At 30.4% G+C, this 72089-nt stretch overlaps 1 pseudogene; it reads left to right on the forward strand.

The window, feature by feature from the left end:
* Positions 1-16658: 16658 nt before the first annotated feature.
* On the forward strand, positions 16659-23585 carry LOC147078183 (cytochrome b5 pseudogene; annotated as a pseudogene).
* The last annotated feature ends 48504 nt before the right edge of the window (positions 23586-72089 follow it).

Genomic DNA, 72089 nt, shown 5'->3' on the forward strand with positions numbered 1-72089 from the left:
TTTATGGGTGTAAGTGCCAAGGAAGATGACACGTGGCAATTTAGGCACGACTGGGAGCTATTATATGCATTGGGCGACAATCCTCTTGTCGCCTTATATGTGTAAGAGTCATCGATGTGAGGGTCGATGGTGTTGTGGATGAACGACGATCGTGGTTATTCGTGATGATGGAGGAGTGAGAGTTTATTTATGGTTACATAAGTACAAGGATACAATTGGTACTATAATATAAATAAACTGACAGTACATAGACTGAGATAGTAACGGACCAGGTACTTAGATTTGAGTGACATGTCCGATGAATTATTATTCGCTATTTATACAATCAAAGTAATATCTACCCATTATAATTTAGGAAATAACTATATTAATCGAGTCAGCAACTTACTGCCATTTGCGTCAATGGACATACGAGTAGCTGACTATTGTATAAAAAAATAGATATCGCAGAAATAACCTTTGCCGTAAGCTTTTTACTTATTGTACTATAATTTGACACTACGGAAATTCATATTAAAGAATTTTTAATTGTGGTACAGTATTTAATTGCCGATCAATTTGCTGACACAGGTCATAAGTTGTTTATCGCCATATTTGTGAATGTTATGTAGACTTGGTTATTTACAGGGTGGAAGATATTCAGCAACAAAGAGGTTTCTCTTTAACAAATCAGTAGGGAAAAGAACGAACGAGAAATATAGACTGCGTTAGCTGGACTGTGTAAACTGTGATACAACATCCTTAAGGCTAAGGTTGTGGAGGGAGATTCGGTATATATAAAGAAATGAAGAAGTTGCCTGGTAACAACGAAGATCTACTTTGGGTTGTAGTGTCGATGATGGCGATAAAGTAGGATTATTAGAACCCCGTAACTAAAATTCAGGACTTTTTCAAACTTTCCTGGCGTTATAAAAGAGATTTAGTAATTAATGCCTGAAATAAGATATTATTATTAATACATCTGTATTGAACTTTATAGTATAGGTGCCATGGTATCTCACAATAATTTTCTTCTGATATTCTAATCTGCCACTTATCTAATCGACTCTAAGACCTCCTAAATCTTCATAATAAATTTAATCTGACTACGCTACTGACAAAAATGTGTAATGCAAATTGAGTTTGAGCTATGAAAGTCTGTGATCGGACAGTTCCGAGACATTTTCATAATTGCATATGCATATTTTAATTGCACGGCCGTGATTATAATTTTATTCAAACATCAGACACAGGAAAAAATTGGCGAGACGCCGCTGGAAAATTGATTGGTAATCACTGAATTTGATTACATTTCGACTTTTTTTAAATCCTTCATAATACGTGACATCTTTTTAAAAACGTAAATATACAAAAAATACATAACATTCTTCATTGAACATAATATAATATAATCTTTAACAAGTTCAGAAATATACAATTATTGTATAAAATCTACAAAATTTCTAGAAGAAAAATTCGACCTAAAAGAATTTGAAACCATATCACAATTCGGGATTCGGGACAAGAAACTTAACTAAATGAATATATTATTGCATAATTTCTAATTCATTTTAAGTGTTATTTAAAAATACGTCAATATTGGCTCAATAATGAAATGGGTTAATATCAAATCAAATATTAACTTTAATATTGACATCAGAAACTTTTCAAATTTTAGATTCAGTCTACGTTTTTTCTATTCGGTATATTACTGAGTTATCTTTCAAATTAAGTACGACTAGGAATAATTTGATAAAGTTGTATGAACCAAATGATATTTGCACTTTGAACTAAAATGTTTATGGTACTTTGGCCCTTATAATCCAGTGCGTAAGACGCTGGCCTTCATCCGATGGCTCCGGGTTAAATTCACGGCGAGGTCACACTATATTCATGTGATTCAAGTCTTTCTGTTTGTGATTGTTTCATTTCTGTAATAATTAACTACACTACTGTTTCACTGCACTTTGCTTTTCCCACCACCACCTGCCACGTTTTGCTATGCAGGCGTATACCGCGGCATAACGAACGTTAGGCGCTCTTCAAAGATGTACTTCAAAGTGTATCAAGAGCAACTTTCCAAAACTTTAATTGGCGTTCACTAGAGTGTGCGTGATTCTAACTTCGATTCAATTCTCGATGAGAAAAGACCTTCTCGCTCCACGTAAAATGCCGCAAACTTTTTAATGGCTGAAAAATTTTCCCTCGTAGATACTAAGTCATAATGGCCGACAAGTCCAACTGAGGATCGGGCCGACTTGAGAAGTTCTTCCCTTTCAACCGTCATATGGGGACACTCCATGAGGATGTGATCGGCATCCTGCAATTCGCGACATAAGCAAGTCGAATATTCTATAGGGCCAAGCAGACCCTTATGGCCTATTGTGTTTAATATAAGAAATTGGATTATGCCAGTGTGTCTAATATACTTAATTTTACTTGCAGGTTGATATTACACTTGCGCTAATGTAAATTTACATTTTGAATACACGGAACATGAACTAATACATTGTCTTTTTGGTTTAAGTATTTGATTGGGTACTTTTAAAATCAAAAAATGTTTCATTTCGGCAGCCTGTGTTAAGATCATGTACAGTAATTTTAAAATGTGCCATTTTCAAAAGAAAAAATATCGGTATTGTGTCAAAGGAAAGTAAGTAGAGTCCTTCTACCTATCTAAAGTTTTTGTAAGCAAAACTTTTCCCACCTAAACTCTAGAAAAACATATTTAAGAAAATATACTTTTCAAAAATACCGGTAGGTACTTGGTCTCAGTATCAAATATAGAAAAAAAGAAACGTATCTTTACTTTAGTGCAAGTACCGATACCTCCCTACACACTATTACCTAGACTTCTTATAAATTTAATTTGCCTTCTGTTACCAAGATCCCAGATTAAAATTGAATTAGAAGTAAATAAACCTTCAACCATCTCAGGATGTCTACCAGACATTGTTTGGAAAAACAAAGACATCCAAATAGGCAACGAAATAACTCTTCATAAACTTGACTCAGAGTAATTATTATGACATAACGTGAACGATCCAGACCAAAGCTGACACATCCAAAAATAAAATGTGACCTATGGACGCCTAGGAACAAGGACACTCAGATTTATAGAATTATAATAAGTATACAATCGAATTAATGCACCAATATTAAAATAATACATATTTCATTCATTGAAACCAAACGATTATTCATACATGTTGTATGAAACTAACAACCGATATCCGTGAAGCTGTACCTATATGCATAGGTGTGCGTAAAAGAATACCTTCACCTATCATTTAATACGAAATAATGCAAATATTAAACAATTGCTTATACACGTCTAGCCAGTGATGACTGAATCATTACCATCCGATTGCTAACATCAAAACAGATAAGGCAATGTTTGCCTGCCAGCGCAGAGTTGATTAGTTTCGCTCGGGCAAACAAACCTGGTGGGGTGAGGCAATTTTTCCCCAATACATTTTCCAATAAAGAAATTTTCTTCGCTTATCTAGAGAACGGCTCATTTACTCTCTTGTGAAGGTGTCAGAGGTTTTTCTTTTTATTGAATAACCTGCAGCTACGGGGGATTTTTATTTTATTAAATTTTTACAGCGGGTACATTGTTGATTTTCAATATGAAACATGAACAAAAATATGTTTGATACTTGGCCAATTTCCTTATGTTTATTCAGATAAAATCAATATATATGAACGCAGTAGTTGTAAAATATTCTTTTTATGTGTATCTTTGACAATAATACTGTTTTAACTTTATTGTTTTTTAACAACAATAAAGCTATCCGCTGACATAATCACCAACCAGATATTATTTTGTTTTTCCTCGCTTGGCTCCTATATACTTTCTACGGCGGACGGATCAGGAGGCGTGCGGCGGGTCAAACGAAGCATCTTGACGTGGGTTTTTTATCTGCAGACAACTAAAATTAAATATTACAATTAATTAATCAAGTTGGAATTTACTTGGTGGAATTATATTGCATTTAAAAAAAATTGCGGTGTTTTACTGTGGTCGTGAAGATCACTTCAGATAATTTTTGCTGTCTGTATATTTATTAAATTCCTTTCTTTTTTGTTAATTTCCTAGTGCTTTTTCTTTCCCCGGAACATTAGAGTAAAATCAGTAAACTCAGTCAAAGCTCACTGGAGAGCGTGGCGACCTCAGTCTCTGGTAACTGCTCCTGGGACATTACCAGGCGTAAACAACTGTACAGATGCTTCACATCAAACGTAGTGCCTCGTTAAACGCTTGATTAAGACCGAGTTTGGTGCGGGGCGGGTTTTGTTTGTAGAGCGTGTTTGTGTTAGTGCAATTAACTTTTTCAATATATTAATATTAATTATCTAGCGATCACCCGCGACTTCGTCTCCATTAAATGAGGAAATAAAAAAATACACAACATTTGGATGTGGATGCGCGGCCCTTTACCCGAACCTCACCTCACAGTTCCACCATTGCTCTCTGACAACTTTACCTATTTACGATTTACAATGAATTATTTCAAGTGTTTTACCATTGAAAAAATTTATCGTGTAATTCCGGAACCCTTTGAGCAATCGAGACGAAACTATATTTAATTAGTATACACATTGTTTTTTAAAGGATGTGTAAGTTTCGTTTATATAAGTTTATTAGTTTTCTAGTAATAACAAACAAACATCCAAACTAACCCGCCCCGTACCATACTCGGTCTTAATTGAACAAATCACGAGATAATACGTTTGGTATGAAGCATCAGCAGTTGTTTACGCCTGAAAAATTATCAGGAGCAGATACCCAAGACTGAGATTGCCACATACTCAAGCGTGCTTTGACAGAGTTTACATAATACAATAAAAAGTGCCCATGGGAGAGAGTAGCACAGAGAACTAACAAAGAACAAATGATTTTAATTAATTAAAATTAAATATACAAAAATCAAAGCTAATTCATCTGCAATACGATGCCAAGATGCTAGTCGTCTTTGTGTTAATTTGATAATACAATATGAAAAATATTAATACAGATATTTTCACTTTGATAGCAGTAAAATTGTTTATTTTGTATCAGTTGATCATGTCCTATTGAATCGGATGAATCCGGGTCCGATGGTTATTTATTTATTTATTAATTTATTTATTTTAGAAAATAACATTGTGGACATAACAAATCTAAATTCAATACGCACGAAACATGAAGAAGAGAATATATGAAATAATAATAATAATTATAATAATAATAAAAATTAAATAAAAATAATAACATACCTACTTTATACAGAAAAATAAAAAAAATATACAAAGCACGTCACCGAAAATATCTACGTCTTTGGAGAGCGTATTAACTGGTCTTGCACCCCTCGCTAATGGTGCCTGCTAGGCTTGACACGAGGAAATGGTTCCGATCCAGAATAAGTCATGGCTGCGACCATGTAGGTAATTGACAGGCGCATGTAAATTCAAATTCATTGGAACACCAGGATTGGAAGCCATTCGTCGCGATAACAGGCGGAAGCAAACAAGAGCAGAAGAGACATACGAGATTCAAGAGAGTGAAAAGTAAACATGCCTTGTAGAAAGGCAGTCGGAAAATAATCATTTGACAAATTATCGAAAGGAAAATAGTTATATGTCTTAAAATAAAGACATCAAAGAAATTTCTTCTGATCGCGTTTTAAAATAAGCTAATAGGAAACCTCAAAAGGACAACAGATAATCGACCCATATTATTGAAGAATGCTACGCACTAATGAGGCACATAAGAGAGTTGTACCTGTCAGTATATTATTGATCAAATATCTATTTATAATGTATCAAATTATTCGACTGCAATAATAAATTCCCAGCGACTCATATGCCCGTAAACAACTCTTTACCTGTGTCAGCAGATTGATTGGCGATATTAAATACGATATCGCAACGGAAAATATCCATTCCCATAGTTTTATATTATATTGTGACTGTAATAATAAATAAAATTCATAACTACTCGTATTTAAACTACTGACTCGTTCAATATAATTATGTACTGGAATATAATGTTTAGGTATTACTTTCGACTGTATAAATGACGAATAATGATTTATCAAAATTTCACTCGAATATACGTTTCCAGTCTGTTACCATCGCAGTCTCTATATCGCTTCGCCCTACATCTGATTGTACCGAGATGCGGACTTAGGATCCGTACCTATCATAAGTTTAGTATTGTAACATAACTGCTGTAACATACTATTGTACCAACCGTTATGCCTAATAAAACTTGCTCCTGCATACTTCTTCGACTTCTTCATCATCATCCTCAACACCACAGTGGTGACCTCTGCCGCAATCTTCTACCGGCAAATTCAGTAAGGTACAGAGTTATTAAATAGTATGAAATAATTACCTACAACCTATGATTTTATTTAAAACATAGTATTGAAATTCTACCATGAATTAACACCATTAAAGAAATAAAACAATATTTTTATATAATATTATGTTAGTCGTTGAAGTGTTAATCAGACATTAATGCGCTTTCTTAATAAATTCTCCTTAAAAATCACCATTTAACAAATTAGTTCACGCTTTCATAAATTCAGTGTAATCGTTCCCTTTAATGAGGGGATTAATAATTATTTTACCGGGGAATTACATCAAAAAATTCACTGACCTTTCGTAAAATTGCTAAAAAGAGCTTTGCAATACCGTAAAAAATTTGATTCTGTGTTGGAAATGTTGAAATTATATTTTTACATTTAATTAATTATAAAGTTCATGCACTTTGCCATTTACATTCAAATACTCAATCAATTTAAATAATAAATAAGACTTTTTTAGAAAACCCTTCTAGACCGATAATATTACAACCGGAAATTTGGTACCTATCTTAATATTTATAGTGAAAATAATTCTTAATGTTTTCTGGTTTTGCTACGTATCACCATAATTATTAACATAATCTATTTTTTAATCAAAAATTCATGTTGTAAAGGTTATGAAAAAATATTTTTAAATCACTTAATTAATTACCAGCATTTTTACCAGCTAATGTCATTAGTTTACAATATAAATATATTATTATTTTTGAAAATTATACCTTGAAATCAAATATATATTAACTATTATGTTCAATACATTTGTAGCAATATTGTAGTTGTGTAAAATACTGTTATACATGTGTAGTTTCTACGTGCGTACGCACTAAACATTATATGTTATATTCAATTATTGTAGACAGAAATGGAATGCAATTTTATGCTTAACAATTCACCCTGATTTTACTACATAAAAATAAGACATCTGCCATGCTTGCACCAAGCCAGGGAATTGACACATCCATAGAATGTAGTTTAATATTAAGTTAAAACTGGTACCTAATATCTAGTGGTAGAATTATGAGATATGCAACTGAACTTTTATGAAAAATTGCATTTGAAAGTATTTTAGTAGGTATATAAAATTTACGTATATAAAAATAATAAGTAAAAAGTTTTTTAAAGTTCAAAAGAATAAAATCATCAAACACGATATTATTTTTAATTTGAAATCATTTATATTTATATCTAATCGAGCTTCAGTATTATGATAATGTAAGTGGGTAGCTTTGATACTAATTATTTCCTTGTTGTGACATTATGGATCAAAAAGATAGTCTCTGACTGTGAATACTGAATTACGAGTGATACAGCAATCGATGTAACAAATTAAAATTGAAAGTTTCACTATGGGATAAAATTATAAATGAAGATATCCATCATATATATCAGGGGTAGTCAATCTGGTCCCACCACTAGTGGGCATTCCAGCTTTCATGGTGGGTGGTAGGGTTTTAAAAACATTTTCATTAAGTGTGTTTAAAGATCGAAGTCTCTATTCATCATTAACAATAATAATTCGAGCCGTAAACAAGATCAAATTTAATTTAAAAAAAACGATAGAATGTTTTGAAAGCTCTGCCAGGACAATAATGAAGATTTTCTTAGGGTATTTTTGCACATAGAAGTTCGGTGGCTGTCAAAGGGTACATCTTTCGCTCGTTTTGTAGCATTATATCATGCTGTCATACAATTTTTGGAAAGTTATAATGAGACCAATCTGTGTCAACAGTTAAAATAAGTCAAGAATGATACCTTTTAATTTGGCAGATATTTTCAATTATAAAGTAAAGTTACTTCCCTACTTTATAAATCACCATTACTGTGGAACCGGTGGGTGGTTAATAAATTTTACTACTAACTAACAGAGATACAAAAGTGGGCGGTAGGTATAAAAAGGTTGAGTACCACTGATATATATATATTAACTATTATATCACAAGACTTATATAGCTGTAGGCCAACCACGTGTGTTCAATATACTTATTGGGGGATTAACTGATATATAGCTGGGTGTCATCAGATTGTTAACAGGACTGAGTTAAATGTAGAAGATACATACAAAGATTCAATTGAGAGGAGACGCCTATTTCCAGTAATGTTCATTTGTCTTAAGTTCGTAAAAGTAGTGTCTGTTTACTAATAATCGTCTATGATTAGTTTCGTGGTTTACGAAATGCCTTGTCTTGATTTGTAAATTAACTTAACACACTAGAATAAAGGAGTTTAAACAAAATTGATAAGACGTGTGAGTTTTCCGTATAATGAATTGTTTGTGTATCCTGAAATAGTGACGAAAGGGTGAAGTTTGAAACGTGAAGTGGGTTAGTAGCGCATGTTTAATTTCCGGTTGGGGCGTTAGTTTCGCCATCTGTCGACCGAATTATTTACCAGATCGTCATCCCGCACTGCGTAAATGGTAATGGTAATCAAACAATAAGCTTTACTCTAATTACCTATACACAAGAATATTTGGTTTTTATTTTGAAATACCTAATAATTTGGACCAAACTTACAAACATACAGAAAAAGTTATCGACCAAGGTTCTTGTACTGTTGATGTTTCCTAATCATGGCCCCACAAATGGGGAGCTGAAAGGGCTCTATCCTGGGGGCCCGGGCTCAGGATGGGCCCTGCGTGGCGAGTCGACCACATAAGTTAGATAAACACAGATCACAAATTTGCTCTAATAGTAAAAAAAAGTTGCCTGCTTTATTTTTTAAATTTATTATTTTATTTTTATTATTTTCCTTCAATGATATTAATAATTTAAAATATTTGGTTGTACGATATGATTTTAAACCGTTTACCGATACTCGACAACTCCATAATTCAAATGGATGTACATACAAAAAATCGCTAAAAATACACATTAATTGTACCGCATACACCATTTGGAAAACGCTACTGCAGTGCATCACACTAACTTTACCCATAGCGATAGGTAGGGGGGCCCGCCAAATATTCTAGCCTGCGGGCCCGCTTCAGGATGTGGGGGCCATGTTCCTAATACATACGATTGCTGATGATGTTTTCAAATTCTATTATTTTTATTATTAATCTTGATAACAGAAGTTAATGTACTAGAAAAAAAATGCTTTTCATTTTAAAATCGTATGTACTATAGACCTTGAATAAAATACATCAATAAAACCACCAATCAAAGTATTAATATTAATATTTAATACAATATAATAACATAGAATATATTTTTATTGAAATCACTGTGAATCAGACGTTTATATTTCAATAAAAAATGGCTTGTTTTGGTTTGTCGTTGTAGGGAATCAAAAATTACTTTGAATAATTCAGCGTGGTTTGGTTAGTAAAGCTGCAATTGTTGTGTCTGTTCACATGACTAGATCATCCTCATCATTCATCAACCTCATAATATATCATCCATCCAAGTACGTGAACGCCGAACCAGTTCCAGTACGCGCTTTCCCTCTCAATATCAAAGGTCAGTGTCTGGTATTCTCGTGTAAATCGCTCCCCTCCACAGATCCGGAATCCACAAGCATCCTTCAAAATTGCAGTCCACAAAAGCTTAACCACCCGGAGTTCTACAACCTCATCCAAGAATAATGTATATTCGCATTCGTTAAGTTTGGTACACTCTGCTGGGTGGGCCATGAAGCAAGAATGGATAGTGCCCAACCGCCGAGGAGAATCGTGGATGGCAGATAGGATGGTCAGAAATCGACTGGCAGGCCCAGACTCCTGTGGTTGGACGGTGTCAACAAAGATGCTATAGCTGGCGTAGACGGGGCCAGGATAAGAGGCCCATCTTGTATTGTAAGGGTACTTGATGATAATACTATTGATTAGTAGCTAATTAGATAATTATCTGAATCAATTTAATTCAATGACATTATATTTGGTAGGTAGTGTCTTTTATACCTTTTATTGTTAAAAATTGGTAATAAAAAACAGTGATCTTTTCATCTCATTCAATCGTGGCCTTCGCAAAAGTAAATATATTAGTTGTTCAATGGGCACGGAATGGGGATAAAGTGATTACTCTAAAAGCCATTAAATGAATGTATTTTACGGTACGTATTATCTTAAATGTTTGCTTTATTTATAGAAAAAAAAAACGATCTTTCGTTATTTTTGGGATGAACTTATAGTTCCATTTCATAGTTCATAGTTCCATCCAAAGAGGTTGCATTTTGTGTATGATAAGATAACGGATATACGATGGGTAATGGGGGATGGATTACTGACCCTGAAAATTAATGGTGGATCTTATAAACGGAGATCATATTTCTAGGGTATGCACTATCACTTCCCTCCATTTTGCGTGTGTGTGTGAATTTTTCAACTGTCACTTTTTGTTTTGTTTTCTGGTTTATCGTCTGCGTTTTAGGATTTGGAGGTAAATAATTGATACACCGGAATTATGATGGAAAGCGGCGAGTTTATTTACGTTAATATACTATATGGTTACATTTTTTAATAATTTTATTCTACGGAGGGCGAAATGTACGCGTCCTCGATTTAGCTGCTTGCAGCGTTCTGAGCGCCATTTTTTGGTTTTTTTTCCAACGAGCGCCGTTGGCGAAAAAAAAGCGACGTTGCAACATCTCCAACGGTTATATTAAATTTACGGCATTGCCGGCTGGGCTCTTTTATTATTATTTAATTATTTTCGCAATCAGCCGTTATTATTTGTTGGCTTTGATACCGATTCGGGCGTCTCCAGGTACACAAAGACACACCCAAATGGGGACCATACGGGGGTGTCACAAGCGCACCTCTCTGGAAAGGCCCGAATGGGGTCGGGCCAACTAAGGGCTGATTACGATAGCGTGTGTAACTGGACAGTGCGGTGGCTTGATAAGGGGTGGTTGCGTCTCTAGACGTTGAAGGATCGAAGCCCCACCGGTACGTCGGCGGCCGGAGAGACTCGGATGCAGCACTGTAGCATAGTGGTTCGCGGTTCCCGGGCCCACCGTAAAGCTGCTGAGAGAGAAGGGCGACGCGCCCAGCCCTCTCAACACCCTCGGACCGTCGGCAAACGGAGAGTTTCGGATGCAGCACTACGCCGCTTTGTGGGCGTAGTGGTTCGCGGCTCCCAGGCCTACCGTACGGGCGGATGCTGAGAGAGGACGTCGCACCCAGCCTTCCCAACAGCGACCGTCCGAAAATCAGTCGATCCCTCACGAAAGTGCATACCGGCACATTACTCGACCCCCTTTTTTGCTCGCTTGCCCTGCCGCGGCTATCGAATTACACGCACTGCACTGATATTATACTAATATAATATGCGAAAACTTAATTTTATACTTAAAATGGCTTTAGAGTTTATAAAAATAATTTTAAAAAATATATCAGGGCCCGAAATGGACCGGAACGCCATTCTGCCTCATACAACCGCTCCGGGTTGTAAAATTTTCCACTTCGAGCACTGAAATAACTTATTATACATCGCTTCCAAACACAAAACACTTAAAACTAACTAATCTATGATGCTAATGGCTGAGGATGCTGCTTGGCTGCTTTCCGCTGATGGAGGCTGCTTTGCTCAGCTGAAGAAGGCCGCTTTGTAGCTCTCTTCATCATGGTGCATCTGGGCCAGGGCTGATTGCAAGGCTCACAGACACGCTGCTGTTGACGAAGAGGGCTCAAGCGGCTGATGATGCAGGGCATTTGATGCCGTTTTCCCTCGTTGGAGCCAGGGTCTTGCCCGATACACTCGTCCGTGGGCCAAGTTCGCTGGCGGATGCAGTTGGTCGGGAGTACATCGGGAGCCATGACTTCGCAATCCGGGTGTTTCTGCTCTTTTCTTCACTGGCTTGGCTTTGGCAGCATCCTCTTTCTACTGCTTATTATTATACTTTTGTTGAGCGCCACCAGAGGCAAGCCTCTGGATGTTTCTTCCTCGCCGTTTCCTATTCCGGTGTTTGGATCTCAGGGTGTGTGTTCGGGTGAAAGAAATTCCACCTGCTTCTTGATTCCAGACGATCAAAATCAAGAAGCGTAGTCCCACGTTGACTGGGGCCAACTATCACTCCACTCCATTTTGCGTGTGTGTGTGAATTTTTCAACTGTCACTTTTTGTTTTGTTTTCTGGTTTATCGTCTGCGTTTTAGGATTTGGAGGTAAATAATTGATACACCGGAATTATGATGGAAAGCGGCGAGTTTATTTACGTTAATATACTATATGGTTACATTTTTTAATAATTTTATTCTACGGAGGGCGAAATGTACGCGTCCTCGATTTAGCTGCTTGCAGCGTTCTGAGCGCCATTTTTTGGTTTTTTTCCAACGAGCGCCGTTGGCGAAAAAAAAGCGACGTTGCAACATCTCCAACGGTTATATTAAATTTACGGCATTGCCGGCTGGGCTCTTTTATTATTATTTAATTATTTTCGCAATCAGCCGTTATTATTTGTTGGCTTTGATACCGATTCGGGCGTCTCCAGGTACACAAAGACACACCCAAATGGGGACCATACGGGGGTGTCACAGCACGCGAACCTGGTCAACTTCATACAAAATGGAAGGATAGTATCGGGATGAATTGAATGACCTTGGGTAAGCTGAACTAGACAGAAGTAATTTTGAACATATTATAAAGAGTTGTAAGAGAAACGAATGGGTTAGGAAGCAGACAAGAGTACGCAATGTAATAGACGTTGCCATACAGCTGAAATGGAGATATGCGGGGCACATTGCTCGCCGAAAGGACGGCCGCTGGACAAATGCCGTCATCCAATGGTACAAAAGCCGCTGGATTAACGAACTGGTAAAGTTCGGCGGAAATACGTGGCAGCTAACGACACAGGACCAAGAGAGTTGGAGAAAGCTTGGGGAGGCTTTCATCCAGCAGTGGATTGACCCCGGCTGATGATGATAAAGAGTTGTAGCGCTAGAAGAAGAAGAATATATTTATATAAATGTATATGTCGAAGAACTACGAACAGTTGTTTGATATTAGAAAGAAGGATCCTGAGAACGATAGCCTGAGAAGCCACTTAAATATGTTAGTCATATTAAACAAATAAAATAGGGCTAATAAGCCTGGATTTTTTTGGTTCAAAATTGTCTGAGCGGCTTTATGTTAAAAAGTTTATGTTAAAAAGATATTGCAACTAAAATGAGTATATCGCATGGTTATCAATATTCAAATTAATGTAATATGTAAAGATATGATAAGATATATTATAATCAGAGATATGTTTTATAATAAGAATATAAATTTTAATAAATCTGGTAAAAACCTACATATCTTAATATCAATATATTTGAGTGGATTTTTCCATTTCAAAGATTACAACATTTCCAAAATTAAATCAACGGAAACTTACAATATCGATTAATTAATGATATTTTGTTAAAAAATAATGAGATGGATGCAAGATTATATTTAAAAAAAATAGAACATTTCTATTTGAAACCTGCGACCCACTAAAAATATTTCAAAATAAATAATTCTCAACTGTCGTTTGTTCTTTATCAATTTTCTCCAGTTTTCAAAGCATCTCCAAACGTCATCTTTCATGATTTGTCACTAAAATGCCTCCATTATAATACATACCTAGTCAGCATCTTTGGTGTACCGTCATATAGTTTATATTTCAATATGACCTGCCCATCGTAGTATTTGCAACGTCCAAAGATTTCAGATAATATATGCTCATCAAAACATTAGTCTGAACCAAGCATGTACTGTCTATCTAATCCACTCTTTCTTGGGTTAGGTCAGTGTATTTTCTACTGGGAAAATCAAATAGTCAACAGTGTAGCACATAAAGTTCAAGAAGTAGACTATGACTAAGTTCGCGTGCATACCCTAGAAATACGATCTCCGTTTATAAGATCCACCATTAATTTTCAAGGTCAGTAATCCATCCCCCATCACCCATCGTATATCCGTTATCTTATCATACACAAAATGCAACCTCTTTCTTTGTGGTCAAAATTACACCCCCATTTCATACAGTCATCTTGCTCTTCAAAATAATTGCGACCAATTCATTGTATACTCATTTAGATCTCAATAATTTACTTCAATAAAACTGTGTAATACTTACTTACATATTATGTAACTGTATATTCATAGAAATGGCATGCCTAAACCAACGGTTGTCCATCTTATATTTTATTGAAAACTAATAATAAGTGGTTATAATATAACATCCAAGAAAAACGACACTTAATAAGCCATACTAAAGTATTATAATTATTTTCATTATCCAACATTGTAAAATTTCTTTTTTTTTTGATAGATTTTAATGGCCGATATATTATAGATATATGATAATGTGCATTATTTTATTAATGGTAATCTCCAATTATTGCGGGAATATTTAAGATCCGATCCACTCCAATGAAAAATAATCACATAAATCTATTATATTTACAACAATGCACAGTATCGGTAAATACGTGGGTTTATTCAATACACGATTATCAGTAGTTGTAATCAGTGTTATCTTAGCGTCTACCTCACGTATAAACTGACGTACTGATAATGTTTTTGTTTATCTGTCTTCAGAACTCATGATTACATCCAGCGGTAGAAAACAAATGAAACATCAAGAAAAAGTATACAAAAAAACTAACTTGGTGAACAGTATATTATACAAACAATATTGAAATGTTTTTAATTTTTATGAACTTTATGCTGGCATGTATAATTTATGAATGTGCAGAAAATAAAATAAAATAAAAGCATTGCCTAAAGTGTTCCGATAAACCGACTTACCTAATTTCATAAATTTTACGACTGTCAAGGAAAATGTCTCGTGAATGGACGAGATATTAATAATTAATAGTGTAATCGCTAGAATGTCTTGTAAAACCTTCCGTTTTCATGCTTTGCAAAACGTTTTTCATTCTATAAAGGAACTACTATAATTTTATTAATAACCATTTTAAGCGTAATGGCCTAATTACACCAGCAAACTTGCAGATACAACCGGATTCAACGATCGACGTGAGCAATCATCGACTTTAAATAGCAATTAAACAGAACGATTCAGCTACCAACTCAATCATGTTGGCGCTTGATTTGATTGGTTCATAATATACCTACATACTTTCAGTTGGTGGTGTAAACAATAATGATAAGTAAAGCAAAAAATGAATTTTAGACGAGTAGCAAGTTGCTGGTTGTATTTATTGGGGGGTATTATTTTTGTTTTGTATTATTATTGTGAATATAAAGTCAGGCAACCTTCATTATGTAAACGTCAAATTTGAGTTGATGTATCAAACGCAAGACAGTACACGCTCGCTCGGCCACTCTTGGAAGTTTAGTGTTAATTATAATATGTTCGTACGTTCTCGGTAATCTTCGGCATGATCGTGCCCAATAAATAAGATTTTTTTCCAATTTTGTCACGACTCCAGTACAATAAACAATGTGGGTATTTCCAATAAAATTTGACAATTGACATACTGAAAAAAATATCATTACGCCCAGCATGTGGAAACAAATATTCCTAAGATCCTTTTAATAATTCACCTGTTTCATTTAAACGCGCTTTCTCCAAAATTTTGTATGAATAGATATATATATACTTATAAATATTTTCTTTTTTGTATATAATTTAATTATTCATTATTCTTCCTCATTTTTCTCATGTAATCTTCTTATGTAATTTCTTTATATTAATGTTATTCTTACTCTATATCTTGTTAGGCTTAACTATATTATAATTTATACATGGAAACTTTGCTGGTTGCAATAACTATTCATTATTATATTTAAAAATTTTGAAATTAATATGTAACTGTGTGTTTCCTTAATAAAAAAAAGTTAAAATCTCACTAGTTTGACTTAATTTTTCAATAAATCATAAATTAGAGGCTGGGGAAAAAAGAAAGAAAGTGGTGCTTCGTGAAATTATTTTGCGGTTTTATAGTTGATGATCTCTGTATAAATATGGCAAATAAAAAGATAAATAGTTTATTGTTAGAAGAAAAACGTTTAGTTGTTATTATTTTTCAGTTTGAAAGGATCTCATAAATTTAAAAGGTACAACGCGATTTTTAAGTGTTATGTTATTTCTTACATATATATATATATTTTACCGTGAAATCTTCGTGTTAAAGAGTCGCAAAAATATTTCATTAAAACTATTTTACCACGATACATTTTATAATGAAAATGAATTTAAAAAAAAAATAAGACAATACTGTAAAGCGTCTTATACACAATGGTTAGGGTATGCGGAGTGCATGTTTAGTGACCGCAATATGCACGCTGTACACTCCGCACTGCAAAATTCTGCCACTGAGGCCTTACGATTACTCCACATTAAAATATATACTAGTCAATTTGTTAATTGGATGTATTTTGCTTGCTTGTAGATGGCGGATTTGGAAGTAAAAGAGTTCACATTGGCTGAGGTGGCAGAAAGAAGCGGAAAAGATGGAAAAGATACTTGGCTTGTCATAAAGGACAACATTTATGATGTTACAAAATTTATCAGTGAGGTAAGCCTTTATAAACCTTTATCACATCTTATAGTTTATTGTCAATAATTTATATATTACTAATAATTTAAAAATTAAAGGCGCGTGCTTTTTAATCCACGTCTTAGCTTATTTGGTTGCAAGTGCATTATTTTCGAGAAGTTTTAAAAAATCGAGATGAAAGTTTACTGAAATTGTTGAAAACAATGTAATTCATACGCAATGTAAGTTTCATAAATTTTGGTCTGGTAGTATTCGAGTTATATGTAACCTAACAGATGAACTCTTTTATTATTAAAAAAAAACCTCCTTCTAGCTTATATTGATGCAAGTGCAATTATTTTAATACTTAAAAATGTAGCTAAATTAATTAAGCTTAATTTTGATTGTGTCTATTTTATTTTATTATTAAGCAGTAAAAAATAACTTTATGTACTTATATTTTTATTTCTTAAAAAATACCTAAAAGTAAGTTTTTAAAATATTGTAAACTAATAAAAAAAATTTGTGCCAAAGACTGAATATCTGTAAACCTACTCGTAACTTGATTAAAATGACTTTATGGCTTGGACTCTTTTTAACTTAACTTTGAGAGACTAAACAAGTAGTGGTTTTACAAGTATATTAACGTATTAAATCTTAAGCCGAGTAAATTTTCTTTTAAGAGAGAAGTTTTCTACTAAGTATAATATAATGTATACTACAATAATAATGTTGAGTATTAGAACAATCAATTATTAAAGCATCTTCTGATTCATTTTTAGTTACAATAATTTGCACTGTATTAGTTGTAATTTTACTGTAAAATAGTATTATAGTACGTCGATTTAATTTGAATTACTTTAGACTGGGCGTACTTAGTACTCAGCCGTAGTGGTTTGGCGGGCGTGGTGCGGCGGCGTCTTGCAAAACTCAAAAGTATAACCGTGTGTGAAATATTCGTAGACAGTGTCTTTTTTGGGGCATAATACACACGGTTATAAGTTTGAGTTTCGCAAGACGCCGCCGCGCCGCGCCCGCCAAAGCACTACGGCCGAGCACTTAGACGTACCAATGACTTGTTTTGTAATTTGGTAAAATGAACTCATTTCAATATTAATAATAATAAATGTTATTAATGTTAATGTTACTTGTATAACTTTAACTAAAACCGGAAGATTTGATTATCTTGGTTCATTGGTTGCCTTTATTGTTAGAAAGTCGTACGTTAATAATTTTGAACATTCGGATGGCTTTCGGCAAGACTTAAACCTGCATCAAACGAATTTTGACTAACGTTTTTAATCAATTTAGTCACCTGCACTCTGTCTAATTACCTTGATTCATACTACAAAATGCAGTCGTTAATATTAGCACAATTTGTAAAATACTTCAGTTTAATTATTCCTGTTCGCTGTTTTCAAAATATATGTGTTCAATAAAGAATGTTACATTGTCAAATATTGTGACATATTTAATAACAAAAACCGATAAGTCTACATATCGTCACTTTACAGGTCAATTGTCATAACCCTCAAAAATATCAAATTGTTCAGGAAGTGAAAAAAACTGTGGGCATTGGATTTGCTTATTATTTTATATAATATTTATTTAATATATATTTTTTTTACAAATTGAGTGGCTTACTCTGTACCTACCCTGAAGTTTACGTTTAAAGAAGGTTACAGCATTTGGCTATAATTTTTTTGTCAAGTTACAAATGGCTTAAAAAATAGTTTTGAATTATTTTGATCTGAAATATTTTTTTGGGATGATACTTAGCCAGTTCGTGTAAGAGTGTGCAATAAGTCCATTACCATCAAAATGTCACTTTGGTGAAAATTGAGGGTTACGGCAATTATTGACCTGTACAACGATATGGTCAAAATCTAATAAAAAATATATCCATATTCCATGTGCAATTTCATACAATATGTAACAGTCTATGACTTCTAAAACGCTCCAAAATCACACAAAAAATGCTTGTTAACCAAACTATTTACAGAAACCAAATATTCAAACTGTGCATCTATCCTATACACAAGGCGGCTATTGGCAATTATCGAGTGTAGTTTAATTTAAAAAAATGTTATGTTGTAACAACAACTCTCTTGGCTATGTTAACTTTTAGAACGAGATAGACAGTTTTGACAGTTTATACAGCTAACTTATTGTAACAAATTATAATACCTCAATAAATAAATATGGTAAACTACTCCCAATAGCCGCTAATAGCAGCTTTGTGTATAAAAAAGATGCTCTTATGTAAATAATCGTCAGCTGAATGTAAAACTAACTCACATTTGAAATATTATACAAACGTGTTTTTTGAAACAGCATAGTCGAGTTATTTATAACTTACTTATATTTATAAACTTATACCACATTTTTTCATCAACAGATCTACCAAATTATGATGTATACAATTATTCATATAAATGATAAATAATTCAAGTAGGTTGATTCAAATAACTCACTTTCAAAAAAAATCAAATGTGAGTTAAAATAGTTCTGCATTCAGACGTCCAATTTTATTTTTTAGGAATGTACTACAAATAGGGATTAATCAACTAATAGAAACGTGGTGTTCTAATTTTAAAATACGAGTACAATATGATGTCAAAATTTAACTAACGTTTAAACCAATTAAGCCAATCGGTTACGTCTGATACACTAAAACGTAATTTCCCACTAATATTAAATTGTAGACTTATCAGTTTTTGGTTCTAGACACATCAGTTATTTGTTGAATAAAAAATAATGTATCCTTCTTTTTATTCAACGTTTAGTCGCATACACTTTGTATTACTACGTTTTATTTCTTGAGCATTTTCAGATTATATTCTTCAGTTACCACCATACAAGTAGGGATTGCAAAACCGAATTAAAATAATTATCAATACTGGTATTTTGGTATTTCCTATTGAATACCGGTATTAATACCGGTATTCGTAAAATAATTTTAAAATACATTATCTACCAATAAATATAATATATTTACATATCTCTTTAAAATATTAATATTTTATAGCATTTGTCATTACTATATACCAAAGATGATGAAGGGTCACTGAAGTAAACTAAACATCGCGTAATCAGATAAAAAATACAGTCTTTTATATTAATTAATACATTTGTTTGCACTGTCAATGCCGAATATTTCGGTATTAAAAAATACTGGGATACCGGTTTTGCAATCCCTACATACAAGCAAGTGTAATAACATCATTCAGTATAATATGGTTAATAATAATTATGTTAAATAAATGTAATGAAGCCTCGATTTTCGTTTTCAGCATCCTGGTGGAGCGGACTTAATAATGGAGGTAGCAGGAACCGATGCAACAAAATCTTTTTTTGATGTAGGACACTCCAGTGATGCAAAAAGTATTCTCAAGAAACTTAAAGTCGGTCGACTTGTAGAGGTATATAATAAAACATTTAAATATTTTATATAATTTACCACCTATTAAGTAATTTAACTGTGCCATGAAGTCATTGTTTTAGTGTAACTTTACATTATATGACGGAATGTTGAAAATACTGGGCTACTCCCGAAGAAATTGAAAAATTCTTCTTCTATAGAAGTGAGGCTCAAATGTATGAAATTAAAGCAATAAAGACCTCTGGTCTACTGATTGAATTAGCTACAAATAATTTTGCGTTGAAAATTTATTTGAAGAGAACTTTTCACTTCTACAATGACATTCCACTATACTTTTACATACATGATCTTATGTGCAGATATCGCCAAAATAAGCCTTGCATATTTGAATTCCTATGATTGAATAATATATAAATAAATTCTACTTCAATTTACAATTTCATGTATTTCACATTTAGCCGAATCAAAACAAATGTTTAAATATAAAATTTAACTATAAATATCTGTGGAAAGATATTTTCTCGTTAATTTAATGTAGGCAACCAAAAGCACAATGGCTATTATTTTTAAGATGAATTATCACTTAAAATACTGAAAATTACATACGTAAGTTATGTAAACAAAACAACAAACTTCAAAACAGAACGCGAGCCGCCATTTTATTTTTGCGCTGCTTACAATCGTTCGATTCCAAAATCAACTCTTATAATATAATATAGTCTATATTATTTGGCTACTCCACATTTCTTTTTTAATTTTATACAATATTTTAATATTATCTGTTGGTTTAGTAAGTAGATTTTTAAAAGATTTTAGTATTAGAGTATTCGATCAAAAACCGCGGGAATTCTTCTCGACTCGCCACAATACGTTGTTCAAATAGGGACATACTTTTATCAAAATTACATGGCAATCGATCCTTTAATGTTTAAATAATCGTTTTATAATTTAATAATCTTAAAAATAACAAATTACTAATAAATAAACACTTAACGTACACACAAAATCAAGTCGTCGGTGATTAAAAATTACATACACAAATTGCATGTATTCGCGTCGGTCTCTTTATTTCTGTCATGACGTTTTCTTTCCAAAGTGATTGTGGTATTTTATTGTTTTACCCCTACAAGTCTCCATTGTTTTTCGTACATTTTAAATGCAAGGTTTACAGTCAAACGAAATCAAAGAAAGGACTTGTCACTATTGAAATATTTAAATCTCGCTAGTTTTCCTACGTCAATATAAATTCCTGTGCAATGTAAATCTATTCAAAATTTCATCTGTCAAAAATATTTTATATTTATTAATAAATTAATTTAAATCTAGACAAAAATTAAATACTCGTTAAGTAACTGGTATTGTTCATTGCTATAATATAATATACAATTATGTAGGTATATTGTATGTAGTCTGTACGTGTCATAAAAATATTACTTTTACGTTTAATATGCTCATTTTACATTAAACATACTACCTGGTATATTATTAGTTATATAGATAACGTTTTAAAGTTGTGACGTAGCTTTATTTTTAATGGCATATTTATAACATAAATTTATGGCGAAGGAAGGTTATAAACCTATCATGTTACATTATGATATTCATATAAAATAATATGTAATAACAAAGTTTCTGAGTAAAAATCGATGGTAATAAAAAATATATTGGCATCATAATATTATAAGATAATCACATTATGATTAGTTTAAATAGCAGAGTAGTAAATTCGTATTGATTTCAAATCGTGAAACACGTTTCATTAAAATATTTTCAACAGTAGATTTTCCTTTCATTATAAAAATTATCGTGACATGTTTGATGGCATTAAAAATTCAGTTATCACTTGGTTGCGAAAAAAATAAAATACCTATTAGATTAAATTAAACTATTATTAAGATTAAAAGGAGAAAATTGATCAGGTGATTGTATTTTTTGTTCTTATCAATATTTTTAAACTCCAAAAGTTATCTCTCGTCGTTACCTTCGTTAGTATTAATAATTTTAAATTTAAATACCTTTTCTTTCTAAAATAAAATTAGTCTTGATAATATTACGATGTTTGAGACTTTCACTGTTATTTTTTTATCGTAATAGATTTTTAGGGTTTCACCGCGTGTTCTTCCTTCTTCGTTCATAGATATTTTTAGAACTAGTTAAAACTACTTTGGATATTAAGTCTATACCTCAGCTGGGGCACGGTTTAAAAAGATCATGACTAGTCGATGCGCGGATTGTGTAAGTAAATGACGCGTGCCGAACGAAATATAATTTGTCATAAAAATTAAACATGCGTCCATTTAATGTTATGTTTATTATTCTATTAGTAAAAAATAATAATATATTCATTTACATGTTTTCTTTTTCAAGTAAATGGTAACGTTTTTAGTCATCTTTACACGATTTAAGAATTAATACCCCCGTCGCCATCACGAAACAAATTGACATGTTCACAGCTCAACTTTCGCTCTCCGATTGTCCAAAATTTCGTCGCACCTATACTAGAAAATTATTTGTCGTTTCACTGAAGTATCCTCTTAACGTTGTACGAGGCACTTAGGCACTGGGCCTTTATCCTCTTCATCTGAGGAGTTTGATCTTCAGTGGTGTTTGGCAAATTTTAAGTCTTCCAGGAGATTTGTTGTCCTTGGTAGTCAGTAAAATGTGTACTTAGAAGGGTGAAGCCCTCGCGTGTCACACACGGGACCATCCGCCGATGTGAGTCCGATATCTGTTAGCTTCCCTCTGGGTAGGTCAGAGTAATTTTTCTCCAGTGAGTAAGTGTGGTGGCATTTACATTGCACTATCTCTTTGAAGACATTGTATTACGTACAAAACCCCGGGAGTGTGGTTGTTTCGGTAAAAAAAATATGTTGAAAATGGGGTTTCTGGCACTTGGCAGACTGGTGCAGTTCTCTTAAGTTATGGTTAGTTTTATAATCGTGGGAGCTTAATTGCCAAAAAACTATTGAGAATAGCCTCTATAACGAACTCAAAACATCAAGGAAAAAAATAGAAATAACACGCGGTGACTTCTTGTTTTTTTTTTAAGCTACGAAGTCTCAATTGAGTCTTATTTAGCTTTTCTTTTAAACATATACTGTTAATACATATTGTTACAATAATTACTCGTACAGTTTAGTATAGGTAGTACAGATAGAGTATTTTCCTTGATGATGCGAAATATAATAAACGTTTCACACATAATAATATGCTTAGGCTTCATTCCATACAAAATAGTTTTATTCGATATCTTTAGTATTTATATTTTTAACCGTTTGAATCAATTATATTTTGTGAATTTTAACTTATCAATTAACTGTCATCGTTTATAAAATAAATGTTTTGTTTGTTTGCAGTCTGAGAGAAAATATGACAAGAAAGAAAAAACACCAAAAGAAGGTGATCAGCCAAAGAAGAGATCTATTCTATCCGTGATATCTTGTGGAATGTGCGGTTGACAAAAATGTTTCTTTATATTTAGAAACAAAACTTGCTGTGATTTTAGTTTAATTAAACAATATTACATAAGTGAAAGATAAATGATAAAATTTGTCTTAGTATCTAAAGACTATTTTGTGACTACCGCGAGATTACTGACCGACTGAAATGGAAGCCTCTATTTAGAAGTGGATCGACCGTGATTGATAGGTTTCATAATTATTTATCTGGATCAACATTTTTTTTCTACTCAACAATCCATTCACTGTTGTGTCGCCTGATCTAGTCGATACAACGGTAAATTGTTATAATTATTCCACACAAAAAAATACGGCGTCTTACTGCGAGAGAGAAAATCTCTTTTGTCAGTTATCTATACTGCAACACTTTACCTTACTTTACATTTTATTTTCTAGCTTATCCACAACTATCTTTGCTTCTATCTTTCATTGACAGTATCAATAATGATTATTCAAATTACTTGGGTGCATGGTGACTTCAGTCTCGGGTGACTGCTCTTAGAACAAATCTGCATATGTTTCAGATTGCCAATTTGCACCTCGTCATATCGACTGTTGAAAGGAAAAATGCGTAACCCTCAGTTTTTTCAACATAGATTTTATTGCATAATCACATTGTGCACGACTAAATACATATAATGTCCAAAGAATGTAAGCTGCAAATGCTGATTTATTATCTAAATTTAGGTAGGAATTAAAAAAAATGGAAGGAAGTGACGTGGGTAAAACGACGATTATTTCTGTTGTTTTTTTTAAATTAACTCAATAATTAATATTATAATGATAAGGATATAAAAATAAAATTATTTATTATTATGCACTTCAATAGTATGTCTATTTTATATTTAAACATTTTAACTTTGACCGAAAACCATAGTAAAAATTGATTTGTGTGGATTATGCCTTTTTTTCTTTCTAAAGTCGATGTGTAATATGTTACGACATGGGTACTTAAGTTTTCACTTACTATTTTAATTTTAATATAAAATTCCACAAATTTATACTTTATTCGTTATTTATTTTGGTATCAAGACTATATATAAGTATAATATACCTACATCATTTATTGATTTAGTCTTAATAGTCGTATTGCAACCGCAACACATATTGACTAAAATAAAATATGTCTCTTGTCTGTGTTTGCATTAGTTAAAATATGTGTCTAAGTAGAGTATCTACATTGGTACCTACGAATCTTTCATTTGGGTGTCAATAGATTCTAATAATATTTTATATTGTTTTTTTGTGTAGATAATAATATTATGTAACACCATGAATAAAAGCAGTGATAAATAAATATTTACAATTGAATATTCCATAAAAGAAATTATGTACATATGTCCTTTTATTGATTAGATACAAGATAATTGAGGTATTTTATCTGTGTAATATACTGATATTAATATGTTATTGATGTTCCGATATTAAAAGTATGACGTATTCCGTTTATCTTTTTTTTTAAATCTTTTTTGCACAATTAGATGGCAAAATGCATTTATTTACATAGATAGGTACTATATAGCGCAATCAGTATGTATAAATTGTCGCATTAAAAATGTTTTTATACACATATTTCAGAAAGATGTACACAATCGTCGCAATAGTGCTCAATTCAATAGTCTCTCAAAGCAACTTCGTTCAGTATTATTTCCCGGTATTTTTTTTCTTGGTACCGTGGAACCCTGATCTACCATTCTCGCATAAATTGTTTTCCCGCATGGATCTTTCATTTTTTTAAAGTCCCACCAAACACTCATAAGAACAATGTTAAATATTACATTAACACTTCCCAGACTCTTCGTTTTTCTCGATCTATCGTCTAAATATGGTTCCGTCTCAAATATTATCTCGATTGACCGTTTTTATTGAATATTTTTCAGTTCGCTTTTATAAAATTGTTTATGATAGGCATTTATCGTTTCCCGCATGTGTTATTTTTTTTGGAGTCCTTTGAAAACCGTAAAATCGGGGTTTCACTATAGTGTAAGTTAAGTATTACTATCGACATCTAGTGATAAAAAGCGACATTAATAAATATTACTGTTAATTGAGTTTTGATTTATATTAATAGATAAAACGCATATCTAAAATTTTAAAAAGAATAATATCTCTTATTTATTTTGTATTTTGTGAAATCAGCAACCGTTTTTCTTTATTTTGAGATAAGAAGACATAAGTTTATATCAGCAATTTGTATTATGATATGAATAAATTACCACAACCTCTTTGAGCGCCGATTTTTTTACCCGGTTTGCCGGTCGACTCGAATAAAGCAAGAAATTAAAGAAACTTGTGAAGTCGTTTTGTAATTTATTGTTTACTAAAATAAATTATCGTGCTCACCACAGCCTAAATGGCGAAGCCGGTAACATGTAAATTTTACGTAAAACAGTGATCTTTTTTACCGGAAAGAGATGACCGTATACTAAACCATCTCCAATTTTATTAGATTCAATATAAACATTAATTCAATTTTCATACCTGATTTAGGCAAAAAATCATGAATTCAGGAATGAAAACCTAACATAACCTAACAAAAGATCCAGTATTTTGGGTATTTTCAAAATTTGTTTGCTTATGGCTACCTGTAAACCGACAAGAACTGTGTTTTATTTAGACATGAATTTTATGTCAGTACCTACTATACGACCCAAAGAGGTTGTATACTCCATATTTCCGGACACGGTCGTAGCCATATAGGTAAAGTTTATCGGTCTAAATAGAAAGGTTGGTAGTCCAACCGGTGAGAGATATTTTTGGCAATTCGATTCTTAATTTGTATATCACTACCAGCGATTTTACTGCACTACACGTAAAATAAATCACTTTAACATTTATAAAACGTGTGCACTCGTTGAAATTTTTCATATTTTGCTTTATTGTCATTTTGATTATTAAAATGTAATTTAATAAAATCGAGCACTAATTTGGTTATATTGTTTTATATGTACATAAAAAATAATGCGATTTTCTGAGCTTAAAAATATAATAAATATTGAACGCATAACTGAAAATCTACAAAACTTTTTCAAATATATATCTTAAATATCTACAGAGCGTTTTAAAAATTTAAAACAAGTGATTTATCTGGATTTATGTGTATACTTAAAAATGACACTCGTGGGACCACCCGATTCCGTTAATATTAAAAACTTTACTTTCATCTAACTGGCAATATTTTGTATCAGGTATAATAGCCACCGGCACCAAGTGGCCACATAGCCTTATATTTGCCAGATATATAAGATATATTTTCATCGTGTTCATGATTATATACCCACCTGACTTCATGCAGGTAAGTCTATTACATTATGCGTGTCTGCTACTTTCGTATTTTCAACATAAAGCCACCTTGAGGAGATTAAAAAACTTTAAACTTTCGCGAGCGTCATCTACCCGTTCGATCGACAATTTAATTTACAGTGAAGCAGTGATACCAATCTATAGAATAATAATATATTATTCAAATTTATCTCTGTTTAATATTTCATATTAATATATATATATATATATATATTTGGCATTGCTTTAATTAATATTCTGCCACTTAAGAAGTAAAGGCGCTTTGTAAAAATAATATCTCAAAAAAACATAGATCTATGTTATATGATTTTATTATAGGGACGGTCAAACGAGCATATAAGCAATTTATTATCAATTTTTAGATGAAGCAAAGAGTTTTTACAGTTTGTTACAATGAATTCTCCAATTTGTTTGGTTATCCTGCAAGAACGATTACCAACTGGAAGAAAAAAACTAGTGGTATTTGCTAACACCAAAGATTTGAGAGGATGAAGAAGAACTTCATATTATAGTTGGACGTAGATGATCAAGAATTTTACGGGGTTTTTACTGACTGATTTGCCGATGTTTACATGGAAAATGGTCACGCGACTTTATATCGCGTGATATTATTTACTGCGTGTGAAATGGTGGATACATGACGTCCAAGCTTTACCATAACCGCTTGGCGGAAAATGGTTGCGGGACTTTGCGATGATAATATTAATGAAACGGAGGTGATGGTCAAATCACCGGGTCATGGACCCTCAATAGTGAAGTCCAGACAAGTGAGTGAAAAATAAAGACAATATATAATAAATAAAGTTTATATATTAATTCAAACTTGAAATCACTGATTAGAAATATTATTAAATAAAATAATAATTCAACAACTCATGTACATTTGCAACGTTGTGAGTAATATCTTTCTATACCTGCAGAGAGAGGCGGGGGAAAAGACATAATGCAAAATTTTCAATTATAATTACTGAGCTTTTATGTACACTGCTAGTGTTCAATTAAGACCCCGAAATAAACATTTAATTTCACTCCATAGAACTTATTCATTACTACGAGTGAAAGAAAATTTACCTCTGTATTTGCGTGAAAATACTCCTAAGGCGGTGTGTTCGTGTTGTATTTATTTAGCAAGACTGAATTTAGTAATATATTAGTTTTTTGTCTTAATTAAAAATATATTTTAGTTCGTTTTTCGACTGAATGACAAAATTTTAAATTGAGACGGCCAGTATCTTTCCATCCCTCTTTACAGTGTCCTCCTAGTACCCTTGTCACTTTCCAACTGGTCTCTTTCCCTTTTGGTTCGCTACAAGGACTAGATGTTCGCCTTTTTTCGGATCTGCATGGTTCAACATCAGCAGATTTATAAATGCGGAGAGTTTTGAATTACGGTACAGATGGTTTTCAGTGGCGAAGGGTGGAGGTAGGCTATTAAGATCCGACATAAATAGTGTATACTAAATTTTTTCAGTCAAACATATTTGTTTTCTTTGAACTAAGACTACAGTGTATTTGCTTGTTTAAAAAATTCAATTAAACCGTATCTAATCTAAGCCATAGTAGATAATAGTAAAAAAATATTCGTTTATCTATAATATATCTAAAATTGTGCCATTAAACCATACATCATTTTAGATATATTATAGATAGATGAATATTTTAAACGATTATTTTTTGGGTTGGCAGGGCTTAATGAATTTAAAAAAACTAACCAACACCATTTGTAATAATGTACGAATGAAAACAAAAAAATGTACACTATTTTTGAAGGATCGCCCATAGCATACCTAAACTATTGTGGTTTGTACTGTACTGTAACTGTACTCATAGTTGAATGAAAATAAATAAGTATGACTGAAAAGTTAAATGTGCACTATTTATACCGAATATTAACAGCCTACCTCTACCCTTCACCACCAGTTGGTAGTTATAATTCATAAATGCAGCGGATTCTTCATTCTTCTTCGTTCACGGTTAAAATTTATAACGCAACTAATTTATTTTTTATTAAAGCTATACTTTGAATTCTTGAATGGATATCACACATTTCAGTGTACTAGATACATATAAATTTTAACATTTGTATTTTTAGTTCAATGAAAACAATTATATGTCCGGAAAAGTTTAGTGTGCACTACTTCAATTCAATTCAATTTATTTATTTATTTTTACATATTGTGGACATTACAAATTGTAAGTTTAAGACGTTCACAACATGACATAAAAAAGAGATAGATAGTATGTTATTAAACAGTAGAAATATGTACATACAAAAATATTAATTATATAGGTACATGGAAATACACCGGATGAGTTAAGCAGACCCTATTTTAAAAATTTATAAAATAACGTCCACCTATACTCATCCTCACGTAGGTGGAATATATCAACACCCAAAGCAATTTAGTTGAACATAGTTATCGCCCTCCCAATTGGCATTACCAGTGGCAGGTTGGTTCTGCACCTTGGGAGAATAAACAACTGATGTTCTCTATTTCTAAGATAGTTATCAGGGACACACAAGTCAACACTGCCCAGAATGGCAGAGTTGATTATACTTAACTTACCACTTAACACTAATCAAACGATGCAAGCCGGAGATGATAATATTATATGTTTTATGTATGAGCCGTTGAAATTCAGTTCAAACCACAAAAATATTAGACTTTGATCGGGAAAAAAATATTACTGGATTCTATAAGGAGGATTAATTGATTATTTATGATAGTATAATTGTTAAAAATAATTTCAACATGATAAAATTATTAATAAAGTATTTTTATATTACAAAGCGTTTTTAATGAAAATATATATAAAAGGCTATAAAATATTATTAAATTATTTTTCCTTTAATCTCACCTATCCGTTGTATATGAGTAAGTATATATATTTTTTTTATTAAAAGGTAGAAAATCGTGCATGGGTTAAAATCGTAAACATACAAAAGAGAAATAAGTATTTTTATCTAAAATATTTGACTGTAAATTAATTATATCAATCCTTTTAAACGCTATAATACTTTATTCTTAATTTTTAAACAAATAATAACAGTTTGTAAATCTCTTAAGTAAATACACGAAAGTTATGGGAAAGCAAAGCAGCTAGGCGTATCTCTTAGGCGTAATCGCTGGAAAGCCGCAAACTTTGTATTTCAATTTTTTTTATTACTTGCAATTTTTTCTGAAATTTTGAAGTCGGGACGCTTGGAAAAGTTTGGCATTCTCATTTGAGCAGCAAGTTTGTTCTTTTACATGTGTAATCCACTTTGGGTAAGTCAGTATTTAAATACTGGAACCAAAATACTACATCGAGTGGGATACTGGAGATAAAAATAATAAAATTGTGACCATTTAAGGGGGGACATGCTCGTCAAAGGTCAAAATTGAGTTTTTATTGTATTTTCAAACCATGATCCTGGACACTCCCTAAACATCGTAGATAATCTTTTTATTTAAATTTTGAAGCCTTATTATCCTTTATAGTTATTTTAAACATTTGATGACTGCATAAAGTATTTTTGTTACATAAAATAGTATTCTTTTAAACCTCTCGCTCTAATGTTTTAGAATATAGTCATATTTCGGTACATAACTGTGCAGTGGTGTTAAATTTTTTTACGTTTATTAATTTTTAAACGCATTTATAAAACCATTAGTACAATTTATTACGAGATAATTAAGGTAAAATATTCACGATAAAAAAATTATATTGATAATCTCTGTGATCCCAAATTTGACAAGAATTAGGCATTTTATTATTCAAAAAATCGGCAAGATTAACACATTTGAAGATGATTCTAAAGATACTTATTATAAGCTATGTCTTTGACCATTCAATTGTGATAAACATCTTATGAATAATGATTGCTTTATAATAATTATTGACCTAAGAATAAGGCAGTGTTTTTTTGAAATACGCCATTTCTTTTGTCATTCCCTAGTGTTTAAGCTACAACATACGGTCGTAGCCATAAATTGACAAACTATAATTAAAGTAGAGAGTAAAATTATGTTAACGCGCGTGTTTGAACATGTACCTAACCGAATTTTTTTTTATTTTTTTTTTAAACGGTACATTTTCAAACACGCGCGTTAATATCATTTTACTCGCTACTTTAATTATAGTTTGTCAATTAATGGCTACGGCCGTATGTTGTAGCTTAACTACTGGGGAATGACAAAAGAAATGGCGTATTTCAAAAAAACACTACCTTATTCTTAGGTCAATAATTATTATAAAGCAATCATTATTCATAAGATGTTTATCACACTTGAATGGTTAAAAACATAGCTTATTATAAGTATCTTTAAAATCATTTTCAAAAGTGTTAATCTTGCCGATTTTTTGAATAATAAAATGCCTAATTCTTGTCAAATTTGGGATCACAGAGATTATCAATATAATTTTTTTTCGTGAATATTTTACAAAAATTATCTCGTAATAAATTATACTAATGGTTTCATAAATGCGTTTAAAAATTAATAAACGGAAAAAATTTTAACACCACTGCATAGTTATGTACCGAAATATGACTATATTCTAAAACATTAGAGCGAGAGGTTTAAAAGAATACTATTTTATGTAACAAATATACTTTATGCGGTCATCAAATGTTTAAAATAACTATAAAAGATAATAAGGCTTCAAAAATATATAAATAGATTATCTACAACGTTTAAGGAGTGTCCAGGATCATGGTTTGAAAATACAATAAAAACTCAATTTTGACCTACGACGAGCACGTGGGCCGTTAAATTTATTTCTTAAGATATAATGAAGACCGTAAGCGACAGTTATTGTAAGAAATATTTAATATAATTATCTATTTTTTTAATTCAACGAATAATTCACAAGAGTTAAGAATGTAACATTATTTTATTGAACATACGTAATTTTAAACAATTTTTGAGAAATATAATATAACCAATAGAAATAATCTTTTTGAAAAAAATGCGACACCCTGCAGGTTCTAACCTGCGTCCCCCGGTATTCGTGCGCACGTGCTCTAGACTACTAAGCTATACGTGTCTTGTCCTAATTATGACGTAGTTACTAGTGTTTTTACAATACTCTCTGAAACGCTTTCTAAATTGCATTATTTTTCGGCAATCGGCTATTGTATTTTAAATTCAAAGTATGTATTACAATTACCTTAATTACTAACCGATCAGGATAACTCCAGTAACATACTTGCACTTATTAATAATTTAAGAAACTATTTTTTTTATTCATCAAATAATTCCCAATATTTAAGAATGTAACATTATTTTATTGAATGTTCATAATATGAAAACAATTTTGAAAAATATTTAACCATTATATAAAATTATTATTATATGCGATTCGAATCTATATGCTCTGACCACTAAGCTATTTGTGTCATATCTAATTGCGACGAAGATAACTAGTGGTTTTTATATACTTATATATTTCTCATCTTTTCGGTGTTTTCAAATTATTTCTGAATGTTACATATTTTTACTGTTTTCGTTTTAATTTTAAATACACATATCCTATAGTATATTGTCGAAAAAATTTAAAAACATACTACTTATATCAAATTTGTAATAGTAATTTTAAATTCTACCTACTTATATCTACTACCTAAAGAATTTTAATTTACACACGCCTGTCAATTATTACCTACGTGGTAGCCGCCATGATTTTTCTGGATCGGAACCGTTTCCTCATGTCAAGACTATCAGGTATCATTAGCGAAGGGTGCGAGATTAGTCAATTCCCCAAAGACCAAGACATTTTCGGTGACATGCTATGTATTTTGTTTAATTTTGTGAAATTGTACTAATGTTTTATTATTATTATCATTATCTCCTATATATTATTATCCTACAGCTTTGCCCGTTTTTGCGAGCGATTGTGTGCCTTATTCGTCATGTCCAATAGGTTTAAATGAAAAATCGGCTCTCGGATCGTGAAATATCGGTAAACCATAGTTGACAGCCGTTTGACGAAATTCCACCCGATATCGGTGATTTTTATGCATTTCCCGATACATTTTCCAGCGACACGCCACTTTATTGACAACTGATTATGTCGGGAATTTATTTTTTCACAATGTTTGCAACACTCAAACCGACTAACCAAAGATGGCCGCTTTAAATTGAAAATGCGTTTTAACCGATATATACAATCGATTTTCACAAACTAATCATAATAAGATAAACCGATAAACATATAAGAACTGATTTATTAAAATTTTTATAAATTAAGTTCTTTGTTTAAGTTAAGTTTCTACACCTCTGACGGAAAAGAAGTCTTTTGACACTGTGCGTATTTATCATGTTATGTATACTAAATTACGGTATTTCAATTGACTCACCACATATTTACTTATCAGATGCATTTGAGTAACTGCAATTTGAAGTGAGCACAATTTTGTAAAACGTAACACAGTCACAAAAAAATCACTTTTAAAAACTAGGTAACATCCGTCATTTGTTGTTTCACAGGTCACAGGTGATATTATTTACGTCTCACAATGATTTAAAAATGCACAGCACTATATAATAACTCACATTTATAACAAGTACCCGTAGATAACTATAATTATTCAAATAAACAATAACATTTATACGAATTCCGATTAAAACTGACCATTTCATTGAAACACGGGCGCACGAAATATTGACGTTTTAACATAACCAAGGAATAATATTTCCAAATTTAATGTCACTTTTTTTTTTGTACGGCTGTTGGGTGAATTTTTTTTGAACCAATCAAACTTATATACATTTAATTAGCTCATTATATTACCCAAAAATATTTAAAAGGTATCAACCAGTGTTGCCAACTAAAATTTTCAAAGTTCAGTAGATTTTTTGATTTTTTCTTCAAAATATCAGTAGATTGACAAAAATGTATAAAATTCAACGATTGTGTTTGGTGAAAGCGTGCATATTGACACAATCTTACAAGTGTCTTTTAAAAAATCATGTAAAAGGTGACTTTTGTTCATCACAAATATCATAATTTCTTCTTTTCCTGACAAAAATTTCAGTAGATCTAATGAAATTCCAGTAGACATGGCAACACTGACTATGCGATCAACCCAGTGTTGCCAAGTCAAAATTTAAAAATTCAGTAGATAGACATGGCAACACTGACTATGCGATCAACCCAGCAGTGTTGCCATGTCTACTGAAATTTCAGTAGATCAACTGATATTTTTTGCCAATATACTGAACTTTTGATTTTTTTTTCGAAATTCAAGAAATCTACTGATATTTGTGTTTCTCCATAATTGTAAATTAACTGATGATTCTTTTAATAATAAACTTGAAATGATTTACGCATGACCTTTTTTGATGTTATACACTTCTAAATTGACATAAAAAGCATTGTAACTCTACCCAAGAGCGCCATTTTACCCATTAATATCATATTGCTGGATAAAGGCCCCCCTAGCCTGATTCAATTCCTTTCTGTCATTTGAATTCCTGTATTTATCAAAATCAGTGATATTATATTTACCCTCATATTCATATCGTCATCATAATCATCGACCAGAACCAATTCACTGCTGGATAAAGGCCTCCCTACCCTGATTCTACTCCTTTCTGACATTTGAATTGCTGTATTTATCAAAATCGGATATATTATATTTATCTACATATTCGTATCGTTATCATCATCATCATCAACTAGGATCAATCCACTGCTGGATGAAGGGTTCCGCAACTTGATTCAACTACTAGCAGTTAAACAAATTTTTGATACTATACCTATTTATATCATCCTTATCGACATCGACCAGAACCAATCCACTGCTGGATTAGGGCCTCCCTAGCCTGATTCTATTTCTTTCTGCATTTTAATTGCTGTATTTATCAAAATCGGTGATATTGTATTTATCTACATATTCATATTGTCATTATCGTCATCAACCTGAACCAATCCACTGCTGGATAAAGGCCTCTCTAGCCTGATTCTACTCCTTTCAGTCTTTTGAATTGCTGTATTTATCAAAATCGGTGAAATTATATTTATCTACATATTCATATCGTTATTATCATCATCATCAACTAGGATCAATCCACTGCTGGATGAAGAGTTCCCTTGCCTGATTCTATTCCTTTCTGTCATTTGAATTGCTGTATTTATCAAAATCGGTGATATTATTATATTTATCTACATAAATTAATATCGTTATTGTCACCATCGACCTGATCCAATCCACTGCTGGATAAAAGCCTCCCTACCCATATTCTACTCCTATCTATCATTTGAATTGCTGTCTTTATCAACATTGGTGATATTATATGTGTCTACATACTCATATCGTTATCATCATCATCATCAACTAGGATCAATCCACTGCTGGATGAAAGATTCCGCAACCTCATTCTACTACTATCAGCAAAATGTCAAACTGTCTGACGTGAATAAAAAACCCATCCCGAAGAGAAAACTATGGCGCCATCTATGCATACTTCACAATTATATTAAAATCCAACACCGCCAAGCCGTCTGCAAGACCTAGCGAGACAGACTGGCGAGAGCCAGCTGGCTCAGCTAGTCTTTCATTATTATTATCCTACAGCTTTGCCCGTTTTTGCGAGCGATTGTGTGCCTTATTCGTCATGTCCAATAGGTTTAAATGAAAAATCGGCTCTCGGATCGTGAAATATCGGTAAACCATAGTTGACAGCCGTTTGACGAAATACCACCCTAAATCGGTGATTTTCATTCATTTCCCGATACATTTTCCAGCGACACGCCACTTTATTGACAACTGATTATGTCGGGAATTAATTTTTTCACAATGTTTGCAACACTCAAACCGGCTCACCAAAGATGGCCGCTTTAAATTTAAAATGCGTTTTAACCGATATCTACAATCGATTTTCACAAACTAATCGTAATAAGATTGACCGATAAACATATGAGAACTGATTTATTTAATTTTTTGTGAATAAAGTTCTTTGTTTTAAGTTAAGTTTCTACACCTCTGACGGAAATCAAGTCTTTTGACACTACGTATTTATCGCGCTATGTATACTCAACTACATTATTCCAATTTACTCACCGCGTGTTTATTTATCATATGCATTCGAGTAACTACAATTTGAAGTGAGCACAATTTTGTAATACTTAACACAGTCATAAAAAAATCACTTTTAAAAACAAGGTACCACCCGTCATTTGTTGTTTCACAGGTCACAGGTGATATTATTTACGTCTCATGATGATTTTAAAATGCACAGCACTATATAATAACTCACATTTATAACAAGTACCCGTAGATAACTATAATTATTCAAATAAACAATAACATTTATACGAATTCCGATTAAAACTGATCATTTCATTGAAACGCGGGCGCACGAACGTTTCGGCGTTTTAACATAACCAAGGAAAAATATTTCCAAATTAAATGTTACTTTTTTTTTTGTACGGCTATTGAATGAATTTTTTTTTGAACCAAATTTTTTGTAAAAATCTACTGAAATTTAAAATTTTGAATTGGTAGCACTGGGTCGCAGTGTTGCCAAGTCAAAATTTAAAAATTCAGTAGATAGACATAGCAACACTGACTATGCGATCAACCCAGTGTTGCCAAGTCAAAATTTAAAATTTCAGTAGATTTTGACAAAAAAATTAGTAGATTTCATAAAATATCAGTAGATTTTGAAAAATGTCGTTTATATGATTTAAAACTAATAAGAATAAAATAACAATAACTAATTATATTAATTTATTGTAAACAATGATGATATTAATGGGTAAAATGCCGCTCTTGGGTAGAGTTACAATGCTTTTTATGTCAATTTAGAAATGTATAACATCAAAAAAGGTCATGCGTAAATCATTACAAATTTATTATTAAAAGAATCATCAGTTAATTTACAATTATGGAGAAACACAAATATCAGTAGATTTCTTGAATTTCGAAAAAAAATATCAGTTGATCTACTAAAATTTCAGTAGACAAGGCAACACTGGATACCATAGAATATTATGATATGATAACGTAACATTTTTTTTATGGCTGTTAAATGATAATTTTTTAAACCAATGAAACTTATATACATTCAATTAGATCATATAACCAAAAAATATTTAAAAGGTATTCAACAATAATTGGTGTTATACATATTATTTAAATCATTATCAACCAGGATCAATCCACTGCTGGATAAAGGCCTCTCTAGCCTGATTCTGTTCCTTTCTGTCATTTGAATTCCTGTATTTATCAAAATCGGTGATATTATATTTATCCTCATATTCATATCGTCATCATAATCATCGACCTGAACCAATCCACTGCTGGATAAAAGCCTCCCTACCCTGATTCTACTCCTTTCTGTCATTTGAATTGCTGTATTTATCAAAATCGGAGATATTATATTTATCTACATATTCGTATCGTCATCATCATCATCATCAACTAGGATCAATCCACTGCTGGATGAAGGGTTCCGCAACCTGATTCTACTACTAGCAGTTAAACGAATTCGTGATACTATACCTATTTATATCATCCTTATCGACATCAATCTGAACCAATCCACTGCTGGATCAAGGCCTCCCTAGCCTGATTCTATTCCTTTCTACATTTTAATTGCTGTATTTATCAAAATCGGTGATATTATATTTATCTACATATTCATATTGTCATTATCGTCATCGACCTAAACCAATCCACTGCTGGATAAAGGCCTCCCTAGCCTGATTCTACTCCTTTCTGTCTTTTGAATTGCTGTATTTATCAAAATCGGTGAAATTATATTTATCTACATATTCATATCGTTATTATCATCATCATCAACTAGGATCAATCCACTGCTGGATGAAGAGTTCCCTAGCCTGATTCTATTCCTTTCTGTCATTTGAATTGCTGTATTTAGCGAAATCGGTGATATTATATTTATCTACATATTAATATCGTTATCGTCACCATCGACCTGATCCAATCCACTGCTGGATAAAGGCCTCCCTACCCATATTCTACTCCTATCTGTCATTTGAATTGCTGTATTTATCAAAATTGGTGATATTATATTTATTTAAATATTCATATCGTCATCATCATCATTATCAACCTGAACCAATCCACTACTTAAAGACCTCCTTAGCATGATTCTACTCCATTCTGTCATATGAATTGCTGTATTTATCAAAATCGGTGATATTGTATTTATCTACATATTTATATCATCATCATCATCATCATCAACCTGAACCAATCCACTACTTAAAGACCTCCTTAGCCTGATTCTACTCCTTTCTGTCATATGCATTGCTTTATTTATCAAAATAGGTGATATTATATTTATGTACATATTCATATCATCATTATCATTATCATCATCATTGATCTGAACCAATCCGCTGCTTAATAAAGACCTCCCTAGCCTGATTCTACTCCTTTCTGTCATATGAATTGCTGTATTTATCAAAATCGGTGATATTATATTTATCTAGATATTCATATCGTCATCATCATCATCATCGACCTAAACCAATCCACTGCTTAATAAAGACCTCGCTAGCCTGATTCTACTCCTCCTACTACTCCTACACATCATCATCATCATTATCATATACCTGAACCAATCCACTGCTTAATAAAGACCCCCTTAGCCTAATTCTCCTCCTTTCTGTCATATGAATTTCTGTATTTATCAAAATCGGTGATATTATATTTATCTACATATTCATATCGTCATCATCATCATCATCATCGACCTGAACCAATCCACTGCTTAATAAAGACCTCCCTAGCCAGATTCTACTCCTTTCTGTCATAGGAATTTCTTTATTTATCAAAATCGATGATATTATATTTATTTACATATTCATATCGTCATCATCATCATCATTGACCTGAACCAATCCACTACTTAAAGACCTCCTTAGCCTGATTCTACTCCTTTCTGTCATATGAATGTATGTATTTATCAAAATCTGTGATATTATATGTATCTACACATTCATATCGTCATCATCATCATCATCATTATCATATACCTGAACCAATCCACTGCTTAATAAAGACCCCCTTAGCCTAATTCTCCTCCTTTCTGTCATATGAATTTCTGTATTTATCAAAATCGGTGATATTATATTTATCTACATATTCATATCGTCATCATCATCATCATCATCGACCTGAACCAATCCACTGCTTAATAAAGACCTCCCTAGCCAGATTCTACTCCTTTCTGTCATAGGAATTTCTGTATTTATCAAAATCGGTGATATTATATTTATTTACATATTCATATCGTCATCATCATCATCATTGACCTGAACCAATCCACTACTTAAAGACCTCCTTAGCCTGATTCTACTCCTTTCTGTCATATGCATTGCTGTATTTATCAAAATCGGTGATATTATATTTATCTACATATTCATATGGTCATTATCATTATCATCATCATTGACCTGAACCAATCCACTGCTTAATAAAGACCTCCCTAGCCAGATTCTACTCCTTTCTGTCATATGAATTGCTGTATTTATCAAAATCGGTGATATCATATTTATCTACATATTTATATCGTCATCATCATCATTATCATATACCTGAACCAATCCACTGCTTAATAAAGACCTCCCTAGCTTTATTCTACTCCTTTCTGTCATATGAATTGCTGTATTTATCAAAATCGGTGATATTATATTTATTTACATATTCATATCGTCATTATCATCATTATCATCATCATCATCATCGACCTGAAACAATCCACTGCTTAATAAAGACCTCGCTAGCCTGATTCTACTCTTTTCTGTCATATGAATTTCTGTATTTATCAAAATCGGTGATGTTATATTTATTTAGATATTCATATCGTCATCATCATCGACCTAAACCAATCCACTACTTAAAGACCTCCTTAGCCTGGTTCTACTCCTTTCTGTGATATGAATTTCTGTATTTATCAAAATCGGTGATATTACATTTATCTACATATTCATATCGTCATCATCATCAACCAGGATCAATTCACTGCTGGATGAAGAGTTCCGCAACCTGATTCTACTACTATATTATACCTATTTCTATCGTCCTTATCATCATTGACCTGAACCCATCTATTGCTGGATAAAGGCCTCCCATGCCTGATTCTACTCCTTTCTGTCATTTGAATTGCTGTATTTATCAAAATCGGTGATAATATATTATATCTATTTATATTTCCATTATCATTATGAACCTGAATCAATCCACCGGTGGATGAAGGCCTCTCTAAGTTGTTTGAATTTCTGTCGGTCATATGAATTACTATATTTATCAAAATTGCTGATGTTATATTTTCCCATTCATAATATCGTCATTATCATCATCAACCAAGATTAATCCACTGCTGGATGAAGGTTATCCCAACCTAATTCTACTCTTCTTGGTCATATAAACTGCATTATTTTTTTTAATTTGTGATTTTATATACCTACCCATTTATATCGTCATTATCGTCATCAACCTGTATCAATCCACTGCTTGATGAAGGCCTTTTTAAGCTGATTCCACATCTTTAGGTCTTATAAATTCCTATTCTTATCAGATATAATATGTATTACTTCATTATTTATCAACATTTGTCTCGATATGAATGTCCCGCACCGGGAAACTATATTGTTTAAGGTTAATTTTTAAAACAAAATATGATTTTTAAAATATTATTCTGTGGCTCCAAGCATTTATTTTTTATAGACCATGAAACAAAATAATGTTTAAATTTATTTTTTATGCTGCTAACCTTTTTCTATTATGTAAATGGGACCCGAAAAGAATTTATATTCGCGTTATATTGGATCGCTATTTATGATAATCACGATTAAGATGTATAACTATTTATCATATTTAAATGCACATACCTACACATATATTGTAGTAAAATTAAAATGACAGTGGTAGCAATCGGCGATTGCCAGCTGTTTTGCTAGGCTTAGCAGCCTGAAATGGTGTCAGATGATATTGAGAAGGCCAGACTCCAGAATAGACTACGCACATGACTCCAAATTTGTATTTGCAGTGACGACATGCATATCGTAAAACTGACAAATCAGATAAATTTTCAATTGTCTGACGTGAATGAAAATCCATCCTGAAGGGAAAACTATGGCGCCGTCTATACACACTTTACAATTACTATATTAAAATCCAACACCAAGTCACTATGATGAAAAGCTGTCTGCAAGACCTAGCGAGACAGACTGGCGAGAGCCAGCTGGCTCAGCTAGTTATTATTATTATCATATATATTCTCTTCTTCTCTCTTTTTTTTCCCTTTATTTTGTTAACTGTCAATTCATGGTGGAACTGCATTGTATTGTTGTTTTTATTTAATAAAACGCAATTTTTTATAGTACTTATTCCACTTTTAATTAATATATTAGGACCGGTTTCATCCGCTTCAGTGGGACATTTTCGACTTAATACATTTTTTTTTAAAACAATATTTATCAAACAAAATTCAAAGCGATAGAAATAATATAACAATAGGTACATAATAATTATCCGTCCAATAATACCTTCCATTAATATTAATTTTTTTAATATTTAATATTAATGTCCAACCTCATTAGTTTTAAATTAGTCTGTTATTGGGAAGGTATTATTGGACGGATAATTATTATGTACCTATTGTTATATTATTTCTATCGCTTTGAATTTTGTTTGATAAATATTGTTTTAAAAAAAATGTATTCAGTCGAAAATGTCCCACTGAAGCGGACGAAACCGGTCCTAATATATTAATTAAAAGTGGAATAAGTACTATAAAAAATCGCGTTTTATTAAATAAAAACAACAATAATTCTTCTCTTTTGTCAGAGTAATATTTGTTATAATGTTGTGAACGTCTTGAATTTAGATTTTTTATGTCCATAATGTTTTGTTTTCTTAAATAAATAAATATCTAACGAAATCTGTATTTTGTCCTCACAGAATACAGCAGCGCCCACCATGCGAACATAATTCGGTAGAATGCATCTCGCCATGCCCACGCGGATGCTAAGTTTACTTGAACATCTACAACAACTATCAGTAAGTAACCATGGCACCTACATAAATATTTAAACGTGGTCACTAGCTTAACGGATGTAGAAACTTATTTGATTCTCGAATAGAAACACCATATACCTACCTGATGCCTTCCATTTATTTATTATTATTTTACGCTTAGCAATACCTTGCCAATTGCTATTTTGTATTTATATTCAACTCATGCCCCCCAAGGGGGTAGCAAAAACGTACCGCCTACATTTCGGAAACACCGGTAAGATAAGAACTTATCTGATGGGCAAACTAAATGATATCAATTTCAATAAAATTCATTCTTATCCCAAACAAAGGAGCCTGGATACCTGCTTACTCAGGTTATTGAAAATGTATAATTTCACAATTTGAATTAATAATATAGTCATTTTCGTAAGGTATTTTGTTTGTTTTTAAATTATTTATCTATTTAACGTTTATACATAAAAATATTTACAAATTTAATGTTAACAATACCTACCTATATATATTTTTATAACTACTTTTAAAACACTTGATGTTTAAATCTTGATATATCAATATCGTACAGAATATTTACTGGAATTAGATTTTTTTTTTGTCTCTTCTATATAGTTTTCCAAGAAAAACAGACAGTATTGAACAGTTATATTATGATAAAATTTATTCAATTTAAAGAGTATGATTTTCTTCTCTATTTGAATCGAATTTTTAATTCATTTGGGTGACTTTATCCTGAAGCTATACACATGCACTTCTGTTTAAGGTCACTTTTTTTTAAAGTAAAAAATACTGATAAATGTCAAAATAAACCGATGATATGCACCGTGAATGACAAGAGGTTTATTCAATTATTCAGTAATTAAAAAATATACATCCTATAATTCTATTTATATTTCTAATAGTCTTTGCATTTTTTTATCTTCATAACTAAATATTTTGAGATTTCAGTTACTTGGTCGGTTCATCGTATAAGCGACCTCTTTTCCACGTCTACCCTCAATATTTTTGTTAATGATGAGTCTTTTTAAATTGTTGTTTTCTTTTCTGTCTATGTAGAACCGCAGAGCTCTCCAAATACATATTATGATCTTTGTTTTTACTACGTTTCATTTCATGGAGTTTTTATGATCTACTAAAATAATATCACCTGTGAATGCAATAATTTTATAAAGGAAATCGCCAAACTGCCAACTTTGCTTTGATATACAAATATATATTATATACTTACTATAAATAAAGTACAACGTTTGTCCAGAATTTTAAGGCTTTGAAACGGCAGGTTTTTGAAAGTTAATTTTTTACTGAAGATTCCTTGGCTAAAATTTGGATCAACGCATGTATTTTGTGGTATTTTTGTAATTTTATTCACGATATATGAAAATGTAATATTATCCATATATTCACTTAATTAACTAATTAATAAATTAATTAACTTACAATTATAATTTACGTATATATATAATAGTATTTTACAATGAAGAAATTATTAAAGATGACGGGAATATTCTATAAATTATAATAATCGATCTTCTTTTAAGAACAAAGAAACTAGAAAAGCTAAGATCTTAAAAGATGTAAGTCAATTTTTTGATAAAGGGAAAGTGATTATAATTATAATATAATATTATTATCGGTCTAATTGTTATCTATACAGGTGATTTTCGTCAAAATATTGCCATTCATTCCATGGAGTAATAATTATGAATGACAAGACGAAACCCAAAAGCAAAGCTAGGTATAAATACTAGTATTTTTGGGAGCTTTATTAACGTCAAATTCTCTATCATTATTAATGAAATCACTACAAGATACATATTACGACAACAAAGAAGTAAATCATGCGATAATAAATTGATACATCAGAGTCAACAACAAAGGCGACTAAAGATAGGTAATTAGGAAGATGAATTACTAGTAAAATTACTTCAGATTGATATCAATAAAACAGATCTACAAGAACACAAAAGAGAATAGAGATTGTTTAATCGTAATAAATATAAACAATATATAAATAAGTCTTCCTAGTTAATTCAACAGATCCAAGTTAAAGACATCATTAGAAACACAAAACGATATCAATATACTGTAATCTTAGAGAGTCGATAACGTATAAAAGTCCATAATTCTTTTGAGCTTAAAAATATTATAAAACTGAAGTAATAAAAAGGACTTCTGGTCTACTAATTTTCATACAAATTAATTAATTAAGATGTTTGGAAGGTTAATGCATATAATATTAATACTTATTTAATTATATGTCAAATGGTACTTGCTTCAGCGGTTTTTATATTAATTGAACCACAGAAAGCTTCATAATATTCTATAATATGCAACGTCTTTGGTAAACATTATTTTTTGACATTGAAAAATAATACGTTCCATCGATGTATTAAAATACGTCTCTTAAAAAGAAAAATGTATTTGTACGTTTTCTTATAAATAACAACATTGTATTTCAGTTGAGTGTCATAGTCTATTATGAAGTAAATTTAACTATTTGCAAAAATTTGTTGCATTAAAAACTTTTGCGATTCTACAAAACTTATTTAGAATTTCCGATGATGTTATCGGATATAAATATTTTATTTATAATGCACACATTTCTCCTCTATATTTTATCATTTCTTAAAGTTCGAGGAATATTGTTGGCTTATTTTTCTGCATTTATCTTAAGACAGTTCAACAGGATGGGTATACTAAATTTAATGTGAACTATCAAATATATTGTTAGCATTGGTCAGCATTTTTGACATTGCATTTAAGATGTCTCCGTTTCGAAGATATAATGTTTCAATATTTGTATCACAATTTTATTCAGAAAAGGGTAAACTAGGTTATATGTGTTTTTTAAGTGAATATTTTTTTCCGGAAAAATAAATTCCGTCTTGAATTATTCTACAAACGAAATAAAAATCAAAGCCAGAGGGTGGGATATATCGCTAGACACTTTGATTAGAAAGCATGCACGCGTTTGATTGCACCGACTGTGACATTTTTTATTTATATATTACAGAAGAAAACTATTATTAAAGACGCAAACCGATAAATTATCGGTATTTATTAAAAGTATTAGTTTGTGTTCGTATTATGAGATGGACGTATATTATTTTTGACGTATGAATTAGAAAATTATTATTTTGAATTCTAGACTTTGAAAAATAAGAAAATGATTTTATAATTAATTATTATAATACTATCTATCAATTGCATTAAAATACTTAAAAATGTAAATCACAGCAATCAAATAATGCAACAATATGTGTAATATGTATACATATTACACATATTGTTAGTTCATTTTTTTTAATTCATTAAGCCCTGCCTCACCAAACAATAAAACACTAAAAATATTATTATATCTATAAAATATCCAAAGTTATGTATGATTTAATTGCATTATTTTCTATTATTTGTTTTTGCAGGGTTTACTTGAATTTTAAAAACTAACCAACATCATCTGCAAATTATAGTCTTACTTCAATGAAAACAAATACCTATGACTGACAATGTTTAGTTTGCACTATTTATGTCGGATCTTAACAGCCTACTTCCACCTTTCGCCACTGGAAATCAGATAATTAGTATCCGAGAATGGAGATGCAAACTAAAAGTTTTTTTTCATGCTTAGTATAATTTAAGAAAGTAATAATTATTATCTAGGCTTCATTTTTTCATAAGACGTAATACAGAATAATTCTCATTTATAGTCATATTATAATTTCTCTTAAATCAATCAATACTCAACACTAGACTTCTAAAGGTACAGTACTTATGGACACGAAACAGATTTTTTGTATTACAAAAAATATATACCTAGGTGACCAAATAATCAATGTATTGGCAATTATTTCTAACTAACTCTTTTAAACATCAAGATTATTTTTAGTATTTCACTTTTTTATTATATGCCATAGAAAATGTAAACGACTGGATGAGAATACTAGCGGTAAATTCAATTTTAACTAATTGATACTAATTTTATACTTAGTTATATAACAAAAACTGATCTATTTGGAGGAGAATAAAACTTTCATATATTAGAAATTTTATTGCATATTGATTGAAAGACTTAGAATTTAATGTCAATATAACTATTTTTTTTATAAATATGATCCATAGAATGCAAAGTTAAATAATTTGACATTAATGCCAATTTCAGAACGAAGGCACTTAAAATAATACTGTTCTCATTTTATAGTAGGTATACAGTATACAAATATTGTATGTGATCATTAAATGTATATTAAAATTATAAAAATAAATAATGTATCATAATGACATAAGTAAATAACTTTCCTAGAAAGTTTACATATGGATTTTTCAGCCATCGCCTTTCGTAATACTAAGTAAAATAAAAGAATTTACAAAGGGGCATTTTATTTTAGTACCTACTTGAATTTAATAATGTAGATTAGAGTGTAAATCTAATAAAACGCGCTTATATTCTTTCATTACAGGACTGTAAAAATGGTTCATTCCTCCGTCATGAATTCTCAGATTTTAAATACGTCTGCATTTTTAGCATAATAAAATCAAATGAGATAGCGAGACATCTATGTTCAAAGATCTGAATCAGAAAACAATGCCTTGCATTCTGATTGATAGTTAAATGAAAGTGTCAAATAAAATATGATTAAATTAAACCGATATATACTATACTGTAACGGTAGTTATTTTAAAATATGTTCATTAAATGATCAACACTGGTATTACTCGTTTTATATATATATATATCTAATAATATAATATTATATATAATTATTATAACATAATGTGTATATCTATAAACTCTCAACAATCCAAAAATGTTGATAGAAAACCTTCTTGTATGTAGATGTAGTCTTTTTGACGTAATTTAAAAAAAATAATAGTATCTTGTTATTAAGAAACTGGCATTCGTAAAGTTGGAAGACGAAATCCTGTTCGACTTCGTAAGGAGCAGTTTTGACCTGGGCGCCCTAAACTGGAAGGAATGGGCTTTAGACTGTCCTTGATTGAGACAACTACCAGAGGAAGCTAAGCACCACATCAGGTTGTAGCACTAGGAAGACGAAGCGGTTATTATTTGTCCCGATTATAATATATTGTAGAATACATTTTGTTCAAACTTTGAGGTTGACGGCTATTTTAATTTGTTTTACAAATTAGTATAAATTTAACAAAATTACAGCTTCAAATTAGATAAAGAAATTTAACAATATTATTACATCATTCAGTGAACTTTTCGGTGACAGCTTTCACTTAATAAAAAATATATTAAATATTATGTACTTTATTTAATTTTGGTTTTAATTCTAATCTGAAGAATTCAGTATGTATGTATGCAACGCCTATTTTCTTCAGTTTGATGCTGCATACACCCTAACAAGATATCAACAATATTAGTGATGTCATATTATAAGATTACGCAATTAATAGAATGATTTACTATTATGATGATTTTTGATTTTTTTTTTGTTGAAATTTTAATATTAATAATTACAGCGATTCTTACTAATTATTTAATGAATTTTTTGATGTATATGAGATAGATTCCTAATACTAGATAGTAAGAATTAGTAATATTCTTGTTTGCAATTTTATTAACTGTGAAATAACGTAATTCAAGATTAAGCTCCCAAAACGTATGTAAAATTTCAACGTTTTATTATATATTTTTTAATGCAAAGTATTCAGTAATAATTGTGACAGTCACCTTCTAAAGTGCTAGAGAAAAATGAGACTATATACTTAAGTAACTTAAGTATGTAGCGTTTTTTGTTTCTTGTACTGTATAATTATATTTGAAATAGTTAAACTGAATATAATTATGTACAATATTATTGTAATATTTTCCGTATTTTTGCTTAAATTTTAAATATTTGTAGAAGTAGTGAATATGTTGAAATGTAGAGAATATCAAAATCATACATTTCAGATGTTTGAGAAAATTTTATATGCAACAGCTGTGCAATTGAATACATTTAATGACTGAACAAGTATCGACTGCATATAACTTGGTGCATCTTCAAGATTGGTCAATGATACCTTATAATAATATGATTATTAACTATGCATTACATACTTTTACACAGTTATGTACTATATAATACCAATATATTTTATTTTAAATAATATTATACAGTTATCCCACATAGACTGCGGATTTTTCAACCATAGATTTATAATAATACATTCTTTTCAGTTGTACAACGACACTGGGACAACTGGACGTCATTACAATTTAATATTTATGAAAGTAGACGAAGAATTTTCATAAGTTTCTATCTACAACTTAGTAGGTTTAATTCATTTTTCTCTTAACATAATGTTTTTTATTGTGGTTTGATATTTATAATGCCTGACGCTTTATATGAAAATAATAGAACTCTCTTCTCGTTGGAACTTACCTATAATTCACGTATATTTATTACAACGTTTTTATTAGCTCGTATTCATGTTTTCCGGTAGTTGTTTGTCCTGTACAAATCTTGCAATCGATTTTTAACTAACTTCCCGACTAGCTAGATATTTGAAACTTTAGAATATATCAGAACACGATGCCAATGCATTGTTTTAATACTTTTAGCCATCTTTAAGCAGAATTGAATTCATTTTCAGTTAATTCTGTTTTGTATGGAAAGTTATTTCAGAAAATTCCGCAAAAAGTAAAAGACTATTATTGGTTGCTAAGGGGGTGGTCCTAGCAACTAAATTATTAATACATACGTGCGTTACTATGGAAATCAAAATGAAATATCAAAATGACATTTCAGTATTCTATATTTGTTTGTTTTTTATTTACTTCATATCAAGTACAAGTTTGAGCATATTGAGCATAATAGTTCAACAGAAAAATTAAAAACGTTATATATAAAAAGTTCTTTTTATCTTGTAATATTATTTTTGAATTTCATTCGATTGCATAACGTCCAGTTGTCCCGGTGCCAAATCGTTCTAAAATCTTGTACAACTTATATTTTTACAATGTACTATATTTTTCTGTTTTTATTAAAATTAAATGTGATTTTTACAATAAATGTGTTATCCACAATCCACTTAAAGAGGAGGCTTTGCATAGTATGCATAATATCACCATCATATACAGTGGATGATTTTAATTGTTCAAGCATATTTAAGGGGGGACATGCTCAGCGTAGGTCAAAATGTAACTTGTATTGCATTTTCAAACCATGATCCTGGACATTCCTTAAACGTTGTAGATAATCTATTTATATAATTTTGAAGCCTAGTTATTTTTTATATTTATTTTAAACATTTGATGACTGCATAAAGTATTTTTATTACATAAAATAGTGTTCTTTTAAACCTCTCGCTCTAATGTTTTAGAATATAGTCATATTTCAGTACATGAATGTGCACCGGTGTTAAAATTTTTTGCATTTATTATTTTTTAAACGCATTTATAAAACCATTAGTATAATTTATGATGTGATAATTTTTGTAAAATATTTACGATAAAAATTATATTGATAATCTCAGTGATCCCAAATTTGACAAGAATTAGGCATTTTATTATTCAAAAAATGGGCAAGATTAACACATTTGAAAATAGTTCTAAAGATATTAATTATAAGCAATGTTTTAGACCATTCAAGTGTGATAAACATTCTACGAATAATGATTGCATTATAATAATTATTGACCAAAGAATAAGGTAGTTTTTTTTAAATACGCCATTTCTTTTGCCATTCCCCAGTGGTTAAGCTACAACATACCGTTTAAAAAAATACAAAAATATTCGGTTAGGTACATGTTCAAACGCGCGCGTTAACATGATCTTACTCCCTACTTCATTTTTAGTTTGTCAATTTATTGCTACGTCCGTATATTGTAGCTTAACCACTGGGGAATTACAAAAGAAATGGCGTATTTCAAAAAAAACTACCTTATTCTTAGGTCAATAATTATTATAATGCAATCATTATTCGTAGAATGTTTATCACACTTGAATGGTCAAAAACATTTCTTATAATTAATATCTTTAGAATTATTTTCAAATGTGTTAATCTTGTCCATTTTTTGAATAATAAAATGCCTATTTCTTGTCAAATTTGGGATCACAGAGATTATCAATATAATTTTTATCGTAAATATTTTACAAAAATTATCTCATCATAAATTATACTAATAGTTTTATAAATGCGTTAAAAAATTAATAAATGCAAAAAAAATTAACACCGCTGCACATTCATGTACTGAAATATGACTATATTCTAAAACATTAGAGCAAGAGGTTTAAAAGAACACTTTTTTATGTAATAAAAATACTATTTGCAGTCATTAAATGTTTAAAATAAATATAAAAGATAATAAGGCTTCAAAATTATATAAATAGATTATCTACAACGTTTATGGTATGTCCAGGATCATGCTTTAAAAATAGAAAAAAAGTTCTATTTTGACCCACGCTGAGCACGTCCTGAACAGTCCCAGGATGGCCGCGTAGCTTAAGCATCGGCCTATAGTGTCGTGGATCCCAGGTTAGAATCCTGGGTCTGACAAGTACACAAATTGTTTTTCAATGTGTGTGTCAATCCGTATGATTAGCTTTGTTTTCTTTGTTATATATACTTTAAATTCATTTTCTTTTTCGTAATTTTCATGTGCTTTTATCTTTTTGGTACCTTGCATAAGAGTAAATTCTTTAAACCCAGTCAGAGTTCACCTTGAGCGTAGCAACCTCAGTCTTGGGTACTTTCTCCCAGGGCATTCCCAGGCAAAATTGAAATAGATGCTTTACATCGCCACTGTAGGGTCCCGTGATACACTCGATTAAGACCGAGTGTGGTGCGGGGCGGGTTATGGTTTAAGATTAACTTCAATGTTTATCAGTCAGAGTATGTACCTAATAGGTTGAACAAGTGACTGACATCCATTTCTCGTAAAAACAAAATCTGTCAATACCAACCTCCACTCTGTGGAGGTCCATTTAATATGATCTTATTAGGATCGGACACGTTCGAAAGAAATAACCATTTTAATAAAACACATTTTTATTTATTTAATCTACTCTTTTATTTTAAATAATTGTACCGGTTTCGTTCACTTCAAAGGGACATTTTAGCTATTATAAAATACAACAAACATTTAAAATAACAAAATTCAAAAAAAGAGACAAAACAGTCACTAATACTTACATCAAGAGGTAGCTTACCTATGCAACAATATTAGGTACTCACAGTTAGTAATAAAATTGAATAAATTGATTATTAATATTTTTTCATTAGGCATAGTATTATTAATACTTGTTGTTTTTATTTAATAAAACGCAATTTTTTTTGTAGTACTTATTCCACTTTTAATTAATATATTAGGACCGGTTTCGTCCACCTCAGTGGAAAACAACAATACAATGCAGTTCCACCATGAATTGACAGTTAACAAAATAAAAGATATTATTAATACGACACTACAAACAAATTTCTAATTATAACAATTTTTGATTCTTAATTTTTCACTGTTCCACTATTTGTGCAAAATTTCATGTTGTAAATTTTAAATTAATTACTTAGTAAAAGTGTCATGTTATTAAATATTGAGAAACCAATAGTTTTTTCCTGTATTATACCTAGCGTGTTAGTAAATAAGTGATTATTACTTCATAATGTTCTCTTAATTTCATTTTTTATGAATTCTGTGCAGAAATTGTGTTTTATTAAAATTATTAATTCAATACATTTCCACCATGAATTGCCAGTTAACACAATTAAAGAAATGTTGTAATATAATAGTCAACTAATTAAATAATTCAAAATTCAAATTTAAAACATGTTTTTTACATTAAATGTAATAAATTGTATTCTCACCTAAAGCTCAGTTACCATCACAAATACGATAAAAATATTATTATTTAAGATGTGTATTCTTTAACTTATATTTGAAACATTGTTCGATATTTTTTACTTTTAATGAGATATAGCTTAAAAACTAAAAATCATCCGCCATTTTTCAAGATGGCGGCCGTGGCATAGCATTTACGAGTGTTGATTGTTGGTATATTGGGCACTAGCAGTATACATATGCATTGTCTCCCTTTTCGAGAAATTATTTTGATCTATTATGAATGGAGTATTTATTTGTACTGACGATATAAACGAAATGCCATCCCTACAGTAACAGCTTAGCCACATAGCCATATGGAAGCATTAGTATAATTATTTCGAACAAAGTAACTTGCACTTCTATTACTTTGCACAATTGCTTTTTACAAGTCAATGCTTTGCAATACTACCGCATTCGAAAATCGTCTTTGTAGTTAGTAATAATTATCATTCGGAGCAGTGGAACGTTGGCTTGTTTGTTAGAAGTTGAACAGCAAAATCTACTTGTTTTGTTTCATCCTGTCATATTCGTCGTTTTGTGTAACTTTATTTTATCCTCTTAGCACTGTTACAAAAAGGCTGTTGCAATTTTAAATAGTTGTGAAGTTTTAGACTTTATTCGAAAAAAAATATAAACCCAACTAAGTATGTACTAACTTTTCTTAACTAGTGTTCTTCACATGTGATTCGTTCATATAATAAACTTTCAGGTTTAAATCTCTGCAAAAAATCATTTAAATGTGTCTCATTTATATACTTGTCAAAGTTGTTGTTGTTGTTGTTGATAGCGAAGAGATATGGAAATGTCTGTGCTTTAAACTGAGGCGTAATATTCTTTATCATCGTGCAATAGGCTCTTTGTATAGTAAGAAAATATTTTAACGATAAGTGAAATGAGTACCTCAAAGAATACCAAAACCTATAATTTTCACGACAAGTGCGAAATTCAGTATTATATAAATAATATATAAGTATTTAAAATAATGACGATGGTAGAGTGTGGTAGATCACTGCTTGTTTTGATACTGGATTATAGATCAGAGTCAACTTGAAGTTGGGTATAAATGATGATCCGATTAAATTAAGAATACTGTATGTATTTTAGTACCTTTAGAACGGCGGAATGCAGAGATCGCTGGAAAGATCTAACTAGAACATTTAAAAATAGTTGCGATCCTAAACAGTGAGAATGAAGAATATTTTGGAATTATCATTATAAAATTATGTCAATAAAATTTATTAACACTTCGTATGTATTAGTTAATTTGACGTGATGAAGTATGGGGCAAACTGGGGTGAAAAAATACGCTAGAGAATGACATAAATCCCATTTTCGTTAATTAATACATACTATCAATTTCCTATATAAACTAAAGTCATGAAACGTAAACATTTCTTTTGGAAATAACATAAAACTCTAAAAGTTTTCATAATATTTTATTTCAATAATTTAACAACGAATTTCATCATAAATTGACAGATAACATCATTAAAGTGTGTAATAATAACAGCCTAAAAATTCGAGAGATAAAAATAGCAAAATGGTGGTTTTGACATGTGATTTTTTTGTAGCATTTGATTGCCTGTTATATTTTTTTATAAAAAAAAATATGATGGCTTCAAAATAATGGATTAAAAATTATATGGCGTCCGCACTAGAAAAATATTTTTTTGGCAGTAATACTGCAATATAATTTATGTAAATGATACAAAAATATTCGTATGAGATAATATACTTAATAGTGTTTTTGGCTTTAACTGACTTCGCATTGTGCATAAAACGAAAAGTGATCAACCAGTGTGTACTTTCTTTAAATATATTATATTATTATAATACATGCAACATATTTTAATCCCTGGTTTTACAATCCGACGTGCAATATTTTTTAGGAGCAATGAATATTTTAGCCTACTGCTTAACCCACATAAGAATTTGCCGAACCTGGGCTTAGACCCCAGACACGATATGTCTTACCCATCATATTATACGTCCACCACTTGACCGTAATTTTTAACATTATTTCCTAATATTATTTTTATATGTAGACACTTGCGCTGTATTAACCTATCAAATGTATCTCTATTATGGCACAATGCCAATAAAACTATTTACCATTCTATGTTATTGTTAAATACATTGTATTAGTAAAACAAAAGTAATATAAATATATAGTATTATAGTATATAACATAGTTGGGTATGTGGAATAAGTCCTTCATATTTTGTTTATTTTAATTAATTTAAAACGTATTAAAAAACCTCTCGAAAGCGAAATCGAAAGTCTTTTAAATTGTCTATTTCTATCCACATAGTAATGCTTAAAATAGTAAATATATATTGAACTTCTAACTTACTCCATATACATCTGGGTTTCCCAAACTTTGGCGAATGAATGAATGACACCCACTCTGTAAATTCAGTGAACCGTATTGTTCCCTTATCATCAATCAACAAAACAAAAAGCCGTTATTCTTTTCAATATAAGTAGGGCATTGGATTTTTTAAACAAACATTATAATATATCATACTCGTACCAGACTCTTGAAAATTTCTTAAACTTATTGTATCAACAATTTTTACATAACATAATATGAAACTAAATTCAAAAAAAATGTTAAATGATATCGTAATAAAATCCCTTATAAATGTCCTGCTTAGTTATTTAAAAGGATAAACAGTATCACATTCTTATATGAGTAGACTAATGTATAAAAAAACTTAATTGGCTCTGTACTTGATAATGTACACATTGAGTTTAATAATATACCTACTCATTTTGAAATTGATAAAATTAATTAGAAGGTGTGTGTAATTTTATGCTTTAAAATTTCCATCCAAGTTGAAATATTATATAACCCTTGTTCGATCCTTCTATAACATTTTTTTAAATATCTAAACGAATTCATTTTGTTTTAATTAATTTTATATACCGACAATGAATACGCCTACGTTTAAAATAAATTTACATATTTTCAATTGAGTTTTTTTGTATTTAAATAATTTAAACAATCACTTTAAATCTTGGTAAAAAAAATTATAAAAAAATAATATAAAACACAATATACTAGTAAGTAATTTAACTATTACCCGCTTCACTGAACATTTTTAACTGATAGAGAAAACACTTTCTTACAGATCTTGATTGAATAATTATTATTCTTCCCAATAAGTTCATAAATCGGTCTCCATAGAGAGCAGAGGTGTGTATCAACAGACTTTTCTTTTTACGAGAAATGGATTTTGGTCACATTCTCAACATATTAGGTCCATATTCTCAATTCAAACACACATTGAAAAGCAATATGTGTATTTGACAGACTCAGGATTCAAACCTGGAATCCACTATATTATAAGCCGACGCGTAAGGTACCCGACCATCTTGGAGTCGTCATTTATGAATAAGTCATTATTGATGACAAGTAATTATTGATGGTATTAAAAATTTGTAAGAATTTTTTTGTGACTTAAAAATATCATGATAAATAGATGAAATTGATCTTTCACATTAAATTTAATTGTATTGATAAAAAAAATGTATGGAAAATTTAGATATTACAAAAATATATTCTGTTTTATTTAAATTAATTTTAAAAATAAAAATTTTAGAGGCCGTTAACTTTGATTTGATTTGATGTATATAATATAATAGATAATATCAAACATAACTTTAACGTATTATTACATAATGATATGTATTTGAGATGGGTATTATTTTCGTAATGGTTTAAAAGTAATATCATTAAATAAAGTATCAAAGGATCCATGATACCTTTAATCCTGGATTTAACCCATATAAGTAGACTTATCTTAAAGTTATTCTTGAAAATTTCCTTTGACTTCCGTCAAACGACATCATTAGCTTGTTATCGATTTAGAAAACTGCCTCTTTAATGGTCTGATTATGAAAATCTGAACTGGAAAAACCAGATTTCAAGATGTCCTTATGGCGACCTGAAAACCTCACACATCCCACGCGCCCCGCGAAATCTAAAGGTCCTACGGTTCGCTGGCAGAATGTAGGCTTTCAGGGGTTTGAGATGGCGCAACAAGCGGAAAACTCCCCCACCCTCGAAACCTCTTTTTGCTTAAATAGACGCGGGACGGCGCCGCGATGTCAGTGGTAACAAAACCTTGCTCACCGTCGCAGACCTTCCACTGTCATTACATTTTGCATTGAACACTGAAAAACTCTCCCTGCATCGATGCAAGCGACAGTCAATATCAACTTGAATCAAATATAAAATTCCACTAGTCGTTATTTTATACCGCGAGAGCTTTTGGCACATATTAAGTGAAGCTTTTTTAAACTTTTCGTTTCGAATTTATTTTGAATTTAGAACACTTCGCAATTTTTTGAAAGCTGTTTTCCCGCTGCACCATAGTTTCGACGCATCTTTAAAAATTGGTAAGTCTTTTTATTAAACTTTATAAACTTCTACTATTCTTTTACCCACCAAAAATGATACACGATATTTTACCGTATGGATATACTGTAATAATTAAAAACATCCTTTTAATCTTATATTTCAGGTGTAGATATATTTTCATATTAAAATAGCATTAATTATTATGAAGTTGCGGTATTTTCTACTACGTATAGAAAAATCGAGCATTTTCCTCTAGCATATGTTTGTTTTACATAATATTAGTTTAAACCGTTCTCCATTGAAAAAATATATATTTCATGTGTATTAAGGTATTGAATTGTGATGTGTACATTTAAAAAAGTTACAATATGTTAAAATTACTTACCTTTCAATCACTCAAATTAATCAGATTCGATGTTAAGCTTCTAAAAACTTTACATAATTTATTACCATTTTGTAAATACGTTTATTTGTAAAATACGTGATTTTTATAAAATCCATTCAATTTTTTTTACGAATATATTATATCAACTCATAACAAAGCTTGTCATAAAATATTACTATCAAGCTTTCAATCGATAAAAAATAAATGAGGAAAAAGACGTCAAGCTAAGGATGTATGATTTTATCGTTATGTACTTTAAACCTCGAGAATAACATGATTTTTTAACGATCGTCGTGAATATTTTATTCTGGCGTCATTATGTTAGTCTATTTAATAATCTGGTTTAAATATTTACCGTTTAAACAACAAAACATACAGTATGTCTTGTTGAAAACACATCGTATTTTAAATTCATTAAGTTATACATACTAGTTTTAATTTTTTATGATTGGTGTTGTCACAAAGTTTTGACTATTTTGATACACTATAATATTAACGACTTAATTGTGTATGACTTGTTTAGAATTCAAGAAAATTCATATTGTATTTATATTAAAAATTAAATAAAACATATTTATAATTTATGAGAATACATTTAATTAAATTGACACAATCATAATTACACTATTAATTCATTACAATCCTTTAAACTGGAAATATTCATGATTTATATAGTAAATTATACAATTATATTGATAATTTAGATCATTCTGTATGCGAATAATAAATAAGATTGAATAATTTATTTTAAGAAATAAAAAAGTGTCAACTGAAATAAACTAGGAGAGTAAACAAAATATCAAATTATAAATATTTAGGGACAACATTTGCTTAAAAATAAAATAAAAAACTATCATTTTTGACGGTCCCTTTAAAATGTTATTATCAACAAATTACCCCATTTTCTAAATGAGCCAAATCTCATAATTAAGTTAAAGATCGCATCGCATTGCAAAGATATGAAAAACAAAAGAGTTTAGTTAAAACGTTACAAAACATGATAACTGCTAACTAAGTAAATATTCATAGGCCATTAGCTTTAAAGCTTTGTTTTATACCCACCTGAATTTAACAGCCGCTATTTGTTAAACCTTTTGTCATTTGTGCGCTTTAGTTTGGTGTTATCAACTTTTAAATGTTTTCAAAGGTCTTTTGTTTCGGATTTTTTTATTGTAGTTGCAATAATAATTTAGCTACTAGTTTTGTTATAAAAATCACATAGGATGATTACGTCTTTTATTCTAAACTAAAACTAAAACTAAATTAATGGAAAATTTGAACTATTTCAATTGTATTCGATAATCTTTCTATAACATGTAATCGAACACAATGAAGACCGACCTTATTATTAGGTTTTATTGCCACAATGCCATATAATAACTACTAATAATAACTATTATAATATTACGTACGTGTGTACGTCATATTTTTTCATCACAATGATGTATTTAATGTATTTTTAATAAAAATTTAGTTGCCATTTTTATAACTTTGAATTTTATTTTTTATTACTTTGAAAAATTGTATAACCATAATATACTAATAATTAACGCAATTAAAAGTATTTTTCCAATAAATTAAAAATTTCATACACGGTCCCAGATTTTTTCTTGGATTTTTCTGTTTAAATTTATTTTTAAATTACTGTCCTCAATACAAAAAAGCGGTTATGTCTTGAAATAATATATTTATATGAGATTTTTAGTACATTTTTGCGTTTTTTTTAATAGTATGACTAGGTACTGAAAAGAATATAAATATCTAATTGTGTAAATTAAATATTCACAAATTCATATTTCTCACAAGTATTTATTTGCCCAATACCGAGCTAAATCATTGATATTAATAATAAAAAAATAATAAAAAACTGTTTTTATTCACTTACAATCTTAAAAAATGAAATCAGTAAAAAAATATAACATTATTTTATTATATAAAGGTCAGTACATTTTTGAAATTAAGTTCATATCGGCAACAATAAAATATTTACCTTTAGTATCTGGAAAAACGGCCTCTTCTAAATGCAATTTAATTTTTCCTGGTATCGCTACATTCAAATCGAGGGCTTAGTGTCAAACAACACTATCTACAAAAGTGCAACTTTACAGGAGAGCCAAAAATCGTTATTTTCGATTCTTGTAACTCAACAAGGGAAATGTTTATTTAAAACCTAATGTTAATATTTTATAATTTATTGTGTATTGTACATTTATCTTGCTTATGATGATGTTAAAATTTATAGGGATAGTTTTAAAAAAATATGAAAACAAGGGTAACTTGTGTAGTAAGCGTTAAACTTTACTGACGATTTAATAAGAAATTAGAAAAGATTGACATAACGTTTTTTGACTATCATGTAGCCGTAAATTTAAAATAACGTTATCTCAAAAAAAAAAAAAAAAACATTTTTTTGTAGATAACGTTGTCTGACTTTAAGCACTCGAAATTATCCCCTAGTAGTCGCCATTTCAAATGCATATTATAACACTAAGTATAGATTTATTTAACAGCAACATATTACAAAAAACATATTAGGTACCAAAATCACTGTATATGTTTGATTTTTATTAATTACAACCAGAGATATAAAACCACACTATTTCGTCGCATAAAAAATCTTAATATCAAATTAGATACGTCAGCAAATTAGTTCGAAACATTAACGAAAATCTTAAAAAAATGCCTTTATTAAATTAATGTAGGTAGAGTTTACTCTTAATCAAATGCCAATACTTTAATTTTGCAATAGTATTTTGCAGACACCTGTAGACAATATATTTACATATCTGGAAAATAATATTTTTTAATGCAGCTTTGCACAAGTACCGTTAAAATTTTTAATATGTTTCCCAAGCGCAGAGGAGTCATAATAACTGACGTCATTTGATCCATGCACTGAATCAAACACAAATTTAAAAACATCATGTGATTTTTTGCCCAGCCGCAGAATCGAACTTCGACTTCGAATACGGCAGCACCAGGTGATCGTAGGTGTTTTGTAATATAAATAAAATTAATTGTCTTTAGGCAGAGTTATTTATGTTAGGCCTTATTTTTTTAAGTAAATTATGATTAATAATATTACTGCACTAATTCACCTCAAATTTAATACCTTTTTATGAGTAACCAGTGCCTTGGACAAATTGGACCACGTGTCTTGTAGGCAAATAGTGATTACATTATAAAACTTATTGTTAAACCTACAAAAAAAATTGTCCCGATTTCTATTGGAATTTTCCTAATATGTAAAGTCATTCTGGTCCTTAGCCCTCGGTATTGAGGCATCTTGTGAGAAACCTATGCCAAGGAGTCATTCTGTCATTTTCATCTCGAGTTCTCGTAGCTGTATATCGAGTGACCTTTGTCATGGAAAAAATATTATATAGTGTATGAGTTCATATATGGAGTAATATATTAAGAGGGTAAAAAAATCTGTTAAAAAAATTGTTCCGAGTTCAAAATATTTTTTTCGCTAAACAACAGTTTGAATTTATTAAAAATAACGTAAATAATTTATGATAGGAAATGGTTTTAGTATTAATATTTCGTTAAATAATAATTATTTGCAATCATTGTAATCAAACGGAAAAATGATATTATTCTTGGAAAAAATTAATTATACAATCAATTTTATTATGAATAGTGAAATAGTACAAAACTTAAATCCATTAGAATTTAAATTCAAATTCCATCAAGTACCTTCGGTCGATAGTATTAATATCAATTATTAATTTTGATTATACTGTCGACTATAAAATTGTCTAACAAATTTCCATAAGAATTATAAATATATATACCCACTCTATAAATCAGTTGAAAACGTTTTGATTTTATTCTAAAAAATGCTCAATTCTAAATCAAATTGGATTATTATATCGTTTCTGTTCTGGCAGAACACACTAACTGGAGAATACTAGTTTTGAGTAATTTGACTTTGAAGTTGTTAAAATGTTTGAAATGGTCTATCATGTGAGTTTATTAAGTAATTTTAAAAAGGATTACTTTAAAACAAAGTCTGTTAATTTATTAAGAAGGTTTCCAGACGGTAAAGTTTGAAATAAGGAACATTTTGGTACTAACTCAATATGTAATTTTTTCGAATTAGTGTCTTCTGCCAGAACAGTGACGATATCACTTTCATATAAATGATTAAACAATCAAAAAATGCATAAAATAACGTCATTCAGTTAGTTTAGGCTAAACGTATGCCATAGTTTTAAACCTATTTCTTCATAAAAGAAGTTATTTTGTTAAATTAGATGCTTGCTGATATTAAACGGATTTATTGGTTCTACTTAATATTGTTATAACACATGAACGATGTATTATATTCGTAAGTTGATAAAGTAGTAAAAAAATAATCATAATATATATAAAATAAGGTGTAGGAGATAAATATTTTCTTTTTAATTTTCTGAACGAATTAAAATATATGTTACATATTATTATTTTAATTAAACCAATTCAAACATATTTTTTATGAACACACATAATTCTGAAAACACTTATGAGAAAATATAGCCAATAGAAAAAAGATTTTTTCTATTGGCTATATTTTCTCATTAGTGTTTTCATAACTATGTATGTTCAATAATTAGAATGGTACATTCTTAAATCTTTTGAATTATTCGTTGAAAAAAAGAAATAGTTAATTCATATGTTTTATGTTATTATGTATAAATTATTTCATATCCTCTTTGTAATAAATTAGAGAAATGTATCTTAAATTGTGTTACATGACTGTATTTATTTTTATTCTATGCATACTATTTCATATTGAAATGTTACACGACTTTAATTAGTATGTTGTTCTAAAAATTACATTCATTCACTGACTGTAACGGCCTTTGAAAAGTATAATTAACAAACACCGAAAAGATTTTATAAATTATTTTATAGCGTGAAATTTAAATTTAGGTACATGAAATTCGCAAAGTTTTAATAATCTAACCTCCTAAAATGTAGTATTTTCGTAACACGAGAAAACATAATTCTAGTATTTATATACCTAGTTCCTTAGTTTTAAATAGGTACAATATCATTACATTATTAAGACTATACATAATTGTGTAAAAAGGTAAATTACCATATTCACCCATAATCAGAGTCGATGTTATAATATTTTACGAGGAATTTTACATTGTTGGAAATTTGCATAAGCCATGTAGCCCTTGCTCCGCATCAAATACATATGAAAAACAACATTTTACGGTTTCAAAATAAGACACTCTGGCACTACTCTACTGTTGGCTTAGTTAATTGGTGTTAATATATAAAATCAAAGTATGTTTTGCTTTTACAGGTATATACCTATATGTATTAAATATATAACAATAGTTATTGCAAAAAAAAAAAAACAATTACGGATCTTAAATAAATCATAATGCCATGCCATGTAAATTGATAGATCAAACGACATTAAAAAAACAACGGTATTTCCAATTACTTAACATTTCTCTGACTGAATTTTAAAGTAAACGTGGCATTTAAGAAAACTTTCTGATAGTCATATGTATGGCGACATTCAAGCGAAGCCTAAAGTTGTAATAATAAAAACTTTAGAACTAATAATTTAATTTACTTTAAGTCATTTTGCATTGCATGTGACATTTTATACAGTGAGTTTAAGTTTATAGGAATACATGAGGTACTCGTAGAAACGCTTTTCATTAGTGTAACAAGTATAAAATAAATTGATCATAATGTAATGAATTAACATTATTTAGTAAATTTATATAAATTATTACAAATAGAATGACATAGTACGTACAATATAATGAACTACCAATACATTTAACCAATTGCTTTGGAGTGATGTAATAAAAAAACGTATATTATGAATCACAGTTTGAATTAAATACAATAAAATTCTCTTCCTGAAATTTAGGGTACCAATCGTATCAAGAACATTGTCGAGAAAACGCAGTTTATGATGTCCGGTTTACTGCGGAGCATTTAATTACGACATTTAAATAACATGCCAATTATATCTAATGGCATCCTAATCAGGACACAACAGCTGTGGCGTTCGCGCTGTAAGGATTATTAAGCTATTTAATATGTAATGCCTTACATACTGGTTTTTGAAACTATGCACTTAAAATGTGAATTGACAGGGTATAATAGATACTATGTTACCTTATGTATAAAATCAGTAAGTTACTATTATTTTCCTCTAAATCGTATAAACCTACCTTTTAAATCGCTGTGAATTACAGATTTTGATTGATATTTTCCTTAGAGGTTAACTAAATTATATTTTCACCCGTGAAAATTTTGTTTTATTTTTATTTGTCGCCTTACTATATAACGTAACTTTATCATAATACATAATGTAATACTTTTGTTGTTTTCTTCTAAATTTTCTTGGGTAGGTGCGTGCACATTATGTATTTGATCATTATGACATAATCAAAATTTATGCACATAATTTGTTTTACCAAAGCGGTGACAAAAACCCAACACTTTCATAACTGTAAACAGAACATGGAGAGCATGTACCTATACCTAACAAACAAAACATCTTGGTATAACATAGTATAAATATGTCTTCTACGCCAATTTGTAGTGGAGTATAATAATTCCGTGGCAGGATCAAATTTAGTTGTTTTCTTAAGTATATTTGAATCCAAAGCATGTACCCACCTAATGAATCGAACGAATGGCGTATATTTAAGTGATAAATACAGCCATTAGTGTGCAAAAAAGGTATTGCAATCTAATGTACTCATTGAAATGCAAAAGATATGTGTAATGCTTGAACGGATATATCAATTGTCAAACATTAATATCACGTACTTCAATATTTAGAAAAAAATTAAATGTTGTCATATATATCACTTTAAGCTTCGTTTTACATAAAACAAATATGCCAAAACACTGATAGATAAAGTCCTATTGGTAAAAGTGGGTGCTCCGCTTATCAGAGGCGCCTAACGGTAAATTTTTGAAGCTTACAATTTTACACGTCGATTTATTTTAAACAAAAGAACGTTATAAAATTTAAATTTGGAAGTATAATACACATTCAATTTTTTTTTTAATTGAATATTTTATTTACCCGAGGCATATTTTCATATATTTCCCGTAACTTTAAGAACGATTAAATTATGATACGTAATAAAAAAGACATGATGAATTTATTGCTATAATGCATTTTGATAATAAAACATTGAAACTAAAAATGTGTCTTTGTAAAAACAATCATCTAAAATATCAATAGAAAAACTTCTTTCGACCATGTCCGATCCTCATAGGATCATATATGGGCCTCCACATGGTGAAGGTTTATATTAACAGATTTTATTTTTACGAGAAATGGATGTCAGCCACTTGCTCAACCTATTAGGTCCATACTCTGACTCATACACAAATTAAAAACAATATGTGTACTTGCCAGACCCAGGATTCAATCCTGGGACCCTCGACTCTATAGGCTGGCATTTAAGCCACGCGGCCATCGTGGGTGTAAGAAAAACAGTCACACATAATAATATTTTGTTTATTGAGACTGAAATGGTTCGACAATATTTACTTTACATCAATTATATTAAAATATAATATATTCTAATTGACACCAAATCTTATTCTGTGAAGATAAAGCTTTTATTTTATAACATGAAATTGGTTGTTAGTAATGACGAAATCTGGTTTTGTAGATTCGTTTGTACCACGCTTAACACTTGAGTTTTGAGATGTATTTATCAAGACAACACTGAGATAATGGATAATGATATAAATACCTTGTATCTTATGCCTAAAATAATCTTGCATACGATGAAATATTATGATATACAGGAACAATCGCTTATTAATTTTGCTCACTTGATAGAAAGGCATTATTATTAGAAATAACAAACATTATTTAAGAAAACAGCTAGAACTGAAATAGAAAATACGTTAAAAGAACAGGGTATCTAAAACAAAAAACATTTTTTGGTGGAACAATTTAACTTTCAAATTGCGCAGATTGTAATTTATTCTACTGCAAACGAATTAAATAGGGTATGTACTTAATTTTAATTATTTTTACTGTTACTATTTCCTCTAACATAAAGCCTATTGCATCATTTTCTCTCACTCGGCGTCGCTCTGACTACGTCATGTTTTTTGTCAAAACTGACAAACTTCACGCTTATATGGTATGTTTATAACCATATAAATGATCCTAAATCAAGATATAAATTCCGTTGTTTGGCAATTTTCGCTATATTTTTTCAATTTAAAAAGACAAAATTATCAATTACGACTAAATATTTAGATATTTATAACTCAGCCAAACATCAATGCGTTTTTGTGTTTACAAATTTTCCTAAGAAAATGTAGCCTGCAGTACTTTATATATTTATTTATAATAAATAACGCGTAGATGATTAATTGGTTGTGGTGAAAATTAATATATATTTTATATCGAAAAATTATTGAAAAAAGATTTAACGTCAATCGTTTCCTCTAGTAATATTGGAGTCACCATTCAAAAGAAATATGCACGATAATTAGTATAATATCTCCAAAAAGAATCAATCTCCTTCGACAAATCTGGTCACCTAGACCTAGCATTGGCTCGACGAGATACGACATATACATTCGTATATACTTGTATTTACATTCTGTAGAAATATGTTATAATATAATCAGGGCTCAAAATGGACCGGAGCGCACCGGAGCGCCGTTCCGGTTCATGAAATCAGCAAAATTATCGCTCCGCCTCGTGGAAATAATAATTTGACCGACTGATGTTAGATAGGCCACATAAAAAAATTAACACACTTATTTTTATAAAATACATATAAAATTAGATAAATAGGTACCTACTTATGTCAACATCTTCGGAAAACTATCGTGCGCTCCGGTTCGTAAAATTTTATATTTCGACCGTTGAATAATATTATAATTAATGCACATCATCAAGATTCAAAGAAGATAATATAATCAGTATGGAAAGGCATTACTCCAGAAGTATATTGATCAAGAAGACTGATAATATATTAAAATAAAAACAGTTTCTAATACATGCATTACTTACTAAACTAATTAATATCTACATGTGTTTTTCATTAAAAGTAAAAGTACTTAGCTATATAGATTTGGTATTAAGCACGTAAATTTTGTAAACACTGAATAAATTAAATATGTTTTTATTCTCAGCTACATATTATATACTTAGGTATTCGCAAAATCAATAAACGCTTTTTAAAAACTTTAATACTTCGGTCATTTAGGGGCGTTTTACGTAAAAAGGTCGATTGTAATTAATTTCTACGCTGGGCGTACGTTTTCTACAACCTTTATTTTACATTGTATAAACCTCACCGTGTTACATAGTCTAACAATATATGCATATAGAATAACATAATATAATGAATTCGTTATTTCAGAAACAACACAATACATTTTTTTCTACATTCACAACTTTATATGTATGTTTTAAACTTGTATTAACCTAAACGTATTTCAATTGTTACTTTAATACTGGGAAAACCAATGATTCTTATAAGATTTTTGTAAGTTTTTTTTTAATTTTGGCATAATAATTATTATTCTATTAAATGTATACAATTGACATAAAGAGGTGTGCTGTCATTTTGGTGGACTTTTATTGATTTCGTAATTATATAATATTTTACCGAATGAGAAAATATCACTCTCATATAATATAATACATCGATTTAAGAAATTGAAAGAAAATTAAAAAAAAATAGCTACATAGAGAGAAAAATATGATTACAATTCGGTGAGTATAAAAACAAGCGATAGTAATAAGGTATGGTATTAAGGTGTAAACTTATGGTATTCATTTGACATGGTTTTAAACACCTTTCTTTATTTTATAACTAAACGCAAATTGAAAAAAGATATCCTGTATTCAAATTGTTATAGCACCGTTTTAACAGGTTGCTATAATTAGTCCAAAATTGGTAATTAATTATTATTGAAATACTGTATTGGATTCATACGGGTGGGTCAATAAGTCCTTAGAAAAGCCGACAGGTGGCGCGACTAGTACTGCAAGCGGTTTGTCTTCATGCAGCGGCACTACCGATTCAGTATGCTGCGAAGTTTCAATCAGATTGGTCGGGTTGTTGTGTGTTTCTCGTACATTTAAAAAAAAATTTGCTTGTGGAAAATGGAAAAATGGAAAATGGAGAAAATTGAGTTTAGAGTTGTTATTAAACATTTTAATATAAAAGGGTTAACAGCAAAGGAAATAAAAAATGAGTTGGATTTAGTTCACGGCATATCTGCTCCTTCACTTGCAACTATTTATAACTGGTTAAATGAATTTAAACGTGGTCGTACATCAACAAAGGATGAACCACGCTCAGGACGTCCTGTAGAGGTGACTACACCAGAAATGATCAATAAAATCCACGATATGGTGTTAAGTGACCGAAGATTAAAGTTGAGTGAGATAATTGAGGTTACAGGGATCTCAAAAGGTAGCGTCATTTTTATTTTACATGACAAATTAGGCATGAAAAATATTTCTGCAAGATGGGTGCCGCGTTTGCTCACAGTCGACAATAAACGCAGTAGGGTGGTGGCCTCTAAAGCCCTGTTGTCGCTCATGCAACGCAATCCGGATGAATTTTTTCGTCGCTTTGTGACTGTAGATGAAACATGGATACACCACTATACTCTCGAGACGAAAGAATCGTCAAAGCAGTGGATTGCGAAGGCAAACCATGTCCAAAGAAGGCGAAAACCGTAAAATCAGCTGGTAAGGTTATGGCTACTGTATTTTGGGATGCACGTGAAATTATTTTCGTTGACTATTTGGAAAAAGGAAAAACAATAACAGGGGATTATTATGCATCTTTATTGGACCAGCTATAAAACAAAATTGAAGAAAAACGGCCTCATTTAAACAGGAAAAAAATCCTCTTTCATTAGGACAATGCCCGTGTTCACACATGTTTACGATCAATAGCTAAAATTGAAGAATTGAAGTTCGAATTGGTCGACCACCCACCGTATTCGCCAGATTTAGCACCCAGTGACTTTTTCCTTTTCCCAAACTTAAAAAAATGGCTAAGTGGACAACGTTTTTTTTCAAATGAAGAAATCATCGATCGGACAAATGCTTATTTTGAGGACCTTCCGAAAACTTATTTTTCTGACAGTTTAAAAAAAATTGAGAAACGTCTAACCAAGTGTATTGAGCTCCAAGGAAATTATGTTGAGAAATAAAAAAAAAATACAAAAATAAAACCTGTTTTAATGCTTTTTTCTAAGGAATTATTGACCCACCCTCGTATATTACACAATTATATAATCAGTTATTTAACATACGTATCTAAATAATATAACGTCTGATACAACAGTCCTCGCTATATGTATCGTACTTGCAATATTTTAGTCCCCTAATCAACAGATGTTACACACAATCAGCAAAACTATCGACTCCATGATGGTTATATTTTTAATTTATATTATTACTTTCCATAACGTTGTGAGAAGTTAGCTAGTTCTTAAAATTACACAATAAATCTAATCTATAATCAGTACTTAATCTATCCCTAAAGGTATCCCTTATTTATTTATACCAACTATTGTTATAATATTTAATATTGTAATACAATACTGTGGAAATTCGGTTAGTGATAAATTTACTTATTGATTCTTATCATATATCTAATAATATTGTATAACTACCTGAATATATTATCTATTCTTTAAAATAATCCACAAACGTTTGCTATGCAAAAAAGAGTAACTTAAAACATTGTTATTTATTTCGTTTGACACAATTCTCATTATAGTACCTATCATTTTACATCCCAGCTGAAACAAGACATGTGCTTCAGATGACTTGTGTGTTTCTGACAAAATGATAGGCGGGTACTAGTTTCACAATTATGTGAAATATCAAATCAGTGACAAGTCTATGATATAGTTGTAGACTATAATAATAGATTTTCATTGTGAAATGCATTATGAATATTTCCGACCACATTCAGCGCCATCTGTTTATCATTATACGTTAGTTCTTAGTACTCATTTGTTATTTTATTCGAATATCGAACAAACAAGTACTACATAAGCTCACTTATTTAAATATGTACTACAATTAATTCGTAATGGGTATTGGATTAAGTCATTTACCATATCAATAAAAACCATAATACTTATCACAGTCAGCAGAAATTAAGCATACTTCGAATTTGAACAATTATTACAAAAATGACTTTTTAATACTGTTCATGATTTAAAATCACTTTATTTAGCCGGATGATAAATCATTGAGATCGTTCACTTTTATGAGTTTTATTAATCTTAAGAAGTGTATTGACACGTTTTTATTCCCACTACATTATCGATCGTTGTGCGACTGATTTCAACATAATTAAGTCGGCGTAACTCAATTATCAACTCAAAAAAAATATTTCAGATTGTTGTATGTAGTTTTACTGGGATACGAGCGCATTATTTGTCCCATCGGGAAAATACTACATTACACTTCAACAATATTTACTCTACTACGCGTTAAATGTTTTCACTTTTAAAAAAAATCATAATTTTTTAATTTTTTCTTTTTAAAATTAAGTAAAATATTATATTGTATAAACAATTACGTCAAATATTCATGATTCTGAGGATATATTGCCAGCCATGTAGATTTTTATAATAATAGAGCTAATAGAGTTTATTTTGAACGATGTCCGATCCTAATGAGATCATATTATAGGCCTCCACAGAGTAGAGGTTTTATATTAACAGATTTTTTTTTTACGAGAAATGGATATCAGCCACTTGCTCAACTTATTAGGTCGATACTCTAACTCATACACAAATCGAAAAACAATATTATGTGTACTTGCTAGACCCATGATTTGAACCTGGGACCCTCGACACTATAGACCGATGCTTAAACCGCTTAATAAGCTTAATAAACTAATATATTCAACTAATTCTTAAAATTTATTTGTTGTAACATGTGTGGTTTCTCAACCGACCGATTCATATATATATATGGAAGAATTTAAATTCGTGTGTAAAAGTATTTGACAGTTTGCATGGCTTAAATCCTATTCACAGCAGATGTGAAAAAGGGTCCGACGCAAGATTAATCTAAACGTAAATTGAAACAAATTTCCTTTATATAATTATCACCATTAAGGCTGTAATGATCCGCTGGGGTGAAGGTCTAGGCCGAATGCCTTATGGTGTAAATAGCGGAGATATTTATTAAGTTTTAAGCAAAAAGGACAGCGTGAATACTATTTATGTAATATAATAATTATAATATATTTACCAAACAGGCAGCCGCGTAACTGTTAACCTAACGCGCCATATATTTTGGACGTTAGGATTTGTAATTTAAATCGTTTTTTTTCGTTCACTTATCTTTTATCTGCTGGAAGCAAACTTCTTCACCATTTGAATTTAATTTTAAATAGGCTTGCCTGTAACACGAGTAAAAGTTAGTACGGTAATAAAATGAAAATAAAAAACTGTGGTGTTCGATGTGCGGGTTATGGTATTGAGGATGATGATGATGATGAAGAAGTCGAAGATGTATGCAGGAGTGAGTTTTATTTGCAGCGTAACGGTAATAATAAATAAGTAATAAACGTAATATTCCAGTACATAATTATATTGAATGAGTCAGCGGCTTAAATACGAGTATCTGTGAATTTTATTTATTATTACAGTTATAATATAATATCGTCACTGTTCTGGCAGAAGACACTAATTCGAAAAAATTACATATTGAGCTAGTTATACCAAAATGTTCCTTATTTTAAACTTTACCGTCTGGAAACCTTCTAACAAATAAACAGTCTTTATTTTAAAGTCATTCTTTTTACGATTACTTAATAAACTCACATGATAGACCATTTCAAACATTTTAACAACTTCTAAGTCAAATTACTCAAAACTAGTATTCTCCAGTTAGTGTGTTCTGCCAGAACAGAGACGATATGATACTATGGTAATGGATATTAGACTAATTTTCTATTGCGTTACCGTATTTAATATTGCCAATCAATTTTCTCACACAGGTAAACAGTTGTTTACCGGTATATGAGTCCCTGGGAATTTATTATTGCGGTCGAATAATTTGATACATTAAAAATAGATATTTGATCAATAATATACTGACAGCTACAAAACTATAAGATATAGAAATAAAAAGGGTAGTAATGGATATTAGTAGAAAAAGTGTTCTTACGGTATTGCAATGATTAAATTATTAATTGACTCATAATATCAGGGGGTGAGATTCCACTGTCCTGTGGATTTGACTAACAGTAAAATATTTGCCTATAGATATATGAATACCTAATAGAAATAAAAAAAATATTAAATTGAAAGTATATATATGGGTAAAAGGGGCACCACGTGTGTACATGATGAAATAATGGAGATGTTAAAGAAAATACTGGAATTTAGATAAATTACAATTAAGAAGATGTGGCATTTTTAAACAATTAAGACTCGTTATCTTTGTTCTTAACGGCCCACCGTTTAAAAAAAAATGGTTAGGTACATGTTCAAACACGCGCTTTAACATGATCTTACTCCCTACTTCATTTATCGTTTGTCAACTTATGGCTACGGCCGTATGTTGTAGCTTAGCCACTGGGCCAATAGAAATGGCGTATTTCAAAAAAATACTACCTTATTCTTAGGTCAATAATTATTATAAAGCAAACATTATTCGTAGAATGTTTATCACATTTGAATGGTCAAAGACAAGGATTATAATCGGTATTTTTAAAATTATCTTTAAATGTGTAAATCTTGCCCATTTTTTGAATAATAAAATGCCTTATTCTTGTCAAATTTGGGATCACAGAGATTATCAATATACTTTTTTATTGTAAATATTTCACTATTTCAAATTTTACTAATGGTTTTATAAATGCTTTTAAAAATTAATAAATATAAAAAATTTTAATACCAGTTCACATGGACGTACTGAAATATGACTATATTCTAAAACATTAGAGCGAGAGGTTTAAAAGAATACTATTTTATGTAATAAAAATACTTTATGCAGTGATCAAATGTTTAAAATAAATATAAAGGATAATAAAGTTTCAAAATTATGTAAATAGATTATCTACAACGTTTAAGTAATGTCATAAAATAGCATAAAACCTCAATTTTACCTACGCTGAGCATGTTCTCCCTTAAGGATAGATATTTTATACAAACAACAAAGATATATCGTTACTTATCTGAACGTCTTTCGTCATTTAATATAAACTGATTTTATTTAAAAATCCAAATGAAGCTACTTATTAAACTGTCTAGCAAAGAGATCCATGGGAGTGAAGTGTTCTCGATTAGAGGAGTCAAAAGCCTTTGTTCTGCAGCGAGCATTGCATTCGGTGCGAATGGGAAAATAAATCTTGTATCTTTATCGTTTAGGACAGTTTAGGTCATCTCTATACCTATTTTTGAATGAAGTATATTTGTAATATGAAATACCCTGTATGAAAATATGTAGGTGTTCGATGATTTGTATTTCACCTCACATACAAATTTCAGTATATTGTACCAATTATGTCCTTTTATGGCTATACATCAAGGGCTTACAATGTTTGATACCCTAAACTAAATTTCTCATGAAAAAAGTTGTCCCTCTTCTACTAAAATTATATTTCATCTAAATCATTCATC

Source organism: Rhyacophila brunnea, unplaced genomic scaffold, assembly GCF_057557595.1.
Source record: "Rhyacophila brunnea isolate RB1 unplaced genomic scaffold, BYU_Rbru_1.0 scaffold_12, whole genome shotgun sequence".
NCBI lineage: Eukaryota > Metazoa > Arthropoda > Insecta > Trichoptera > Rhyacophilidae > Rhyacophila > Rhyacophila brunnea.